Below are 72,089 nucleotides of genomic sequence, written 5' to 3' on the forward strand. Positions count from 1 at the left end.
GCGTATCGTGCCATCCTTCTTTTTAACTAAAACAACTGGTGATGCCCACGGACTGTTTGACGGTTGAACGACACCGCGCTTGGACATGCCACCTACTTGTTCATCAATGACGCGGCGTTCAGTCGACGATACACGGTATGATCGCTGCCATAGTGGTGGTGAGAGGTGGCGATGAAAGAAAGCAGCGGAAGGCGTGAACAGCGCGGTAGCGTCGGAGACAGCGGAACATGATACAGGTGCCAAGACAGTAGCGTGCGGAGGGATCCGGGTGTCGCCAGTGATAACCACCTTCGTGCGGGAAAGGGAACTGTCGGCAGGTAGAGCATCGTCAAGTGATGAGAAGGCGACTTCTGCACGGGCGCAATCAGTGACGGCTTGGTGACGGGACAGAAAATCTCAACCTAAAATAATCTCGTGAGAACAGTGCGGAAGTACGACGAACTCGACTGTGTAGGGCACTCCTTGAATGTGGAGTCTAGCAGTAGACGTCGCCACAGGCTGGACGGGCTGTGTTGTGGCAATGTGAAGAAGCGGACCAAAGAAGGGGGTCGTAACTTTTCGGATTGAGCGGCATAGTTTTTCGGCGATGACAGATATTGCGGCACCCGTATCGATGAGAGCAAGAACCGATACACCTTCAAGAACGGCATTAATACCATTTGGCGGCAAAAGAAGAGGGCTTGTACTTTGCGACGATGACACAGCTCTTGCCTCGTAAACTGCGCCATTTAGTTTTCCATGTCGGGTGCAGATGGACATCGACGCATCGGGGAGAGCGAGCTACGACGGGGAGAAGGAGAACGGCGGTTAGGAGCTGGTCGAAGGCTTGATCGCGGAAGTTGCAACTCGTGGTGTGAAGCGTAGGGGAACTTGTGGCCGTACTCAGATGCGCGTAGGTCGTCACGTAAATGTAGTGGTCGGCGGAGGCACAGGCGTGCGACGTGTCCGGGTAGGCCACAAGAAAAGCAGATTGGCCGGTTGCCGGCTGTGCGCTTGGGATTGGTGACTCGATGGACTGGAGGTCATGGCGGCGTTGTCACATAAGCAGGAGTAGACAACGGAGGCGGTGCGCGGAACGTCGGTGGTCGTGGTCGTGCTGCTGTTTCAGCGTTTGTCAATAGTGCGGTGACTGGTGGTGCCCGCTCTGGTGCAAGGACCTCAGACACTTGACCTTGTATGATGTGTTGTAGTGAGGGATTAGCGGCGTACTTCGTTCCGGCAGGCTGGTGATGAGCGAGAGCTGGCGAGCAACTTCTTCGCGTACAAAAGCTTTGATCTGCGAAAGAAGGACAAAATCTTGCGAGGGAGTTAAGCCGGAGAACGATTCCTGATGTGGGACAGGGAGGCGGGTGACGAGGCGTTGTCGGCGGAGCTCGTCATAGCTTTGGCACAGCTCAGTAACTTCGGCGACAGTACCTGGGCTTTTCGAAATCAGCATCTGGAATGCGTGCTTGTGTGTGCCCTTCAAGATATGCTTGATTCTTTCCCCTTCAGCCATGGTGGCATAGACGCGTTTGCGCAGGTCGATTACGTCCTCAATATAACTGGTAAAGTTCTCCCTAGGTTGTTGAGATTGCGATTGCAGGCGCGGTTCCGTGCGATACTTTCGAACAGCAGGACGGCCGAAGACATCGCTGAACTTAGTCTTGAACGCTGCCCAGGTTGGAACGTCGGTTTGGTGGTTCCGAAGCACAAGTGAACAATGTCGGTTAGGTAAATGCCGACGGTGGCCAGTTTCATGGTGTCGTCCCATTTGTTGAGGACGCTCACGAGTTCGTAGGCCGACAGCCAGTCGTCGACGTCGTGGTCATCAGTGCCGTTGAATATTGGAGGGTCCCGCTGGATGACGGACCGCGCCGGAGCATGCGGTGGCCTGGGGAGCAGGAAGCGGCGGGCTTGTGTTGGATTCGATGGTCATGGCGGCAGTGCGGCTGCGCAACTCCAGGATTTATGGGAAACCTATCAACCTCCACCAATTATAATAAATAGCTGAGGCACGGCCTCGATAATAGAAACTGTAATATCAGACAGTATATAATGGTAGGCCTAGCCAGCGTGAACAGCAACAACGTTCAGCACGAGCCCCTTCTGCTTAGCGCTGGCGATCCGTCTGTATAGCTCTTCAGGGTGCACTTCATCATCACAAGTGGCACTTCCTTTCTGACTGCGTGTTAGAGAGCTAGCTGAAGAAATAAGGGTCCTACTGCTTGAACATCGCTTATGTCTTCTGCTATACAGCCCCCGTCGTGGCAGTGGCAGCTTAGGGACTGTGGCAAATCTTTCATAGCTGTCACAAAGCACGTCCCCATCATACACATTCAGATGTACTTCCTCGAGCTGCAGCATAAGTATGACTGCCAAGAATATTATAATGATGCACCGAAGTCCCATCCTGGCGTGCTGTACGCAGCAGTTGGTCCATCCTTCTTCGATGCCGGCGTTCTGCTCGCCAACACAAGCATTTTCACAGCCGAGGCATATGCATTATTTGCAGCCGCTAGTCACATTAAATAATGAGGTATATAAATGCAGTTACATACACCGACTTCTTACGTGTCGTAAAAGCTGTGAAAACCCTGAAAAAACATAGAAATACTGTAGTATAATATTATTCTATATTATCAAAACACGACAGGAACGGGAAGCTGGAAGCTTGTGGTGAAAAGGCAACATGTCATTTGTTGGGTGCCAGGGCATCGCGAGATCGAAGGACATGTTGACTAAGCGGCTGACCACATCAATTCATGCTGTCACTTGCTCAATCGCTGTCCCTGTAGTGGACTTACAACCACTCACGCGGAAATGGCTCACAGCTTAATGGCAGAGGTCATGGGACCTTCAAACGCATGATTGATTCAACCATACCTTGGCAACTGGCCACCCAAATCAAAAACCCGCCGTACAGTTGTCACACTCTGTCGGCTTAGAATAGGACACACACGCCCACCTTTTGTTCAGTGGTGACCCACCCAGCTGTGACAGATGTGGTCAGCTACTTACCGTACTTCGCATACTCTGAATACTGTCAGCTAGAAGCTTACAGGAAAAAGCATTTTCCATTGGCGTTCCAGTAACATATTGCCTTTGATCCAGTCGTATTTATTGGTAGAGAACCACGTTTTATATATGATACATCCACAGCATTCTAAAGAACGTAGTTTTCGTGTCATTTGCACATGTGAAAAATAGCAGAGCCTCTTAAAAGAGGTTACTGCTGTGGTCGCTACATTAAAAAAGGGGCACCTGCCTGCCGGCGCTGGTGAGGCATCCGTGCTAATTAAACATTTCCATATTTTAGCATCATGATTACTTGTAACTCCTTCTCATCATGCACGTTTCAACTCACTCTTGTGAGTTTAATAACTATATGTTTTGCACACCTTAAGTGCGCAGAATTTCAGGCAATTATAAAGCTATTAAACATAATCACTGACCACATCCCACATCTTGACTTGGTGCTCTTTGGCCATCACTGGCCCTTGCAACACGAAGTACCATATATGGTCATCAAACACTATTTACTCGTCGTTTCGCGCACTGATTCCAAGTATGCATCCATTCACACTCGCCCGGCTCTTTGCATAACATGCACATTTGTTTAGCAAATCTGCCTATATAGATATCTACTAAGAGTTCACTGTCCGCGGCCATCGTGCCTAGTGCAACGCTGTAGTACATTGTTCGCTGCTGCCTGCGTTGTGACACCATGCCTCTTCTCCGCGCATTTGCGTAAGGCCGAGTGCTATGCCTCACTGTAGATGGAACGCCGCCACGAGCACCTATTTCTTCAGCGCCAGGACATTAGCAGACGCATTAGTGAAACGGTGATAAAGGCAGGCGCCACTTGATTGCATTTCACTGGCAGACGTTGCACGGGCTGCGTCAGTCGCCAAGCAATACCCTATCGATGATCAGAGGAGGCTGCATTTGCAGCAGGTTACGGGTAAGGTAAGGGCCCTGATGCAGAAGAAGAGCGAGAGGTGCTCAGCGCTATTTTCTTTTCTGCCTAATGTTGCCTACGTGCTCCCTGTCTGCCTTAAACGGCTCAGTGCCTAGTGGTTGAAGAATAATTCGAAGCGGCCGAAGCAAATCCCGCCTAGAAATTTCGGTATATTAGGACTGTTAAAGCTATGCTTGTCAATCCTTAAAAAACCGCGCGGGTGAATCAAAGTGCTCCTCCTCACGACACCAGAAATGCTGTCCTGAAGCTGTTTTGCGTGACCGCCTTGAGTTGATTGAGACGCCGCTGCCCTTTTAATTCAAGCATTTTTTTTTTGAATACCGACTTCGTGGTTTTCAGGTCAGGTCAATCAGGTTTTATTCATAACGAAATTGAGTACAGTGCTTAATATTTATACAGTTGGGACCCCAGAACTCGACATGAGTTGTGGAAGGGGTCCCTTTGACAGATGGTGCTATTTGTATCCGTGTAAAAAAATATTACGCATAGGTGTATACAAAACGAAACAAAACGTTATACAATGCGTAAAAAGAAGCAAAAGTATGCAAAACGTAAAAGAAAAGATTGCAAAGGGGAAAAAAAAGGCTGAACGGTACACAGTACACGAAAGGAAACTAAGCTTTTGTGAACTTAGGAATTGCACAGGAAGTACTGGCGCAGTGAGTTAGAAAAATGCTGAATGGATGGTGATGAAGTTATTTCTTTAGGAAGTGCATTCCAAAGACTGGCTGCAGTATTTATAAACGAAAACGCTCCATAATTTGTGCGTGCAAGTGAAACTGTTAGCAACGTTAACAAAGAGGAACGTGTTGGATAGTGCGTAACGTGTTGATGAAATTGAACTGACGGACAGTGTATAATATTTCTTAGAAATTTGTACGTAAGAACAGCAATTCGGAAACGAATGTGACAATGCAGCGTTAAAATATGTAATAGGGGATGAGTAAATGATATGGACTCAGTACGTTGGGTAAAACAGATTATTCGCAAAACTGTATTTTGTGCTACCTGAATTGGCTGTAATGTGGGATACGTAAGTCCGTAAACTGAAATACAATATGAGACACATGATTCAACAAAACTCTCTGCCTCTCTGCCTTTCATGTTGTTACTAAGTAAAGCTCGATTATGACGTAGAAAGCATATGATATAGTGGAATATGGTTCAGAAAGGCACATTGTTGGGCTTGACATCACAAAAAAAGAACGCTCAAAATGAGTACACAAAAGTGACGAAGGAGCGCTCGTGTTGTCGCCTTCGTCTCTCCAGCACTTCACCTTCATCGGCCGCTGCTGCTGGGATGCGATTACGCGACCTTCGGGTCCGCAGTCAAGCACCCTAGCCACCAGATTACCGCAGGGTGTCGGGAAAGCAAGAACGTTTACAGGAAAAAAAAAAGGAACATTTATGAAGGACACCCGTCAGTTGTTCGTCAGAGGGGTTCAAGCATGGAAAACACGTCGCTGCTTCTCACACCTTCCTGTACACATTTGAAGTTTAAGGCGCGAATAAGACACGGACGATGATAAGGAACACACACACGGAGCCATTCCCAGTCTGCCATTCTTACATCGTATATTTCTAGTTCAGGCGCTCCGTGTGTGTGTTCCTTATCTTCGTCCGTGTCTTATTCGCGCCTTAAACTTCAAATATGTTAAACCAACAAGCCCAGTCTGCCATTCTTACATCGTATATTTCTAGTTCAGGCGCTCCGTGTGTGTGTTCCTTATCTTCGTCCGTGTCTTATTCGCGCCTTAAACTTCAAATATGTTAAACCAACAAGCCCAGTCTGCCATTCTTACATCGTATATTCCTGTACACACATGTATGTTCACGATGCTTCCTCCAACTCTTGTAAAACGGGTTGTTTGCCAGAAAGCCATCGCTGCGTCTACGTTCCCAACCTAAGCGGCTGTGTGAACTTTCGTGCTTGCATTATGAGAATAAGGTGTAAAAGAATTACATGTTTTGCTGTTGTTTGTTGATTGATGGCCGCTACATATAAATTATATGACTTAAGATGCACTAGGCCCATGCAATTTAAGGTAGCATTTCAATTGAAACGACAAAAAATACTTCCCTTGGCGTCTGTGTTTCCAAAGTAATGCAGGATTACCCCCAAAGGAATGGGAGCACATGCAACCAGTCATCGAGCTTGCGTTATGTAAAAAAAAACACATATGGTGTAAGCGCACGTCCACACCTGGGGTTCTATGCAGGATGGCCCGAGCTTCTCGGGCACACGAGTTTGCTCCGAGCTCGCACTACTGCGGTCATCATAGGAAGACAGTGCGGAGCGCGCGATGGCAGCGTTGCTAAGAACGGCGACAAGAACGAGCATGGCGTCACAAGCGCATGTGCGGCGGTTCCGGTGGTTTTCAAGGGAACACCGCGTGCGAACGCGTCAGCGCCGCCACTCAGTCAACATTTCAACAGTTCAGCTACGTCAGGGTGATTGTCGCGCTATATTTTTGCCAACTGAGCATCACGCCTCCCACACGCCCGTGTTCGTGGGTGTTTTTCCTCTTTCGGGCAAGTTCTTTCGTTCCACTTGCAGCATGGAAATTTCCACTCTCGAAAACAACAAGGGCGCACACGCAGCACTTTCGTGCAGCTCGTTTCGCTTCTCTCGAATATAACATATAAATAAATGGACAGGTTACTGCTACACGTCTGAAGATTTTCCTGCAGTAACGAATCCATAGCTAAACAATGTCTCCCCAAACAAGTAAATAGTAGCATCTCTCCCCGCAAATGCCACCGGGGGCGATTGCTTCATGCATGGCTGTGAGAATTGAATGCGAGACATTGTAGCCACGTGATGAGAGAGAGAGAGAGAGAACAACTTTATTGTGGTCCGTTACAGACGTGGGGAAGAGCCACGTGATGATATAACCTTTCGTTCTTCGTGCGTATGTGCATAGGTCTGTGCGATTAAGCTCATAGATGAATCGTGCCGCTCGCTGACGTTGCGGCGTGAGCACTGCTCCTAGGCAAGAGCAAACGCGGTGGGCGGACTCTATCTTCGCCGCGGGCGTCAGTCAATCAAACTGATTCACGCGCGAGCTCCGGTACAAACTAGTTCATTCTGAAAAGGCCTCAGTTAAATTCGTGACTGTCGTAGTGCCGGTGTGCCTTTCAAGCATTTCACGCGGTGCACGCTAAGCAGCAGCTTCTTTGCATATAAAATAATTTGGTCAGCTTGCACTACATGTGCAAGGCTGGAGCCATCGGAGGAGCTTGTCGCCACCTAGCTTCTTCCAGCTTTTTACGTGGCTCGTCTACTCAGTCTGCTCAGTCTGCTTCGGAGTGAAGACCACGTCAGTTCGGTCTCAATTTTGATGGTTTTAATTAGCTAGGTTTTAATTAACATGATATTGAATAGGTATGTGTCAAATGGTAGTGTTTTAATTAAAACGACATTAATTTTTACGTTTATTTAGCAAGGTCTTAGTTATTATTGAAATAATTAGCACGATCCTAATTAGCCATACTTTAGTGGTAAAGGTCCTTAAATTAGCTTGGTTTTAATTATCGTTCTCAAATTAGAGTAGTGTTAATCAGAATGGTGTTAATTGCCATGGTCTCAGTAAGACGTAGATTAATTAGCTCGGTCTTAGCATGTCTTGGCTTAATTAACTTGGTCAGCATCTCCTGGCTTAATTAACTAAAGTATATCGCCTAGCGGTATACTTTAGTTATATATACTTCAGTGGGGCGCACGTGCTCGGGGAGCGAGCAGACGATGAATAAGAAGACGAAGACGGCGCGCGGCGGCCGAGCAACGCGCTAAAAATGTACAGGCCGACCATGATGATTACTCATGTGACGTCGGCGATTAGCTCCGGCGGCTGTGTCGTAAGGCGCTCGGCCTGAGGTGATCTCGGAGGTCACGGTGCTGATTATTCCAAAGGATACTCAGTGCAGACATTAAGCGCTTGAAAATGAAATTGAACAGTCCGTACGTCTAAAAATAATGTTAGTAAAAGTTTCTCCCACTTTTCTTGCAGGGGTGCACTTCTGCACTCAGTGGAACGACAAACAAATCACAATGAAAATTTTTTAGGTATGCGGATGATTTTTTGGTTGTACTGAAAGATCTTCCTAGTTTTGCTCTGGACGAATGTATTGATGGTGTGATCAATATTTTTAAGTTGTACGGCAGTGGATTACGCTTTACTTTTGAGAAACCAGAGAATGACGTCATTCAGTTCTTAGATGTTCGCTTGCATTTTCATGAAGCTCGTGTGTGCTGGATTTACAATCCGCGCTCTGCAAGAGTGTTTCTACCGTACGATAGTGCTCATTCTAAAACTATCAAAAGAGGGATCGCCATCACTTGTCTTGGTGCGTCGTTAGAAAAGTCTTGTATCCACTTTGTGCAATCAGGTTTTTCCTCGCAAATTACGCGCCTTTTGCGTTCAGGATACGCGGCATTCACAATATCCGTGTGTGAGCAGCTGCTGCAGACAATAAAACAACCTCAGGGAAGGCGAAACAAGACAGAAGAGAGTACAGGCAATTCGGTACCTTCATAAAGTATCGCACAACATAAAAGAGTAGCATCAAGATACGGAGTCAATGTTGTTTTTCTGCGCCTCAGAAGCTGTCCAAAGTTTCTCCCCTAGGAGACAGGGTGCCCGAGTTGTGCGAGAAGAAGCACAGGAACAAGTTCACTAATTGCCAGTCCCAGGTCGTTCCTTAATGTATTTCCTTCCGCTCAGTCGCGGAAGGAAATACATTAGCCAAACGGGCCGATGTTTTAATGATAGGGCTCGAGAGCACAGGTTGAATGTGCAAAACAAGTCTAGAGGGCACCTGGCAGGCCACTGCCGCAGGTGTGTTTGTGCACCAGAATGTTAGAAAAGCAGTTTAAAAAAAAAAGCGAGCAAAGAATTGGAGGGAGAAATTATGGAGGCGTTTCTTATCAACAAAGCTGGCGATCAATGTGTTTGATCAATGTGTTCGAGATGGCGTTCTTGGAAGGCTATGTACGAGCAACCTTTAACTTTTAAGTTTCAATTATACAGGGCTGAGTTTCATTTGTTGATCATCTTCTGTATGACAGAGCACCTTCGGTTTTCGGTTGCTGTGGGTTCGTCGTCTTTTCCAGCTGCCACGTTTTAGCCGCCGTATTATCGTGCTTTCTGTGCTGATAAGGAAGAGCATGCGCTATGCAATGTTTTACCGAAATGTGTGCACTTACTTGTTAAACTGTGATAAATTGTCTTTAAATGTGTTTCGACAATTGTCATGCGCTTCAGTATAATCTGTGTGTGCTGTTCCGGTTGTTAACTGTGCGTCGATTTGGGTTTTGTTAGAAAATAGCGTTCATGATTGGTGCTATTAACTGGTCTCGTGAATGGGGCCTCTTGACGGTGGTGACATGTGACACTATAAAGAAGGCACTTTCATCAAATAAATCTCAGTTGGTAGTCAGCACTCGTCCTGTGGTTAATGTGTCTTTCGTCTCGTCCTACGTGCTGTTCTATTTTGCAAATGAAAGAATTTGCCTCTTGTTTGAAGGCACCACCCAACTTTGCCGACCGCCCTTGACGTGACTCCGCGCTCCATCGTAACGAATGGAACGCAGCTCGCGCTGAGGGATGGATTTCACCTTTTCGTACTGTTAGCTCGATCAAAAGGGGGTGTCGCCAGAGCTCGGAAAGACTCCGAGTTTCCCATCCTGCAGCGCACCCCTGCAAGGCCATAGCAAATAATAGAGTGGGCGTTGGTCAAATGGGGAGGCGCCCAAACTATAGGCTAATGCAATGAAAGGACGCGTCGACTGGTTGGCCGCACATTGCAGCCCCTGCGTTCTTTTAAGTGCAGGGGCCTCTCCGAGCGAGCGGTATTCATTCAAGCTAGGCGCGCTCTGTCAGGACACGCGCACGCAACCGCAAACAATTATTAAAACGATAACTTCCTTCATACTTTCATATAGGAGAGGTATTTTGGTCCCCTAGAATTGTTTTCCACGCAATGCAATAGTATTTAGATGTGAAGCCGATTGGAGCGTGGTGTGGCCTTTGCAAGCTGGCCTTCCCACATCGTTCTTTCATTGAAGCCTACTCATGAATAGAAAAGGGCAAACACCACTGGAGACCGTGCACGAAACGCCATGCGCATACGCAGGCCAGACAAGATGGCGCAGCGCTGAATGCGGTCTTGTCGGTGGGCTTGGCGAGCTTAATGTGCACCTCGATAGCCTTGTAGTCGTCGGTATGTTGCCGTGACCCTGCACAGTGGTTTGAATGGTGAGGGCACGTTCAATACCTAATATTTGATAACAAACTGGCCTCCACCATGTCAACTCCGTGTCATGTGCTAAACGGCGTCCCTGGTCATGGGATGGATCACACTTGAAGAGCTTTTAAAGCGAACTTGTATACGGCTAGGACATTCCGTCTGTATGTGCGAAAACCCCTAGCGCACATATGGGCCACTGAAATTGGGCAAATCCTACTGCTCACCACTGGTCAACTAAAAATGAAGAAAGAAGCACACGAGTGGCAAACACCAATTAAGATCACGCACTAAACGCCGAGCGCATGCAGCAAGGAGGTGCATGGGGCGGCAAAAAGACTCATGCTGCTCAAATGGAAAGGAGCCTGTGCTACATTCAAAAGGGACTTTCTGGACAGACATATCCGACTGTGGTTCGGAATTCTGTGTCACCTTTGCTGGTAATCCCCGTTCACAGAGTGGAATGGCTCCTCAATTTTTTTAGTTGTGACCAAGCACACAAAAATGTAATCGCAAGGTCGGTATCTGAATGCGACCACCGCATGCGCAATTCTAAGTAGTCTAATGTGCAGATGATTAGGCTTGACACTTACGGGACCCTGGTTCAATCCTATCAACGTCACCCTTCCGCCGTTTTCTTTTGAGGAGGCCCGTAAGAAGGCTTACCAGAATAATATATTGCAATGCACGAATATGTAGTGAAGAATACCTTGCAATGGAAGAAATACAGAAAGAAAATTAAGCGGAATGGAACTCAAACAGAAACACGGTATGCGTGTAAATTTACATGTCGTGCGGTGGGTGGTTGACATGTGAACGTTCAATACATGTATCTACGTCGTATTCTCTTTGTTTCTTACAAGTACCTTGTGATGTGCGTGTCAGTTGACTGTGGTGTCCAAATTGGATCAAAGGACTTTTCTGGCTTCCCACAAAACTTTTTAGGCCCTCTCGTTACAGTATTATGCCACGCATTATCTGGCTACAGTAATATGCTACGCAGTATTAAGCGCCTCCTTCATCAGCAAAACAGGGCACAAATCGGCAGCGAAAGGTCGGTTTGCCCCCAATGGTGGACGCTGAACGGTACCTTGCAAATACGCCGTTTCTTGCGCACGAAGTCGCTGCTTTCTCTACTGTGCACGGAAACACAAACATTGCAGAAACCTCTCTGCAGCGAGCCACCGCGCCCCGAAGGGGCGTCTGCGCAAGCAGGGGTTTGGTGTGTAGCGACACCACGGACCCGAGCTAACGGGGGGTTTCAACTCCTCCCACGCCTCGCCGTGCGTTGCTTTGCCATGTCCGGGGAAAAGGGGATCTTGGCGGTTGAGCCGACACCGGGTGATTGGACCTTTAAGACCCCCCGGCAGAGGCAACACACCCCTTTGGCTCCGGCCTCACGTAGACGGCACCCCTGGGCTGACCCACCCAGGGGAAACGGGTGGGTCACCTATCCTATCTATCTAACCTAACCTATCTGTACGTGGATGACGTACAGATAGGCTTTAAATGTTGTAATCTTCCAATGTGTGAGCGGCAGGTACAACTTTGAACAAGGTTGCCAAATGGGCAGACGAGAACGAGTTCAACATAAATCCACGAAAACAACATGCGTCCTGTTCTTTAGAAACACGGGTCTGCGCCATGATCCTGACATTGACCGGTATGGTCAGCGGCTACCTGTCAAAATGGAACACAAATTCCTAGGGCGTCATATTAGACTCCAAACTGACATTCGTGCCACACATTATATATATATGGGAGAAGTGCATGAAAACGATGAACGTTTTAAAGTGTTGTCGCGCACTATATAGGGTAGTGACAAAAAGTGTCTTATCAATTTGTACAAGAGCCTAATACGCACACTCCTAGATTATGGGGCCATGGTGTATCAGTCAGCGACACCAACCACTTTAAAAATGCTTGACCCTGTCCACCATCTAGGCATTCGCCTATCTACGGGTGCTTTTAGGACGAGCCTCGTAGAAAGCCTATGCGTGGAATCAAACGAGTGGTCGCTTTATTTGCAGAGAGCCTACATTTCCTCCGTATACTTTTTGAAAGTCAATGCTAACAGTGAACATCCCGCATATTGTGTTATAAGAATATGTATAGTTCTCGTCTCTTTCGCAGCCGTCCTGCATTGAGAGAGCCCTACTCACTGTGCGTACGATGTCTTGTCTTGCCGAGGAAGTGGGAGTCCCACTCTTTGAGCACCGCGTGATGGCTCCCGCTGTACAGCTGCCACAATGGCAGTGGCAGATTACAGACTGCGATGTATCTTTCATGGAAGTCACGAAACATGCACCAGTGACACATATCCGCATGTATTTCCTCGAACTACAACAGAAATATTGTCACGAGGTCGTGACGTCACGAAGACAGTAGTCGTCGTGTTGAAGCTGAAACTCTTTATTTGGCCGAACTTGTGGCCGGGAAAAGAAAACTCAAGCTACGGCAATACACACTGTACACTGATATCGGCGAACAGGGCGTCGGCCGTCGATAAAACTGACAAGCAGTGAAGCGCGTCGGTATTATATACATGTGCCGTCGAATATTCCAGCGTTATCGCTGGATGCCGCGCAAACTCTAGATAAGCTCGAGTGTTCGCGTCTTGCGCGCAATCTTAACAAAACGATCTCAATATACGGGAAGCTTCTCGAACAATGAGGCGCGGTTTGCGCTGAGCGTTGCTGACAGTCTTTGTGGGCGAAAACCGAATACCACAAAAGTGATAATAAGAAACGCATGTGGCAATATTCTTACCCTGAATTTTTTACGGACGCTTCAAAGTCTGACGATGATGTGTCGTACGCCGCAGTCGGTCCATCCTTCTCAGATGCTGGTGTTCTCCACCCAAATACGAGCATTTTCACAGCGGGGGCCTATGCGATACTTGCTGCAGTTAAACACATTGAACTTTGAAGAATCCAAATTACACCACGCAGTTATATACACTGGTTCCTGAAGCGTTGTTAAAGCTCTGAGGACTCTTAAAACGCACAAAAATCCTGTCGTCGCCACGCTCTACTCACTATTATGCACAATCTATGCAGTTAAACAGCATGTGGTGGTGTGCTGGGTGTCAGGGCACCGCGAGATTGAAGGTAATGTGTTAGTAGACGAACTGGCTGCACCCATTCTAAAAAGACAGGGCGTGCAAACAAGGACACAAGAAAGAAGTCAGGACACCACAAACGCCGACTAACAACTGAAGAGACGCACAACGGCTGAAAAGAAAGAAGGCACGAAAACTTATCTGCGCATGCCCATGCAACAGGCGAACCTATCAATCCGGCACGCGTGGCGGTCTACGTTGAAGATAACTGTTAAGGCATTTGATTTCATCTTTATGCAAGTTGATCGACGGTTGGCTCACGCATGCGTTACCACTATTCTCGATATGCCATGCTTCTATCATCAGGCGCGTTTCTTCATTTCTATGACGGTACAACACTGCGCATTCATCGAATTTTGGCGTGCACTTACAATCTCGACAATGCAAAGATAGATTAGAAGGTGAGCCTCCTGTTAGCGATCTCTTATGTTCTAATAATCTCTGGTTGATGCATCGGCCCGTCTGTCCTACGTAGAAGCGACCGCAGCTGAAAGGGATCTTATACACCACGCTCGTACGGCAATCAGTGAATTTGTTGGTGTGTTTTACGAAACAAATATCGGTCCGCTTCTTGTCTTTTACTCGCTCATTCTTCCTCTGCACAGCGGCGCAAATCTTACCTAGCTTATTGGCAGCCGTGAAAACAACATTAACGCCGTATCTACTTCCTACTTTCTTTAGCCTGTGAGACACGCAATGAATGTACGGTATACCTACGACACGTTTCTTCTTATCGCTTTCTGCAACCATGCTCGGACTTAACACAATAGACTTCTTTAAACGTTCAGCGACCGTGGCCACTGCATCACGAGGATACCCTACATCTAAAAGACGCGTAACCTGTGCGTTAAAGCTATCACTCATTTTGTGCTCACACGACTTGGTGAGGGCTGATTTAAGGCAAGACATGGCGATACCGTTTTTTACAACCTTCGAGTGCTTCGACGAAAAATTTAACAGCGGTTTCGAAGATCTAGGAGAATACTGCCAGCACACGTGGTTCTTCTGGAACGTTAGAGAAATGTCTAGAAATTGTATTCCATTATTCTGAGGCACCTCTTTAGTAAATCTCAGCCCACCTCCATTAATTTCAAATTTTTCGCTCACGGAAGTTACCACCTTTTCAAAGTCCTCACCACTACAAAAGATCAAGTAATCGTCCACATAACGAAAAACCTTAATAACCGAATTACCTAAGGCGCCTTCCAAAAGATTGTCAATCTTGCTAAGGTATAAATCACTAAGAACCGGAGCAACCTTAGAACCAATACATATCCCTGATTTCTGCACATAAACGCCTTCCTTCCAACCTACAAGCGTCGACTTTAAATACATGGAAAGGATTTCTAGAAAAGCCCCGGTAGAAACACCACATTTATCGGTGAAAACGGTCTGGTGCGCTTGTTCGTTAATACATTCATTAACACAATTTAGCAACTCCTCATGCGGCAAAGAATAATACAGGTCTTCAATATCCATACTAAAAGCCTTACAACAGCCTGGGTTCTCCTCGGAGAGGAACTGCACTAGTGCCTGAGAATTACGCATACGAAAAGGGTCTGAAAAACTTAAAGAGGTTAAGCAGTTCTGCAAATAACTAGATACAGCGACTTGCCAGGTGCCTTGCTCTGAAACGATTGCTCGAAATGGGATCTCGTTCTTATGTGTTTTGGCTGAAAAAAACAATTCTAAAGTAAGTGATTTAGCCTTCTTGACATTACAAGCTATTCTCTCAAGACTATGTCTTAACAAAAGGTCGACAGCACGTTGCCTGACTACCGATGGCTTAAGTTTTACCGTCCTAAAATTCTTTTCTATGGCTGTTAATGCTTTTTCTGAGAACAAACTCTCCGGCATAATTACAAAAAACCCTTCCTTATCTGAAATTACTGGCCTGAGTTTCTTTTCGACACAGTAATTAACCAAAGGCTGGACAGGATCAGAACACTTGAGATGCATATTTGAACCCTTGATGCTAGCAACACAGTCTGAAATGCAGTGGGAACGCTCTTCTTCAGGAACAAGTCTAGTGATTGTACGCGGCAAACTTAAAACGTCTATTGGTTTCAGGTTCGGCTTAAAACAGTATTTAGGACCTAAGGCTAGGGTTTTACGGTGACTATCATCTAAGGCAACTCCTCCAAGGACTAGCAAGTTATTTTGCGATGAAACAGTAGAAATAATCTTCCTCTTACATGGTTGAAGTTCTCGAAGTTTTACCCTCCATATGAATTCCGCATGCTGGTTAGCTACCCTCATCCAGTCGGCGTACATCTGCTTCTGGCGGCGATCGTCACGCGAAGTCGAACAACGGACCTTGAGGCATTCCTGGTAAAATCTCACTTGACGCCATGATTCCGCGGTCAATATGGCACATATCCTCCTGGCATGTCCGGTAGATGGTTGCAGAAACCCGCACAACAGCTGGATGAGGGTAGCTAACCAGCATGCGGAATTCATATGGAGGGTAAAACTTCGAGAACTTCAACCATGTAAGAGGAAGATTATTTCTACTGTTTCATCGCAAAATAACTTGCTAGTCCTTGGAGGAGTTGCCTTAGATGATAGTCACCGTAAAACCCTAGCCTTAGGTCCTAAATACTGTTTTAAGCCGAACCTGAAACCAATAGACGTTTTAAGTTTGCCGCGTACAATCACTAGACTTGTTCCTGAAGAAGAGCGTTCCCACTGCATTTCAGACTGTGTTGCTAGCATCAAGGGTTCAAATATGCATCTCAAGTGTTCTGATCCTGTCCAGCCTTTGGTTAATTACTGTGTCGAAAAGAAACTCAGGCCAGTAATTTCAGATAAGGAAGGGTTTTTTGTAATTATGCCGGAGAGTTTGTTCTCAGAAAAAGCATTAACAGCCATAGAAAAGAATTTTAGGACGGTAAAACTTAAGCCATCGGTAGTCAGGCAACGTGCTGTCGACCTTTTGTTAAGACATAGTCTTGAGAGAATAGCTTGTAATGTCAAGAAGGCTAAATCACTTACTTTAGAATTGTTTTTTTCAGCCAAAACACATAAGAACGAGATCCCATTTCGAGCAATCGTTTCAGAGCAAGGCACCTGGCAAGTCGCTGTATCTAGTTATTTGCAGAACTGCTTAACCTCTTTAAGTTTTTCAGACCCTTTTCGTATGCGTAATTCTCAGGCACTAGTGCAGTTCCTCTCCGAGGAGAACCCCGGCTGTTGTAAGGCTTTTAGTATGGATATTGAAGACCTGTATTATTCTTTGCCGCATGAGGAGTTGCTAAATTGTGTTAATGAATGTATTAACGAACAAGCGCACCAGACCGTTTTCACAGATAAATGTGGTGTTTTTACCGGGGCTTTTCTAGAAATCCTTTCCATGTATTTAAAGTCGACGCTTGTAGGTTGGAAGGAAGGCGTTTATGTGCAGAAATCAGGGATATGTATTGGTTCTAAGGTTGCTCCGGTTCTTAGTGATTTATACCTTAGCAAGATTGACAATCTTTTGGAAGGCGCCTTAGGTAATTCGGTTATTAAGGTTTTTCGTTATGTGGACGATTACTTGATCTTTTGTAGTGGTGAGGACTTTGAAAAGGTGGTAACTTCCGTGAGCGAAAAATTTGAAATTAATGGAGGTGGGCTGAGATTTACTAAAGAGGTGCCTCAGAATAATGGAATACAATTTCTAGACATTTCTCTAACGTTCCAGAAGAACCACGTGTGCTGGCAGTATTCTCCTAGATCTTCGAAACCGCTGTTAAATTTTTCGTCGAAGCACTCGAAGGTTGTAAAAAACGGTATCGCCATGTCTTGCCTTAAATCAGCCCTCACCAAGTCGTGTGAGCACAAAATGAGTGATAGCTTTAACGCACAGGTTACGCGTCTTTTAGATGTAGGGTATCCTCGTGATGCAGTGGCCACGGTCGCTGAACGTTTAAAGAAGTCTATTGTGTTAAGTCCGAGCATGGTTGCAGAAAGCGATAAGAAGAAACGTGTCGTAGGTATACCGTACATTCATTGCGTGTCTCACAGGCTAAAGAAAGTAGGAAGTAGATACGGCGTTAATGTTGTTTTCACGGCTGCCAATAAGCTAGGTAAGATTTGCGCCGCTGTGCAGAGGAAGAATGAGCGAGTAAAAGACAAGAAGCGGACCGATATTTGTTTCGTAAAACACACCAACAAATTCACTGATTGCCGTACGAGCGTGGTGTATAAGATCCCTTTCAGCTGCGGTCGCTTCTACGTAGGACAGACGGGCCGATGCATCAACCAGAGATTATTAGAACATAAGAGATCGCTAACAGGAGGCTCACCTTCTAATCTATCTTTGCATTGTCGAGATTGTAAGTGCACGCCAAAATTCGATGAATGCGCAGTGTTGTACCGTCATAGAAATGAAGAAACGCGCCTGATGATAGAAGCATGGCATATCGAGAATAGTGGTAACGCATGCGTGAGCCAACCGTCGATCAACTTGCATAAAGATGAAATCAAATGCCTTAACAGTTATCTTCAACGTAGACCGCCACGCGTGCCGGATTGATAGGTTCGCCTGTTGCATGGGCATGCGCAGATAAGTTTTCGTGCCTTCTTTCTTTTCAGCCGTTGTGCGTCTCTTCAGTTGTTAGTCGGCGTTTGTGGTGTCCTGACTTCTTTCTTGTGTCCTTGTTTGCACGCCCTGTCTTTTTTAGAATGAATACTTACCAACTAGCTCAGCTCTCTGTTATTCATGGCTGCATCCGCCCTTCGAAAGAGCACGGATTCACCCATAGCTGTCCCTCCAATGGACCTGAAACCTCTGCTGAAGAAAACACTCAGGGCTTACTGGCAGCGGTTATGGGATGGTGAAATACACAATAAAACTGCATGCAATAAACCGCGTCTTGGAAATTGGCCACTAGTATCGAAGTCACGCCGCACAGAGGTCACACTTAGCAGATTAAGGATAGGACACACACAGCACACATTAGGCGCTTTTTGCTGACCGATTCTGTGGTCCGTTCCCCGTTCCGCTCAAACGTTCAACGTTACCGGAGCGCAACGCGCGTTGTTGGTTTTAGCCAAGCGTCTTTCGGTCAAGGCAAGCGCGACGCTACCTGTGCATGAAAGTCAGAAGTACGTTGAAAAGGAAAATAAAGATTGTACTTATCTTGCAGCAAGAAAGGAAATTCTGTTTAAAAACAGTGTGAATTGATTTATTTTCGCGTTACGGTGGTGCTTGACGCATGAGCCTTTTTTATGTCACCTTGGCTTGGCGCTGGACTACAACCTAAGCTACAATTATCCAATGTTATGTGTATGGTGTCTTCATGCTGTTGGGTATACATTGTGCTCGCCCAAGTTCCGCTGTGTTCTCCTGTACCCTTTGTGTATAGCGAGTACTCGTAGACTGAAGGCTGCATTGCTCCTACCGGATACAATTCACACAGCCCAAAGGGTAGCTTTGTTCGGAGAAGAGGCACTATGCATAATACTTCGTGCAACTACAGTTCTTATTTAACGACAGCCTCTTGCGTGACTTATTGCGTTAATTACACTGAGCAGTGCGATTATAAACTCTTGAGGTCATTTTGTTAACTGCTGAGATACAGCAGGCCCGGCATTTTCTGCCTGAAGTGCATATGCATCCAGTTAGAAGGGTATTCCATTTCGTTAAAAACTGAGAAGCTGCTTATGTTGCAGAAATATATAATTGCATTCGAAAATATTGGGTTGTTAATGCTGCAAAAGGCTCATTTTCTGCTCCAAAGCGGGGTTTTATCTGCTCCAGAAGTTGGACTAAAATTGCTTCGATCAATGACATCACTGAAAGTGGGAGTGAACCCGGAGATGAAAAGGTGTTGTTTTCTTTATTGTGAACAAGGGTACAGATACGGTGACAGTGCGGCACAAATGCCCGGATATCATCTGGTTCTTGGAGTGTGGTTTCATCTTGCCTGTTGTCCACCTGCACTGCAGTGTCACCACTCCCTTGGACTGGTGGCTCAGGTTCCTCATCTCCAATCATTCCCAAGAGGAGTGATGCCGGTGACTGATTTTCTGCAGCAGAAAGAGGACAATGAAGTGAAATTTAAAAAAGAAATTCTTACCCAGCGGAAGACTATTGCAAATAAGCGATGAAATCTCGCAATGAGGAAATCACATGCGGTACACCATACTTCTCGTCCTGTGTGGAGCGGCTCTGAAAATTTAGGTTGCGCATAACCCGTTAAGATGGCATTGAGTTTGACGAACATTGAGAAAAGCAAGTGAGAACGAAGAATGTCTACGCACTTGCTTGTCCCCCTTTCTCACGGCGCTTCAAAAGACAGAAATTTAGATTAAGAGTGCTTTTGACTCTCTGAACACAGTTACGAACGGGCACCACGAAATGGGAAGCAACACGTAATCACATGCTCATATAACAGCGCACAACCATGAGCATGCAGTCAGCATTACAACACTGAAAAACATTTATGAGAACAATACAACGTTAGCAGTTTTTCGCAAGAATAGAACATTAACATGACATCACAGATCGCCAAATTCTTTGGCGTCACTATGTTGTCCAATAACATCACGTTACATTAACGAATTCATCAAATAACATCGTCCATTTGCATTGCCTCCGTGATCGGTGCACCAATCACGGAGGCAATGCAACGCAATAACGGAGTCCTATATCACCAAGTGCAGCAGAGAAAGGCAGACGTTATAGTCGGTCAAAATTCTTCCGTTCCAGACCTAGCAATGCAAAGTATGATTTAGCTCAGATGAGCTCACGCAGTATGGACGCTTATTCCCATATTCAGAAGCGCTTGAACTTAGACACCGCCTTCGAGGCAGCACAAACGCGTTTCAAACGCCCTGCCCTGGGGCGGCGCGTTCGGCGCGTTGCCTTGTGGCACGTCAAAATAAAGAGCGTTTCTGAATAGGTGGGAGAGTGGCTGCTGTTAAAAACCAAATTCTTACTATTGTACATGAAATCGCTTACTTGCGAAGGTTTGCGGAGTCCTGTTGACGGAAGCACCAAAGAAGCAGCTCGAGACGCTCCTTTATGGCCCGAAGTGTCATCTCTCGACGTATCGCTGCAATGACGTTTCGTAGAACGTCATCCCACATGCGCGGATTTTCAAAGTGATTGGCTGCGACGACTTCTCGGAGAAGATCCTCGTGTATCGGGGGCGTAGCCAGAAATTTTTTCGGGGGGGGGGGGGGGGGTTACACCATACTTTATGTATGTTCGTGCGTGCGTTTGTATGTGTGCGTGCCTATATACGCAAGCAAAACTGAAAAATTTCGGGAGGGTTTGAACCCCCCCAACCCCCCCCCCCCCCTGGCTACGCCCCTGTCGTGTATCCTGAAGTGCCGTTGGTTCTTGCGTGTTGGTCGAACAACCGCTATGTTTTCCGAGTAGCGCGGACTCGCGGCACAAGAGGCTGCCATTTTGCTTGTTTCTCCTCGTGTCACGTGATCCCTCGCTCGCTACAGCCCAGGCTGACGCCGACGGTCCGGTCACACGCTCAGCGCCTGACCGTCGGGCGCATGCGCAGTGGCGCCAGCACCGACTGGCTGAGCGGAGCGGGAGGCAAAATACGGTCAGCTAAAAGCGCCTATTCATACCTTTTGTCCCGTAATGATCCAGCCATGTGTGAGAGGTGCGGTGAACCGCTTACCGTGCTTCACATTCTGATGCAATACAAATAATTATACGCTATTAAAAGGAACACTTTCAACTGCCCTACTGGCAGCAACTACCACTCCACCCGTCGATGTTCATAGGTCGAGAGCCGCTGTTTAAACATCAGTCATGCTTTCGTTTTTAAAAGATGAGGATAATTTGCACGTCATTTACACAGGTATTCCGTAGCACAGCCTCCTAACAGAGGCTGCTGCTGCGGTAGTTACACCTAACAATAACACCTGCTTCGCAGCCCTTGGACTCAAGGGCTTTGACGAGGCATTCGTGCTCATGCCATATACTCACAGTTTCATTATTACGACCAGTCGCCATTCATTCTCATAACACACATTTCACGTCACCTCTCATGGTTTTAATTCTTATATGTTTTACCCGCCTTTAGTGCGAGGAAATTTAAGGCCCTTTGACAGCCACTTGCCATAATCATTGTCAACATTCTTTACCATGTCCTGGCGCTCTCTGGCCAACGAATGGCCCTTCATATATCATCATCAGCGAGCCACCGCGCAGCGCTCGCGGGGCGTAGAAGCAATTGCTTTTCCGTCCGGCGGCTGCTCAATGCCCAGGCATGCACCGGAACCACGCGTGCGCAAGCGCATGCCTTCCGGCCTGGCCGCCTGCCTGTACCACGGGTGCCGCAGCCAGCCAAGCGAGAAGCTCTTTACGAATGCGCATTCCGCGAGCGCGACGAGCCTGCGAGTAATTTCAATTACGCATACTTGGCAGCCTTGTCGACGGAGGTGGAAAGGAAAGTCACCCGAGCGTTTAGTTTCGCCATAGAGTAATTGAAAGTATAGTGGGCGTTGCAGCTGTTTATAAACTGTGAACAGAGCAAGTGGTTGACGCGTCCTCACTTTCGTGCTGAACCATAATATGTTTTATTTTTCTACTTGATCGGTTATTTCTCGTATAGGTGTGTGTGTGTGTGTGTGTGTGTGTGTGTGTGTGTGTGTGTGTGTGTGTGTGTGTGTGTGTGTGTGTGTGTGTGTGTGTGTGTGTGTGTGTGTGTGTGTGTGTGTGTGTGTGTGTGTGTGTGTGTGTGTGTGTGTGTGTGTGTAGTACGGATACTATTTGCACTAGTCGTACGAAGCCTGGTGCACTAGCTGGAAAGGTTCAGTGATGCTGGCGCTGATTAAAAAAAAAGACTACTTATTGGGTCGACGTTTTGGGCCGAAGCCCAGCCTTTCTCAAGATATAATAGCAATATTGTCACGGGCACCAGTCGGCGTGTCCAAGATGAAACTTTATTTGGCCGCATAGAGTTTCTTACAATAATACCTAGAGGGTAATCTGGCGCTAGTGTCTACGCGGGCTCCTTGAGACGCGCTTCAACCACCATGGGAATGATGGGAAGTACTGGCTTCGGATTTGCTTCGGATGGATTATGTTCTTTAGATTCGCAACGCTTGTTTGCCGAGTGTAAAACAAAGTGATGTGAAGTTAATTCCAATTAAAACTTGCTTACTTCTTTTGTATGTAAAACTTATTGCAAAAAGTTTGCGTGACCGTGAGATCGAACTGAAACCTGAACAAATTTAACCACCAGGGTATACATTACTCTGCAACTGTGTTCCAAATTTGGCATCACCAAATAATGAATTATTTTTGCACAACACTTGAAAAGAAACACGCTTGTTTTCCCCTCGAAAGTACGCATTATCTATTTATGGAAATAACAGTACTGTATTGAGTGAGAAGCACTTAACGTATCGTCTGCTGCGATTCCAGGTGCGTCCGTTCAAGTGATCTGCCTCGAACGCATCTCTCGTCTTGTTGTGAAGTCGAGTCAGAGGAGCGCGACGGTGCGTCTACGTAGCTTCGCCGTCGTTTTGCAGCTGATTTGAACGAGTTTTGGTAAGACGCGCTTATCAAACAAACGTGAACTCGATGCAGTTTGCTGCACTGACATGGGACGCTACATCTGTGCGCAGAGGTGAGTGCATGACGCTTTGCTAAAACTGTCAAATACAACCTGTAAAGCTGCAGCGTCGCAGCAAACCAAGAGATCTAGCGGTCTTCAGCCTCTTTGAACAACAAAGGCGCTTCTTGAATGCTTTGAAACACATCCCACTACCCACGCCTCGCGAAGAACGAAACTGAAACTGTAGAAAAAGATCCGTAGACAGTTCGCTAGCTAACGCTATCCAATCCGAAGCCTGTACTTCCCATCATTCCCATGGTGGTTGAACGATCGCAGCGCCAGTTTCCTCTCTAGGGTATTGTATGAAACTCTATGTTTGGCCGGTATTGTGGCTGGGAAACGGAAAGTCAAACTAAAGCAATACACTCTGTACTACAGTGATAGCGGCGAGCAGAGCGTCGGCCGTCAATAAACTGATCATCGCTGGGGACGCACCATCTTTTATACATCACGCATTGAACTTTCCAGCATTATCACTGGTGGTCGTGCAAGCTGTGTAATAATCTTGACTGTTCTCGTCCTGCGCGCAATCTTAACAAAATGATCTGCTACAATCGCGAAGCTTCTCAAACACTGCGGCGCGGTCTGTGTCGAGCGTTGCTAACTGTCCTTGCGGGTCAAAGCCGAATACATCAAAATGAAACAAGAAGCGGGCATCGCAATGCCCCCCTCTAAAAAAGCATCGTCGCGATGCGTAAAACAGAACATGGAAGTAAAAAAATTCGGCAGATCTCACGCGTTGTGTGTAAGGTTTCATGCGAAGCAGTTAGCGAGTACTGTATTTTACGGCTTTGAGTCATGCGTTACGAGGTGGATCGACGTGTCTTTGTAAGTGTAGTAGCTGGGTGCACTTCGTGGAGTTACCAGGCCCGTTGAGAACACTGGCGTTTAAAGGGTAATTTATGGTGCGACGTAACGTGCACCCTCACGTTAGAGTATACATACGTCAGTATTATCGACACTTAGTGCACTTTATGGTGCAATCACGTGAATGTTATACGTATCTTCCGCTATTGTATTCTTGCGGGGTCGAGCAGTGCTTCAATATAGCTTCCTGAATCATAGGAATACAAATGTAATGTTTGTTAGACTGCTATGAAAGCGGAGCCAACACTGGAACCGCTGATGTTAATCTGATATGACGCCTGTATAATAGGAGTAGATATGTAGTCTTTATTGCTTTCTTGTAAAATTAGATAGCCAGCGCCACAACTACAATTGACGTTGCACCGACATTACGGCAGCATAGGCTGTTTATCCAAACCAGTTTATAGACCTGGCGTTGCTCTGTGGTAGAATACCTGAATGCCATGCAGAATGCTTGGGTTTGATTCCTGCTGGGATACTAATTTTTATTCTTTCCACTCGTTGGGTCAACGCTGCCGATGTCGGTTTTCTTAACTATCTCGCATATTAAATTACCCATGTCTGTTCTCGCCGTAACTGGGTATGTGCCACGGGTATGTGCCACACGTGTCTGGAAGAAAGGGTTTGACGACGTACGCTAAAGGATTTTCACGTTATTCATGTCATGACCCGACAGTCATATTCATGAAATCGTCTTACCCTCTGTCACGCGTATGCTGGTGCCTGGTTCGCTCGTCGCGCGGTGCGAAATGAATCACAGAGACCGGTGGTATCAAACAAAAACTCCCACTTCATTCCCAGAAAATTCACCAGACAAAACAACAACAAAAACACGCACACTCGGAGAAACAAAGAAAAGGAAATGTCTTAATGTCTCGCGTTTCGACGTCCGCTACCGTTCGCGTTGCACTAGTTCTCGCGCTTACGGTTCCGGCGTGGCCTCCGGTCTGCTAGGAGTCCCTCTCAAGCGAGACGACACGCCGTATCCATGCTCAACGGTGGCGTAAATTATTATATCTTCGTCTAACCAGGGGCGAGACCGGCAGGCAGCACACGATGGCTAAGTGCAACACATGTTTATTCGGTCACACAACCAACTGTCTAACAACCAGGAAGGAAAAAGGGGCGGTTGCTTATATACATGCTCGAGCCACTATCACACCGAGCGTTGACGTCATGAAGCCCAACAGTCCGAGTCCTGGTCACCGCTGATAGCGAAGCGCGTCTGCGTCAGCACCACGATGCACAAACTCGATAACACAACACTCCTCTCCCCTCACGAGGTTTCGTCTCACGGCACGTAACGGTCTGGCGGTCGCCTCAACCGGGTAGAACGTCGAAGCTGCGGTGTTGATTGTCCCGAGGGGTCGCCGTTATGGGGACCACTGTCGAGCGTCGGACCGCTGTCGTGTAGAAGGCCCGGAGACGGCTCGGTAGAAGACCCTGCCGATTCAGCTGCTGGTGACGTCAAGTTCGATGCTGGTTGGTCCTGATCGTTGAGCCGAGTAGGCGTGCTGGTCGATGTGGGCTCTCTAGTGTCCCTGAAGAGCGGACCCTTGTTTTCCACTCTCGGCCCGTCCAGTACGGTTCCCGCCGGCTTAAGCCAGCTCCGGTTCTCCTGAAATGTACGCAGTCGCAGGTTATCAGCGTGAACGTATCGGTCCTCGTCTCCGACGCGAACAATGTACCCAACAGCCATTTGTCGTCGTCCGGGCGGAGTCCTTTTACCAAAACCTGGTCGCCTTCCGAAAAGTCTCTCCATGGCCCTCGTTTCTGGTCTGCGTGGAGCTTCGCCTGCTCCCCCTTTTCGCGCATGCGTTGTTCCATGTCCGGGTGCAGCAGACTCAGCCTGGTTCTTGGCTGCCATGACAAGAAGATCTGGGCCGGGGTCTCACCAGTGGTGCTGGACGGGGTGTTGCGATAACTGAAGAGAAATTGGTCTATGCGATGTTGCATGGACTTCTTGTCTCCTTTTCTTTCTTCGTCTAGTATCTGTTTAAACAAGTCCTTCTTGACGGTCTGAACGCACCGTTCGGCGCTACCATTCGAAACTGGGTGATAGGGAGGAGATTTGGAATGACGAATTCCATTCCTGCTCAGGAATGTTGCGAAGTGCTGCGATGTGAATTGGGGCCCGTTGTCGGTCACGATCTCCTCTGGTAGTCCGTAGGCCGCAAAAACACCTCGCAACTTCTCTACTGTCTTTTCACTTGTTGTTGTTGTCATGACAAACACCTCAACCCACTTCGAATGAGCGTCCATTAGGACCAAAAAGAAATGCTGGTCCCTTTGCGCAAAATCTAGATGAACTCGCTGCCATCTACGCGTTGGCCAGCCCCATGGCATTAGTGGCACTCTAGCTGCCGCATTCTGTGACAACTGACAAGTGATGTACTCTTTCACCGCTTGCTCTATGTCTAACGTTAAGCGAGGCCACCAGACATGACTCCTTGCCAGCATTTTCATTCGAGTCATCCCTTGGTGACCTTCGTGCAGCATTTCTAGAACCTTCTGTCGCAACGAAGCTGGTATAACCACGCGATTGCCCCATGTTACGCACTCTTGGTCTACCGACAGTTCGTTACGGCGAACGAAGTATGGTGAAAGATCGTCGTCCGACACATGCGCAGGCCACCCGTTCTGCGTAAAAAAACAACACTTTCGACAGCAATCGATCTTTACGCGTTTCCGATCTAATTTCCCTTGCCGACAATGGAGCCTCGTCTAGCACCGAAAAGAAATAAACGCCCTCCGACTCCTCTGCTTTGTCTCGGAGCGGTAGCCGTGAAAGGGCATCGGCATTTTGGATTTCGCTTGCCTTTCGGTAGACCCATCGGTAGTCATACGCTGCAAGAATTAAAGCCCACCGCTGTATCCGTGCTGCTGCCATTGTAGGGATTGGCTTGCCATGCCCGAAAATTCCAACAAAGGGCTGGTGATCTGAATAAACGGAAAATTTTCGACCAAACAAAAATTTGTGGAACTTCTTTAGACCGAAAATAACTGCAAGAGCCTCTTTCTCCAGGTGGGCGTAGCCCTGCTCTGCCTGACTTAGTGTCCTCGATGCGAACGCTATCGGTCTTTCGACCCCCGCGATTTTATGAAATAAGATCGCCCCTAGTCCATATGCCGAGGCGTCGCACACCATACCAAGTTCCTGATCCGGATTGTAGTATGCTAGTACTCTGGGATGCATAAGCCAATCCTTAGATCTCTTAAAGGTATCCGCCACCCTGTCCGTCCATTGCCACTTAACATTTTCGCCCAACAACTCATACAATGGTTTCAGCTCTGCTGACATGTTCGGAACGAATTTGCCATAAAAATTGAGCATGCCCAAATATGCTCGAAGCTCCTGTTTGTTCTTGGGTGTCGGCGCGTCTTTGATAGCGCGCACCTTATCATCGGATGGCCGAATGCCATTTGCGTCCAGCACGTGACCCAGATACGCCACCGATGTTTCGAAAAACTTGCACTTTTCTTTGCGCAATTTAATGCCTCGTTTCTTGAACCTTGTCAGCACGCTTTCCACCTTTTCCCAACACTCCTCAAAACTTTCCCCGGCAATCAACACATCATCCAGGTAGCAGACGACTTTATCTAGGCCTCCTAGAACATCGTCCATGACTGCCTGGAATATCGAGGGTGCACTGGTTATCCCATACGGTAGGCGCGTAAACTTAAACAGCCCCATGTGCGTATTTATCGTGAGCAAAGACTGCGAGTCAGGGTGCAACTGCAGCTGCTGATACGCGGTTGAAAGGTCAAGCACAGTGAAATATTTGCACCCATGCAAGGCTACAAAACAAATCTTCCATGACTGGCAGCGGATAATGATCGGTGCGCAAGCAGGGATTCACCGTCATTCTGTAGTCTCCGCAAATCCTGACCGTGTTGTCTCCTTTTGGAACCACCACCAGCGGCGTGGCCCAGTCGCTTTTTAGGACGGGAACAATCACCCCTGCGTTCTGCCAGGCCCTCAATTGTTGGGAAACGGGATCTCGGAGTGCGAAGGGCACCGGTCGAGGTTTACAAAAGACCGGTGTTGTGCCCTCCTTCAGCAACAAGCTTACTTGACAATCCGTTATCTGTCCGAGCTCTGGTTCAAACACTTCCGAGAACCTTTCAAGCAAGCTAGCTACTCGATCGATCCCCACCCCATCCACACTCAACCAATCCAATTTAAGAGATTCCAACCAGTCTCGCCCTAGCAACGCAGTCTCACTCTTTTGCAACGTACGGACAACGATCAGAGGCAGCGTCGCTGTCTGGTTGTTGTGCTCTACCGGCATCATCAGCTTGCCCAGAACCGTTAACGGCGTTCCCCCATAGGCTTTTAGCTTTATGCTACACGGCAACAACGGTCGCCCGGCCCAGTGTCGCTGATAGAGAGTCTCGGGGACGATAGAAACAGACGCGCCCGTATCTATCTGCATCGGCACATTACGACCCCCGACCCGTACGTTTACAGTATAGTTTCGGACACTCTCGTTACACGAAAATACATTCTGTAGCAAAATATTGTCCTCACCACTACTGTCCTCCGCATAGTGTGCTGTGCTGGCGGACGATCGGCACGCTCTTGCCAAGTGGCCCACTCGTTTGCAGACGCGGCAGCGGTATTTCCTGAACGGGCACCTTTCGTCGGTGTGGGAGGTGGCTCCGCAGCGGTAGCAAGCCCAACCGGTTGTTTCTTTCGCTGGTCTGGGTTCCATGTAGTCTCCACGCGGCTGTCCCGACCTTGAACTCAGAGCTTGTCGTTGTACGGCGTGGACACCCAGTTCTTGCCCCTCCGGCTGGAATTTCTTCGTCTCGGAACGGGCTAGTTCAATACTTCGGGCTAGTTCGCACGCCTCTGCAAACGTCAGTGTGGCCCTCTTCAGAAGCTCTGCTTGCGTTGTCTCGTCTTTCAGCCCGGCAACGAAACGGTCCCGCAAAGCTTCATCCAAAAGTGCCCCGAAATTGCAGGAGGCAGCCAAACTCTTCAATTCCAAAGCAAAGCCCGCCACCGGTTCTGTGTCCTGCTGAAACCGGCGGTTGAATCTGAAGCGTTCCGCTATGACCATGGGTTCCGGAGCATAATGCTTCTTGAGGGCTTGAATTAGTTGCGCATATTCTTTCTCCTCGGGCTTCGCGGGAGCTAGTAGATTTTTAAGCGTGCGATAGGTTTTCTTCCCAATAGCGGTAACCAACACCGAAACCTTGAGGTCGTCGCTCACCTGGGTCGCCCGAAGGAAGTGCTCGAACCGCTCGATGTACGATTCGAAATCCTCGTCTCCGTCCTCGAGGAAGGGTTCGAACTTGCCAGCCGCTGCCATGTTGAAGTCTTCCGCTCCCAAAAGTGCCTGGCGTCTGTCGGCCGTGCGGATTCACCAGGGTCCCACCCTCGTCGCCACTATTATATCTTCGTCTAACCAGGGGCGAGACCGGCAGGCAGCACACGATGGCTAAGTGCAACACATGTTTATTCAGTCACACAACCAACTGTCTAACAACCAGGAAGGAAAAAGGGGCGGTTGCTTATATACATGCTCGAGCCACTATCACACCGAGCGTTGACGTCATGAAGCCCAACAGTCCGAGTCCTGGTCACCGCTGATAGCGAAGCGCGTCTGCGTCAGCACCACGATGCACAAACTCGATAACACAACATAAATGTTGAAGGAACCACTGCAGCGGCCGTTCCGTTACCGGATTGCATTTTGCGCAAAAAAAACACGAACACGAAGGGAATAACCACGAGATCAGGAGCTTTTTTTGCGCAAAATGTAATCCGGAACGCAATACCAACTCGGCCAACGCTCAGTTAGTTCCGTTAGTTGCTCCGAGGCAGGTGCTCAGGCGGGATACAGTGCAGCCCAGGGTCAGTGGTGGTTCCGTGAGCTGCTCGCCGAGGCAGGTGCTCGGGCGGGAACCTGGGGCGAGGCCCAGCCAGAACTTACACAGCTGACGGCCCCTCGAACGCTGTGTCCAGGCTCACACGTTCTTCACTGCGCGCGCCCCTTGTTCCCATCTGGCGTCCCCGCGCGCTCTTTTCTCGTCTTCCGTTTTTTTATTGCGATAGCAATTATATGGGCAGCCTCGGCTGGTTTTTGCCGCCGCCGTCATGCACCGTATATGTATAAGTGTGTATATATATGTAAAAGTCCCAAAGAAAAAAAATCAGAAAAATGCTTCTGAGGCGCGGAATCGAACCAGCGACCTCTCTCTCCGCAGCGCTTTGCGCTAACCACTACGCCACGAAACGCAGATCCGTTAGCTAGCTAACGGCGATCGTTATATACACACCCTTTGCCGCTGGCAGGACTCAAAGCGTTTCTTCATTACCAGCGAGATGGCGCGAGGAGCGCAACGGGAGCATTTAAAAGTCGTCGGCCAGCTCGCTCGCTTCTAATATTTGCGCAGGGAGAACCTTGCCCTTCCGCTGTCTGCTCGCGCGGTAGTTGCTGCAGGGGAGCAGATATTTTTGCAGAGTAGCAGCGCGTCCATCGCTGGCCGCTTTTCTTGCTATCGCATTCATTGCTTCGCCCTTGCGGCGAAACAGTGACTTTTTTTCACTCCAGCCTTGAAATTATCTGTTCAAAATATCTTCTTCCTCTACTTCTTTTCTTGACCTTGTCATTCTTGACACCCTCCCATGCCACCCTTGGTCTACACCAAGTTAAGGAGGCGATCATGAGAGCACCCAGACGTGGCGGCTGATAGATAGATACCTAGATAGAAACGCTCAAAGGTGCCAAAGGTTCGCTAAGAAACGCTTCGCATTTAAAAAATGCATGTAATTCAAAAGAACAACAATAAAGCAAGCAAAAGCAGTCCTCAGGTTCCTCAACGCTCATAAAACGGCTTGAGGCGCACGACGTGAACGACTTAGGTCGTGCGCTGCGCCACTGAGAGTTTGTGATGCCGTCTGGAACGACCTCGTCGTCCAGTGCACCGACACGTCGTAGCACCTTGTATGGCCGGAAGTAACGCCGAAGAAGCTTTTCGCTGAGTCAGCGTCGGCGTATCGGTGTCAAGACCCACACACGGTCACCGGGCTGGTATTCCATGTGGCGTCGCCGAAAATTATAGTGATGGCTGTCGATCCTCTGCTGGTTCTTGATACGAAGGCGGGCGAGCTGTCATGCTTCTTCGGCACAGCACACTGCAAATAAGTGGCGACCTCGAGATTGTCTTCGTAGGTGATAGCTGGCTGCATTGCGTCGAGCGTCGTTGCCGGGCTCCTTCCGTAGACCAACTTGTACGGCGACGTCTGCGTCGTTTCGTGTACGGTTGTGTTGTATGCAAACGTCACGTACGGAAGGATGGCATCCCACGTCTTGGGCTCCACGTCGACGTACCTGGCCAGCATGTGGCGATGGCCTTGTTTAGACGCTCGGTGAGGCCATCGGCCTGAGGGTGGTAGGCGGTGGTCCGGTTGTGGTTGTCTGTCTGTGTCTCTAGATCGCCTGAGTTAGCTCCGCAGCAAAGGCCGTAACTTTGTCGCTGATGAGGACCTCTGGGGCGCCATGACGCAGGACGATGTCTTCAACGAAGCTACCTCGGCGGCACTGCCTCTAGCTAAGGCCCTTGAATCGGCGTAGCGGGTAGCGACGATGATGCATTTATTCCGCAGGTTGACTTAGAGAACAGCCCCAGTACGTCCATAGAAATTTGCTGGAATGGTCGGCGAGGTGGCTCGATCGAAGGGAGAAAACCTGCTAGTCTTGTCGGCGGTGTCTTGCGTCGCTGGTAGTCTCTACATGTCCTTACGTAGCGAGCGACGTCGGCGGCAAGGCGCGGCCAGTAGTACTTTTCCTGTATTCAGGCCATCGTTCGGGAAACACCGAGGTGTCCTGCCGTCGGGTCATCGTGTAGGGCCTGGAGGACTTCTAGTCTCATTGCTGAAGGCACCAGGAGAAGGTAGTTGGTTCGAAGGGGCGAGAACTTCTTCTTTGGGAGAACGCCGTTTCGAAAGAAAAACGACGCCAGTCCTCGCTTCAATGCCTTCGGAACGGCGGCGGTCCTGCCCTCGAGGTATTCCACAAGGCCCCAGAGTTCTGGGTCCGCTCGCTGTCGTTCGGCGAAGTCGTCGGCACTTATGGTTCCCCAGACGCAGTCATCCTCCTGGTCGCCCTGTGGCGGTAGGTCGAAGGGGGCGCGAGACAGGCAGTCAGCGTCAGAGAGTTTTCTTCCGTACTTGTAAACGACGGTAATGTCGAATTCTAGAAGCCGTAGGCTCCACCGTGCGAAGTGGCCTGAATGGTCCTTAGTTAGCTAGCCACCACAAGGCGAAGTGGTCGCTCACAACTTTGAAGGGCCGGCTGTACAGGTAGGGGCGAAACTTCGATGTAGCCTAGATGATGGCCAGGCACTCCATTACTGTTGTGGAATAGTTGCTTTCTGCCTTTGATAGCGACCGGCTAGCATAACTGATGACCCGTTCCAGCCCGTCAGTCTTCTGCACAAGGACGCCGCTCAGTCCTACGCTGCTTGCATCGGTGTGGATTTCTGTTTGGGCGTATTCGTCGAAATGCGTTAGTACCGGAGGTATCTGGAGGCGTCGTTTCAGTGGCTGAAATACTTCGATTGGCGTCGTTTCCCACTTGAATGGCATTTCGGTCTTCTAGAGGTGCGTTGGCGGCTCGGCTATTCGTGAAAATTCCTTGACGAAGCCTCTATAGTAGGCTCACAAGCCGAGATATCGGCTTATGGCCTTCTTGTCAGTGGGTGGCGGGAAGGCAGTGATGGCAGCTGTTTTCCACGGGCTTAGGCGAACACCATCCTTGCTGACCACGTGAGCCAAAAAGCAAGAGCTCCTCGTACGTGTACGCAAAGCGGTACTTTTCAGGTCTTAAGGTGAGTCCGGAGGTCTTGATTGTTTGAAGTACAGCTTCAAGGCGCCGGAGGTGTTCGTCAAAGTTCGAGGCAAACAGAACGACGTCGTCCAAGTATACGAGGAATGTCTGCCACTTCAAGCCGGCCAGTACTGTATCCATAACGCGTTGAAAAGTCGCAGGTGCCGAGGAAAGGCCAAAGGGTATGACCTTGAACTCGAACAGGCCGTATGGTGCTATAAAGGCAGTTTTTTCTCGGTCTCTCTCGTCAACCAATTTGCCAGTAGCCGGTCTTGAGGTCCATCGACGAAAAGTACTTGGCGTTGCGGAGTCCATCGAGGGCGTCGTCTATTCGTGGGAGTGGGTATACGTCCTTCTTCGTGACCTTGTTCAGGGGAAGATAGTCGACGCAGAAACGTAGGCTTCCATCCGTCTTCCTAACTAACACCACAGGTAACGCCCAAGGACTCTTGGACGGCTGGATGTTATCGTCTCGTTTCTTAACGGCCTCGCGTTCTCTCTCTGACGCATTGGTCGGGCACTTTCTTCTGATATGACGCGATGCTTCGCGACTAGGGTCTGTCGAATTCTGGACGACCACGAGAAGCAGTCCTTGAATTGCAGGAGCAGGGCTTTGCTTGTGCTTGTGCTTCGGGGGGCTCACGTTGACATCAAAATCTCATTGGGAACCTCCATCCACCGAAGCAGGTACGGTAGCATCGAAGAGGGCGAAAACATTGCTGGCGTCCACGAATTCGTCGATGTGGGCGACCGTCCTACAATGTTGAGGTGCCTACATTCGTGGCTTCACTTCGTCAGCACTAACTTTGCTTTGCCATCACGCAGCTCGGCTAGCCTCTTGCGACGCAAATCTGACGGTTCAGAAGGAGGTGCTGATCACCCTCGATGACGCCTTCAAGGTCCGCGGGTTCTTCGGTTCCGACGGAAATGATGACGCTGGAGAGAGGCAGAATGGTGACGTGCTCTTCTATCACATTCAATGCGGGGTTCCCTGGCGTCGTGTGCGCCGGCAGCGCTTTTTCTGAGGTTATTGTTATTGACTCACACCTCAGTCAGATCCATAACGGCGCCGTGGTGACTTAGGAAGTCCATTCCATGTATCACATCCCTGGAACAATGTTGTGAGATTAGAAAGCTCGCAGGATAAGGCCGGTTATTGATGGGGAATCTTGCGGTGCAGGCTCCAGCCGGCGTTATTAAATGGCCGCCAATGGTCCGGATTTCCGAGCCTACCCAAGCAGTCCTAACTTTCTTCAACCTTGCGGCGAACTGTCCACTGATGACGGAATAGTCGGCTCCAGTGTCGACCAGAGCGGTGACGTTGTGGCCGTCGAATAGTACGGCGAGGTCGCAAGTCCGTCGTTTTGCGTAGCGGTTACGTCGCGGCGTCGGGTCATGGCTAGGTCGGCTTGCCCCACTGCTTCTACGTCGCGTCGGCAGGTCTTCTTCAGGCCCCGAGGTTTCATTGTCAGGGCTCAGTCTGGTTTGCGTTGTGTTCTTAAGATTTCGTCGCGGCGTTGTCGTCGGCGGCGGAGGCCCTTGGGTAGTTTGTCGTACAGCAACCACACCTCCATCGGTTGCTGTACGACGAACCTTAGTGTTCTGGATATAGGCTCGCAGAACGGCCTCGGTTAGGGCCGCTGTACTGCTGTCCTCGCTGAGGCGACCGGTAGCGCCCAGGCGACGGCAAACGCGACGGGCTTCGAGGTGTCCATTCAGTGGTGGCCAAGTAGTGGGCGAGTTTGCGTGGCCGCTCACCGCGCTGTACACGCGGTGCGTTGACGGCGAAGCCGCGTAGGCCCATGTGGCGGTACTGGCAGCGATGGTAGATGTGGCCGACTTCCCCGCAGTGGTAGCAGAGCGGGCGGTTGTCAGGGGTGCGCCAAATGTCGGTTTTTCTTGGAGTGTAGTGCTGGCCAACAGGTGGGTGGTACGGTGTCGGCGGCGGCTTCTGGCGGCGGAACTGCGGCGGTGCGGCGTCTTCACGTGGGCGCGGAGGAGGAGCGTTACGACGCGCTGCAGCAGCGTAGCTCATAGTCTGCTGGCGCGGCTCTGCTAGCTGACGAACACCCAGGGATTGCTGGATCTCCTGGCACGCAACCTCCAATCCAGTTGGGGCTGCGTTTTAGGCAGAATTTTTTGCAGCTACTCCTGCACCGATCGCTCTGATCGTCTCACGCAGGTAGGCGGAGCAGAGTCCTTGAACTTCGTTGAAGTGTAGCGTCGAACGACGATTGTATTGCCGGTTGCGCATGTCCAGCATCTTCTGAATAGTCATCGCTTCAGAAGCGACATCTTAGACACAGGTCGGTGGGTTCTGCATCAGTCCCGCGAAGAGCTCTTGCTTGACTCCTCGCATGAGGAAGCGGACTCTCTCGTCCTCCGGCATGGCAGGGTCAGTGTGGTGAAACAGTCGGGTCAATTCCACTGCGAAGATGGCCATGCTTTCGTTTGAGAGTTGGACCCGGGTCTCCAGCAAGGCTGCGGCCCTTTCCGTTCGGACGACGCTCGCGAACGTTTCCGAGAAAGCGCTGCGAAAGATGTCCAAGGTTCGAAGAGTGGACTCCCGATTCTCGAACCAGGTCCTTGCTGCGTCTTCCAGGTAAAAGTACACGTGGCGCAGCTTCTCCTCGGAATCCCAGTTGTGGAGTGTTGAGACCCTTTCGAACGTCTCGAACCACCCAGTAAACCATGAATGTCCATTAGATATCCATAGAATGCTAGTCTCGGGATATTCAGTACATCTTCTGGATATCTACATTTCTCCACATGACATTTCACGGATGTACTATAGATCATCTAAAATGCACCCGGATAACGCTCTCAGTACGTTGTATGGATATTAAGGCTGGATGTTCTGTACATTTAAAAGATGTTTTCCGAATAGGCAGCACACAAAAGGGCAACAAATATGCACACATAAAAGACGCAAACACAAGCGCTGACAGCGCTTGTGTTTGAGTCTTATGTGTGCGTATTTGTTGCCCTTTTGTGCGCTGCCTATTCGAAAATCATGGCTCACCAACTAGCCCATCAGTACATATTAAAAGATGTTCATTCCTTAAACTCGCATCCACATGACCTCTAGCGGCTTGTGAGGTGCACTAATTATGGCTCTCAAAAACGAACGCTCGACAGACTGTAGGCCACAATACTTTTCGCTCACTTGAGTGCTCGCTATATGTACTGTTGTAACCTGAAAGTAACTGTTGCGAATCACTATTTTGTAAATTTTAGTATTTATGATTTTGGAAGTAGGTGTAGGTGTCTCGGCATAAAAGAGCAGTTGTATTGTACTGGTTCTTGGATGTGGGCGCGAAAAGACAAGGACGAAGGGAGGAAGACGCGTTTTTTGTCAGTAGCGCCAGTGTGTGTGTCTTCCTCCCTTCGTCCTTGTCTTTTCGCGCCCACATCCAAGAGCCATGACAGACCAACAAGCCCGCATCGCTACCCTCGTGTATTGTACTGCCTTCTATGGAGAGCGCGCTGCATACCTCACATTGTTCCTTTTAGGTATATAACACATCTGATAACACATCAAATGTGCAATACTCTTCTCAGGCTATTGCAATGTTTTGTTACACACAATGAGTACAATGCATTGCCCTGAAAGATTACTGCACATACAATCATAAGAGTGTTTCAATACTGGCGAAATGACAAGAGAATGAAGTGAGTCGAAAGCAACAAGGCAGTATCACAAAAGTTTATATGAGCAAAGCAATGCTGTAAACCATAGGAGTACTCTCAACGTGTAAGAACACAGGCTAAATGTCTAGAGAACGCAGATACACTCAAAAGAAATGAGGCGGTGTGATAAAAGTGAACTGTGCACCAGCTGAAGACTAAAACCGAAACTGTCCACCAGCAGTCCCAACATAAGTCCAGAAAAAACAAACTGTCGGCCAGCAGTCCCAACATAAGTCCAGACAGGCTCCTCGGCCGAATTAGTGTGGTCTTGTGGGTCACAGGAGGGGCTACTTGATATGCTCAGTCCGATCGCTGTGTGCATGGATTCAAGTAGAAAGGAAGGTAAAAAAAAAATAAAGCCGGTACAGTAAAGGAATCGAGAGTTCATGAAACTGCTTGAACCAGAGAAACTTGTCGCATTGCTCTTTCTATTTTATGCCTTAAAATGGCTATCTTGCAAAACACATCAATGGAGCCCCAATTCTATGACTTTGAGAGGGCACCCAAAACTATCGTAAATTGAAAAAGTATTAAGATACGCAGAGACTGTCGGTCTTTCCCCCAAAAAATGTGACATGAAGGCGCACTGCTTCAAGAAAAGTAGATTAAATTCTTTAAAAAAACATGACACCTAAGTAATTAACTGGAGGAGGTGAAAGTTAATTATTATCTAATGTAATATGTCTTTTCTCCAGGATAAAATGAGTCAGGGCATTAACTGCATTGAAGAGTCAAGTACAAAGCTGAAACCTGCTACAAACGGCCTTCCATCAAGGGTGTCAAGTATGGTGTCATCATCATTAAATGGTGACGGAGAACATTTCTTGCAAGCTTGAGAACATTCATACTGGACACGACTAAGCCTTGTGTGTGATGCATTAGTTCCCAATCAGGTGCAAACAATGAAGCGCTGCTTTTATTAAAAGTGCTAACATGAAAGGAAAGGTGTGTTATGCACTAAATACGGCTACAAACGCTGTATTATATATATATAGGACAGACGATTACTTTTAGGGCTCGTTTTCTCTGCGAGACTATATATATATATATATATATATATATATATATATATATATATATATATATATATATAGATTTCCAAATACTAGCTTTCACACAACCTCGATGAGGTCCGTGTAGATTGTTTAGGTAACAGCCTTTGAATAAGCACGCGATCAAGCAGTATTCAGGAGCGAATTAAGGAACTGGATCACTGACTGCAATGAACTGCAAGAGAATTTCCCCATTCTATGAAGGCAAACTGTACTTTTCCCATTTTCTAATTTTCAATATAGGAGCTAATCAGTTCACCTAGCCGGTATCGCTACCTTGCAGGTGACCCGCAACACTTTTTGAGCATGGTCAGAAAGCGCTGCCAATAGGTAGTCGAGACTCCCGAGAACACACAAGCCAAATATTATATCGCAGCACGAGCCCTGGATTGTACAATAAATTCTCAGTCACCTAAACATTGCTCCCTCTTCTCTCGACAAATGATGTGTTAGTCCACAAATCATAGCGTGTATGTGCACAGTTCCGCCATTGGCTGATTTGAGCATGGCGCTTATTCCAACTAAGCTTTGGCATGCTAGGGAAAGAGACAACAAGCAAGCGCACACAGCTAAACAAATAAAAACAGAACTACAGCTGCGACATACCACGAAAACAACGCTAACAAATGCACAGTACTACAAAAGGACAGGCTAAACTAAGCTTATCATGGCTACTCTGGCAGCTACAAACCATTACATCAAGGAAACGAAGCAGAAGTAATGATGTCGATATCACCGAGGCATGCACGGCGATACAGAACTGTGCGTTTGGGAAAACGCGACTGCGAAAACAAACAAAAACCTTTATTCACGCATTACACAACGGCCTTATTCACTAAAGGAAACCATAAGAGAACGTACCTTTGCTGGCCAATGGCCCACTGCCGGGGCGGACAGGGTTCTTGCTGTACGCGACACAGTACCCAACAGTGGTCTACGTCCATGCCAGACGACACGGTATGAACTATGGGTTTAGGAACACGCAACTACGAAAAGAAACAAAAACCTCCATTCACGCATTACACAACGGCCTTATTCACTAAAGGAAAGCATAAGAGAGCGTAAGTAGTACGTACCTTTGCTGGCCAATGGCCCACTGCCGAGGCGACCGGAGTTCAGAAACTCTTCTACTGTTCTTGTTGCACCCGACACAGCCAGAGAATATCCACCACACAACACCCAACAGCGGTCAACGTAAGTGCACATACGTCAGATAAAAAGCGGCGGACAAATGTCGCTGCTGGCAGCGTTGGCCCTGGCAGGACCAAACCTCAAGACCCAACCACGACTGGTCCAAACAAACATGTGCGCAATGTGCGTACATGTGCGAAAGAAAACGTGATGGCGATGGCGGTGATGGGGACGACGTCGACGCGTGTCACAACCATGGTCACAACTTAGGGAAAGATTATGTACAAATTCATGCTTTATATTGCCGCTCATTGTAATTTAGAAGTAACTGTACTAAGTTTTTACAAACGTAATGATTTTTTTGTACAAATCATGGCGGCTATGACGTATTTTGCGTTGCAAACGGAAGTAAGCATAGCCTTTGAGACATAAAATGTAGGCTTCAAGATGTGGGCCGGGATCAACAAATATCACTCTCCCGTTAGAACGGGCGTGCGTGGATGGCCAGATAACATCACAAAAATAACACAAATAAAATGCACCGATGGTACAGTGTGCACAACTCATACCGTACCGACAGACACGGCGCCTTGCGGCGCAGAGCCGCAACCACGGTGCAGGGAGCATGGCCTCCGAGATTGGCAGGCGCGTGCACCGCCGGTTAATGTCGGAGGCCACGCAGAAAGGAAAACCAAAAAGGGACGGGGGAAAAAAAAACCGCGAGCCGCTTAGAGGTGGGGGAACACGCAGCGCGCGCCTTTGGCAGCGTTGAGGAGCAGACGACAGCGGTGTTTTCATCAGCAAACGCCCAATTTATTCCGTTCTTTTTCTTTCTCTTTTGTTGCATCCGTTTCTGCGAGCTAACGCGAGGAATCAATGCCAGACTTCAGTGGATGCGCCGATTTAGTGTCGTTGAAACATTCGTTGATTATTTCTAATCCCTTGAAGGTCGGTGTTTTGTGAAAAATAAGCACAAATGTGCACCGTCTGTCACTGACGTCCAAAATGCGTCCATCGTTCACACAGCGTACATGTGCATTGTACGTCCGTTACAATAAGCCTTTGTATATCTTTTAGACGTCCACATTGCGCAAAGCGAAAATTGGACATCTTTCAGACGCAAATAAGACATCTTCTTTCGTCCTAGATGTTTGGATTATACCGCTACGTACCATGGACATTCGTGGTTTACTGGGTTAAAAGATGTTCATTCCTTAAACTCGCATGCACATGACGTCTAGCGGCTTGTGAGGTGCACTAATTATGGCTCTCAAAAACGAACGCTCGACAGACTGTAGGCCACAATACTTTTCGCTCACTTGAGTGCTCGCTATATGTACTGTTGTAACCTGAAAGTAACTGTTGCGAATCACTATTTTGTAAATTTTAGTATTTATGATTTTGGAGGTAGGTGTAGGTGTCTCGGCATAAAAGAGCAGTTGTATTGTACTGGTTCTTGGATGTGGGCGCGAAAAGACAAGGACGAAGGGAGGAAGACACGCTTGTTGTCAGTAGCGCCAGTGTGTGTGTCTTCCTCCCTTCGTCCTTGTCTTTTCGCGCCCACATCCAAGAACCATGACAGACCAACAAGCCCGCATCGCTACCCTCGTGTATTGTACTGCCTTCTATGGAGAGCGCGCTGCATACCTCACATTGTTCCTTTTAGGTATATAACACATCTGATAACACATCAAATGTGCAATACTCTTCTCAGGCTATTGCAATGTTTTGTTACACACAATGAGTACAATGCATTGCCCTGAAAGATTACTGCACATACAATCATAAGAGTGTTTCAATACTGGCGAAATGACAAGAGAATGAAGTGAGTCGAAAGCAACAAGGCAGTATCACGGAAGTTTATATGAGCAAAGCAATGCTGTAAACCATAGGAGTACTCTCAACGTGTAAGAACACAGGCTAAATGTCTAGAGAACACAGATACACTCAAAAGAAATGAGGCGGTGTGATAAAAGTGAACTGTGCACCAGCTGAAGACTAAAACCGAAACTGTCCACCAGCAGTCCCAACATAAGTCCAGAAAAAACAAACTGTCTGCCAGCACTCTCAACGTAAGTCCAGACAGGCTCCTCGGCCGAATGAGTGTGGTCTTGTGGGTCACAGGAGGGGCTACTTGATATGCTCAGTCCGATCGCTGTGTGCCTGGATTCAAGTAGAAAGGAAGGTAAAAAAAAATAAAGCCGGTACAGTAAAGGAATCGAGAGTTCATGAAACTGCTTGAACCAGAGAAACTTGTCGCATTGCTCTTTCTATTTTATGCCTTAAAATGGCTATCTTGCAAAACACATCAATGGAGCCCCAATTCTATGACTTTGAGAGGGCACCCAAAACTATCGTAAATTGAAAAAGTATTAAGATACGCAGAGACTGTCGGTCTTTCCCCCCAAAAATGTGACATGAAGGCGCACTGCTTCAAGAAAAGTAGATTAAATTCTTTAAAAAAAACATGACAGCTAAGTAATTAACTGGAGGAGGTGAAAGTTAATTATTATCCAATGTAATATGTCTTTTCTCCAGGATAAAATGAGTCAGAGCATTAACTGCAGTGAAGAGTCAAGTACAAAGCTGAAACCTGCTACAAACGGCCTTCCATCAAGGGTGTCAAGTATGGTGTCATCGTCATTAAATGGTGACGGAGAACATTTCTTGCGAGCTTGAGAACATTCATACTGGACACGACTAAGCCTTGTGTGTGATGCATTAGTTCCCAATCAGGTGCAATCAATGAAGCGCTGCTTTTATTAAAACTGCTGGTGTGTTATGCACTAAATACGGCTACAAACGCTGTATTATATATATATATATATAGGACAGACGATTACTTTTAGGGCTCGTTTTCTCTGCGAGACTATATATATATATATATATATATAGATTTCCAAATACTAGCTTTCACACAACCTCGATGAGGTCCGTGTAGATTGTTTAGGTAACAGCCTTTGAATAAGCATGCGATCAAGCAGTATTCAGGAGCGAATTAAGGAACTGGATCACTGACTGCAATGAACTGCAAGAGAATTTCCCCATTCTATGAAGGCAAACTGTACTTTTCCCATTTTCTAATTTTCAATATAGGAGCTAATCAGTTCACCTAGCCGGTATCGCTACCTTACAGGGGACCCGCAACACTTTTTGAGCATGGTCAGAAAGCGCTGCCAATAGGTAGTCGAGGCTCCCGAGAACACACAAGCGAAATATTATATCGCAGCACGCGCCCTGGATTGTACAATAAATTCTCAGTCACCTAAACATTGCTCCCTCTTCTCTCGACAAATGATGTGTTAGTCCACAAATCATAGCGTGTATGTGCACAGTTCCGCCATTGGCTGATTTGAGCATGGCGCTTATTCCAACTAAGCTTTGGCATGCTAGGGAAAGAGACAACAAGCAAGCGCACACAGCTAAACAATAAAAACAGAACTACAGCTGCGACATACCACGAAAAACAACGCTAACAAATGCACAGTACTACAAAAGGACAGGCTAAACTAAGCTTATCATGGCTACTCTGGCAGCTACAAACCATTACATCAAGGAAACGAAGCAGAAGTAATGATGTCGATATCACCGAGGCATGCACGGTGATACAGAACTGTGCGTTTGGGAAAACGCGACTGCGAAAATAAACAAAAACCTTTATTCACGCATTACACAACGGATTTATTCACTAAAGGAAACCATAAGAGAACGTACCTTTGCTGGCGAATGGCCCACTGCCGGGGCGGACAGGGTTCTTGCTGTACGCGACACACCACCCAACAGTGGTCTACGTCCATGCCAGACGACACGCTATGAACTATGGGTTTAGGAACACGCAACTGCGAAAAGAAACAAAAACCTCCATTCACGCATTACACAACGGCCTTATTCACTAAAGGAAAGCATAAGAGAGCGTAAGTAGTACGTACCTTTGCTGGCCAATGGCCCACTGCCGAGGCGACCGGAGTTCAGAAACTCTTCTACTGTTCTTGTTGCACGCGACACAGCCAGAGAACATCCACCACACAACACCCAATAGCGGTCAACGTAAGTGCACATACGTCAGATAAAAAGCGGCGGACAAACGTCGCTGCTGGCAGCGTTGGCCCTGGCAGGACCAAACCGCAAGACCCAACCACGACTGGTCCAAACAAACATGTACGCAATGTGCGTACATGTGCTAGGGTGGCTAGAAGGGGGAGGTGTGCTGAGCGCAGCGCGTTTCCCTTGCCAGACGGGGTCCCTCTGCGCGCCGATGCCGCCAGGGGCGCTGGTGCTAGGGGCGCTGCACGGGACAGCCGCCGCTGTCGCAGATTTTACCCGAATGAAGCCTGTGCGGCGTGGTGTTTTTTTCAGCTTTCACGCGCTTTTTTTTTTGTACATGGATCATGCATTTTTGAGCTGTGAGAATAATGCCCTAAAAAGCAAAGAAGAAAGCTGGACGTTCTTGCTTCATTCCTGGCTGGAACTTTGGGCACAGGTCTGTGAAGGTTCGAAAAGCTCGAATAACAAATCGAATGGTGTTCTATATGATTCGGGACTCGAATTGAATAGCACATATTTAAAATTCCGAATATTTTTTGAATAATTAGCACTGGCGGAAAAACCCCAAAGGAGCAACACACTGGAACATCGAGGTAGCACTTTTCTCGTTTTAATTGTTGGATTACCAAGATACCTGCATGCAGCCGAATTTTTCACGGGACTATCGATGCCGTACTAATCACAGATTAAGGTGCTTCTTTTTAAAACTTTAGTGTCGCCAAACGATGGTGTCTTCCATCTGTTATGCTCATGATGAGATTCCTGGTGTTGATTCATCAAACATTGTTTGATTTTTATGCCTCAGATTTATTTAAAAGCTCGCTACAAAGTACCGCCTTGAATTTTGAAAGAACCGCTGTATATCAACTTACAGTTACTAAATATATCGTAGGCGGTCACTGCTTATATCAGCTTACCTCAGTGTACATAACTGGCATTTTTTGCCGTTTGAAGTTAATCGTATAATATGTTCCTTTATTAACAGTGACTATTTGTTCCAAGTAAAATATTCTTGAAATACAGAGCTGCTTTGAAAATTGTTGCATTTTTTATTCAAATAGTATTCAGTTAGTATTCGATTAGGTTCAAAATTGACTATTCGCAGTTCGCATAGCCCTACGTACAGGACGCGTCCACAGAAAAAGCACCTTTGTTCCAAGCACCGGCGTGCAAAAAAAAAAAAAAAAAGAAGAGCTGTTTGAGAAGTGGGCTCGTGCAATACCGAGAGCTGACGCTGAAGAAAAATTGGTGTCCGCCTTGTCTATTATATCGCGGACTATGTGACAGGGAAGAGATTATTTGCATCAGTGAACCTTGCAAAGCAGCGCTTGCCTCATCACCAAAGAAAATGAGACTCTATAAATCTGCCGGCGCGTGTCTCTTGGCAGTGCGACCATGGTGAGCTCCTTTATTCACCAGGCGCGCTGTACGGCTTGATTCAGTCGGTTGAGAACAAGCTGACCACTTTTTTTTTAGCACAGCTCGCCTCCACGCACAGTCCGTTGCAGAAATGCGGCAAATATCGGGCAAACGTCGCAGGTCGGCTACAGTGAGCATAGCATTACGTTAACGTGATCTGTTGCATACATTTATTGCTTAACTCGGGTGCACTTCTTTTAAAAAGGAGGAAGAAAAGAAAGCCAAGTGTTCCCTGTGTTCTGTAGAGAACTTTTTATTGCACAGTTCTAATAAACTTGCTTCGTGTACGAATGTGCTTTCTTTCCAACTAATGTTTTTTCCCCTCTGCCGACAAAACGTACACATGACATTTTGACCAGAAGCCAGTGAATAGTAATGGGCCCAAGTACGAGAGCAGGCAAGTTTTTAACAATGTGAATAAGCATTGAAAATGACTTCAACATGTTGCAGTGATACGTAATTGCAATTGGTAAAATGGCAGCACACAAGCGCAAAAAAAAAACAAAAAAAAACACGGTGCTTAGAAGTGGCGCGCCCAATGTGCCTCGAGCGGTATTACTGTCGCGCAGTGTTACTCGGTATTGCTCTTCTAGTTCACTATACTCGGTATGCAACCTGCCAGGCACGTATGCAAGCCCCCCCCCCCCCCCCCCCCCCTCCGGCACCCGCCGAAAAAAAAAAAAAAACAATCCTGGCCACGTGCCTGCAACCTGCTACATGATAATGCATACGAACGCGATTTTTCTAAGGAGGAGATAAAAGTCAACCCTTTATTAGTGCATTCGCTGAAAAAAAAAAAAACGATTAACGTTAGAAAATGTAGCACGCAAAAATAGCGCGAGCCATGTTCGTCGCACCCTGCTAGCAAGGTTGCGCTGTATACATCGTCTGCTCAACGCCACGATGAATGGATGGATGCTATGAGCGTCCCCTTTAAAACGGGGCGGTGACATGTCTGCCACCAGGCTCGAAGAAAAAAAAAAAAAAAAAAAAAAAAAAGCTTCCTTGTTTCATGTTGGCCTAATACCTTATCTACATTGATTAAATCTATGTTATTATACCAAAAAATATAAATTCACGGTCCATCTCTCTGCCTCTTAAGGCAGAATGACCTTATTTTTCCCCCATTATTTATTTTTGTTCTTTATCTCTACTTTTCTGCCACCAATACTCTAACCGTCTCTTACTTATTTCTATCGCGGACGTGTTCAGCTTTCCATTGTTGTCCCTAAAACCCAAGGCTTCATGTAGACTCGTGCCCACACGTATACCTGGGTGAATATCGCCACATTCAATCAGTACATGTTCCATCGTTTCCTTAGTTCCCCCGCAGCATGTACATTGTTCTTCTTCGTTACTAAATCTCGCTTTATAACTACGCGTTCTAAGGCAGCCCGACCTTGCTTCAAACAGTAAAGCGCTTCCCCTTGAATTATCATAAAACCTTTCCCTCCTTATTTCGTTTTTTCCTTTTCGGTAGTTACTCAGAGCCGGCTTCTTTTCCATCGCTGTCATCCAATAAGTCCTCTCCGCCTCTCTGACCTTCCGCTTAATGCTCCTTGTTGCCATATCGCCCGCACTGCCAGCCGTATATTTACTGGTGAGCCTCCTAGTTCTTTTTCTCCACTGCGTGTCAACGCTTTTTCTATACAAATACCTGAAAACCTTCTCTGCCCATCTACTCTCCTTCATTTTCCTCAGCCTCTCTTCGAATCTCATTTTGCTCTGCGCTTCCCTCACTTCAAAGCCTGTCCATCCCATATCACCCTTTACCGCCTCATTTGTCGTCTTCCCGTGAGCGCCCAACGCGAGGCGGCCCACCGTCCTTTGATTTACATCCATTCCTGATTGCACCTCTGACTTCATGCACACCACTGAGTTCCCAAATGTAAGCCCCGGAACCATCACACCCTTCCACAGCCCTCGAAGCACCTCGTACCTATTGTATCCCCATAAAGCTCTGTGCTTCATAATTGCAGCATTCCTCTTTCCCTTTGCTACCGATGCTTTCTCTTGTACCTCCATATATCTATCCCCCTCATTTACCCATACTCCGAGGTACTTGTACTCGCTTACCCTCGGTATTTTTTGGCCCTGTATTAATACCGTATGGTCTCCGTGATCATTGAATACCATCAATCCACATTTTGTTGCACTAAATCCTAGTCCTAGAGCCTCACACTCCCTTCCGCATATATCTGCCAGTCGCTGTATATCATCTTGACTGTCCGCAAATAAGACAATATCATCAGCATAAAATAGACCTGGAAGCTTCTGCTCAACCATCGCTCCGACCTGTTTGTGTGACAAATTAAATTCAATGTTGCTACCTTCTAGCGCTTTTTCCATCCTCGCCATGTACAGCATGAATAACAGCGGGGACAAAGGGCATCCCTGTCTCAGCCCCTTGCTAATTTCAACGCTGTCCTTGCTACTTATTCCTTCCCATTCTATACAAACTGTATTTCCTCGGTATATTTCCCTCAAAAGCTGTACACAGTCGTCACCTATGCCCACTTCCTTCAATATATCCCACAAAATTTCCTGATTAACGTTGTCATACGCCCCGGTGATATCTAGATAAGCTACGTATAAGGGCCTGTTTTCTATTTTAGATATTTCTATACACTGGGTAAGAACAAACAGATTATCGTCTAACCGCCTGTCGATTCGAAATCCATTCTGAAGTTCTCCCAAAATATCATTTTGTTCTACCCACGCTTCTATTTTTAATTTTACTGCCTGCATCGCCAACCTGTATAGCACCGATGTAATTGTTAGCGGTCTATACGAGCGAATGTTATCCTTTTCTCCCTTGCCTTTATAGATTAAGTTCATTCTACTTTTTCTCCAACTGTCTGGTATTTCCCTCTCCTGTAAGCACTTTTCTACGGCTTTCAGCAGTGCTTCTTTAGTGTTATGTCCGAGTTCGTTAATGAGGCTGACGGGAACCCCATCTAAGCCCGGAGTAGTGCGCTTAGGAACTTTTCCTTCGGCCTTCTTCCAATTGAAATTCTCTAGTACTACATCTTCGTCGGTTGCACTCCTTTGCGTACTTTTACTCACCGGGGGAATCCCCTGGGGGACCTTTTTAAACGAATCGGCTGTTATCTTTCGGATGTAACCTAGCGCTTCATATCCTTCCAATTTATTTCCTCCTTCATCTACCATATGTTGTTGCATTGTGACAGACTTCCTACCCAGCGCTTTTAGGTGGCTCCAAAATATCCTAGGCGCGGCCTTCTTCTTTTCGCGAATCTCTGTCATCCAGCGTTCACTTTCACCTTTAATTTTTGCCTCGACTAATTTCTGCACAATGGATTTTTGCTCTAGATATATTTCCCATATTTGGTTGACTTCGTCCTGTGGCCGCTTCTCCTTTTTTGCCTGTCTGTGCTCCCGTGATGCCTGACGTCGCATATCGATCGCTTCCCGGATTTCTTTGTTCCACCAAACTTTTTGGCTTTTTCTTTCCTTTCCAACAAATAGTTTTCTTCTCTATTTCCATTTCTTTCGTGATTACATGTAGCAGCTCACTATACTTCCAGTCTTTGCCTGGTAGTTCGTCTACTTTTTCCTCGACTCTTGCGGCTATATTTGTTATTTGTTTGTCATTTAGATACGAGCTGCCAAACTTTGATTCTATGTTCTTATTTTCAGTTTTATATCCAATTTGTAATATTATGCGTTTATGATCACTACCCAAGCTGTTAATGCCTTCTTCGTCTATTCTCATCTCTCTAAGTTTGTCATATATTCCTTCTGTCATGAGACAGTAATCAATGCTCGATTGCCTGTTTCTGACTTCCCACGTGATCTGCCCCTCACACTTAGGCCCCACGTTAACTATCTCAAGACTATGTTGCTCGCAGAGATCTAGCAATAACTTGCCATTGGTGTCTGAATATCCGTCAAGGTCATGAATGTGAGCGTTCATGTCCCCTAGAAGGATTATCTCGGCATCATGACCAAATTCTTTAATATCGGTGCTTATGCATTTCACTATCTCCAGATTCTTTTCTCTGCAGTCATTGCCTGTCCACAAGTAAGCTACACCTAGCCACGTTTTCTTTCCACCTACTGTGCCCGAAACCCACATGTGCTCTGAACACGTTTGTTTCACTCTCTCCCATTTTGTTCTGCTATGAATTAGCATTCCAACCCCCCCACCTCTCCTTTCTGATGTGATCCTGTTACATCCTTCCCAAACATAATTTTCAATATGTGGTGGCTCTTCCAAGTCTCTAAGGTGTGTTTCTGTAACCGCATAAACACCTATCTGTTCCTTGTTTAACTGTCCCTCAATCTCTAACCATTTTGCCTTTTTTCTGCCACCCTGCATGTTAATGTAACTAATTGCAACACGCGCCTTCTCCCTTCTTTTACCTTTTCTCTGTTTTTCGCTATACTACCTGTCAAAGAGTCCCCCTGGTTGTTTTCCTCATTACAAGCTACCATGGGCACCGAAGGGCCCGCGTGCCCCCCAAAAAAGCTACTGCGCGTCCTGCAAGACGCCAACCCACCTCATGGCCAAGCCTCCTATCGAAGTGTATTCCGTCTCTTCGAAAACCACCCCACCTGTGCACCTCTCTGTTTATTTCCACTACCTCGATGCCTTTCTCTCTACTCATCTGCCATATCTCTTTGTTTGCGTCGACAACCGCTCTTTGCAGGTTGCCGTCACGCACCGGTACCTCCGGTATTGTGCATACCACTATCTGCACCTGAGGGGAAATGGCGCGCATGTCATCGACCCCTTTCGCCAATGTGGTCGCTAGTTCGGCTGATTCGTTACTCAAGACGTCGTTTAGACCTCCCGCGATTATCACGAGGTTACGTCCATTAGACTTAGCTGCGAGTTTTGCGTTAGCTTGTCTCATCACTGATCCCAGCCTATGGCCCGGGAACTTTCCTATTAAAACTCGTTTGTCGCCTCTCACCCTTTCCTTGACTGCTTCTGCGCATGTAGCTAAATTCGAGTCCCCGGCGATTATCACGTGATCCGACTTTTCTGGTGGACTCTCCCGCACCTGGCCACTGCACCTGTTACTAGCGCGTGCTACTGCTGTTGTTTTGTCCCCTCCCGTTCCCAAGACTACTTCGCGGAAGGTGGGTCCTGTGTCCCTTGCACCTGTCTTTTGCAAACCTGTTTCCCCCTTCGCGCCTACCACTGTGGGGGTCGATGCCCCATTTTTCCCGCTGTCGCCTGCTTCCCTGTTCCCCGTGGCTACATTTGCTGGCATGGCTACCTTTGCCAATCTCTCCTCGGCTGACTTAAGCCCCTGCGTACAGCGCCCCTTGCGGCATCGGCGCACTTTGGGGACCGGTTTCCGAGGCCGCTTTTCACACCTCCATGTGCGAAAGAAAACGTGATGGCGATGGCGGTGATGGGGACGACGTCGACGCGTGTCACAACCATGGTCACAACTTAGGGAAAGATTATGTACAAATTCATGCTTTATATTGCCGCTCATTGTAATTTAAAAGTAACTGTACTAAGTTTTTACAAAAGTAATGATTTTTCGTACAAATCATGGCGGCCATGACGTATTTTGCGTTGCAAACGGAAGTAAGCATAGCCTTTGAGACTTAAAATGTAGGCTTCAAGATGTGGGCCGGGATCAACAAATATCACTCTCCCGTTAGAACGGGCGTCCGTGGATGGCCAGATAACATCACAAAAATAACACAAATAAAATGCACCGATGGTACAGTGTGCACAACTCATACCGTACCGACAGACACGGCGCCTTGCGGCGCAGAGCCGCAACCACGGTGCAGGGAGCATGGGCTCCGAGATTGGCAGGCGCGTGCACCGCCGGTTAATGTCGGAGGCCACGCAGAAAGGAAAACCAAAAAGGGACGGGAAAAAAAAAAAACCGCGAGCCGCTTAGAGGTGGGGGAACACGCAGCGCGCGCCTTTGGCAACGTTGAGGAGCAGACGACAGCGGTGTTTTCATCAGCAAACGCCCAATTTATTCCGTTCTTTTTCTTTCTCTTTTGTTGCATCCGTTTCTGCGAGCTAACGCGAGGAATCAGTGCCAGACTTCAGTGGATGCGCCGATTTAGTGTCGTTGAAACATTCGTTGATTATTTCTAATCCCTTGAAGGTCGGTGTTTTGTGAAAAATAAGCACAAATGTGCACCGTCTGTCACTGACGTCCAAAATGCGTCCATCGTTCACACAGCGTACATGTGCATTGTACGTCCGTTACAATAAGCCGTTGTATATCTTTTAGACGTCCACATTGCGCAAAGCGAAAATTGGACATCTTTCAGACGCAAATAAGACATCTTCTTTCGTCCTAGATGTTTGGATTATACCGCTACGTACCATGGACATTCGTGGTTTACTGGGCAGGTTTCGGGGTATTCACTTGGTGATCCATGGAAGGTCGGCAGCTTTCTAGGTGGCTGCATCACGATGGTTGCAGGGGATACCGCGGCCGTCTCGTGACTGTTGTCTTCGTCGCCATGACTTTTGGCTTGCCCAGTAGGAGTCCGTACTAGGGAGGGGGGGGGGGGGCGGTCCTTTCAGTTTGCGGCTGGCTCGACTGTCCGTGACGGTGTGGGTGTCTTCGCCACGAATTGGGCGGGCTCTACGGCTTCACGGGGGCGTCCGGAACATGAACGAACAGCACCTCCACCAGATGCCACGGGGTCGTGACGTCAACGAAGGCAGCAGGACAGCAGTCGGCGTGTCCAAGATGAAACTTTATTTGGCGGCACTTGTAGCCGGGAAACGGACAGTCAAACTACAGCAATGCACACTGTACAGTGATAGCGGCGAAAACAGCGTCGGCCGTTGATAAAACTGATCATCGCTGGGACGCACCTTCTTCTATACATCACACATCGAACTTTCCAGCATTATCACTGGTGGTCGTGCAAGCTCTGTAATATTCTTGACTGCGTCCTGCGCGCAATATTAACAAAATGACCTACTACAATCGCGAAGCTTCTCAAACACTGCGGTGCGGTCTGCGTTAAGCGTTGCTAACCGTCCTTGCCGGTCAAGCCCAAATACATCAAAATAAAACAAAAAGCGCGCGTGGCAATATGCACCGGGATGCAGTGGGCTACTATACCGCACTTTCCTCAATGAGAAAAGCGACAGGTTAAAAATACATAATAACAATAGTGTGTCGATGAGATCATCCAAAAGTGAACAGCAGGACCGACACTGTGTAACGAACGCGCAGTGTTTGGTTAGTGGCTCATATTTTAGCAACAAATATAGCTTCCCTGGCTACAACGCTGTTCGTTTGGGTGGGAAGCTATGTTTGTTGCTAAAAGATGACCCTCTAACCTAACACCTGTTGTTCATTTAAAAAATCTGGTGTTCAGTTTACTTTTGCTACTCACCTCAGCGACGTTTTGTTGCACTGTATTTTTTCACTTCTACGCTTTCCGTTTTCTCTCCCTGGTCCCGTAGAGGAAGATGTGGCACAAGAAAACACTGATACCTTTTGCATGTTGTTGATTGCCTTGAGGAAGCTGGGCTACGGCGAAACATCCACCTAATAAGCAGTTGTCAATCAAAAAGTGCATCAACATCTGACCTATACTTTGCCGCAACTAAATTTTTGTTTTCTACATTATCTATCTATCTATCTATCTATCTATCTATCTATCTATCTATCTATCTATCTATCTATCTATCTATCTATCTATCTATCTATCTATCTATCTATCTATCTATCTCTCTCTCTCTCTCTCTCTCTCTCTCTATATATATATATATATATATATATATATATATATATATATATATATATATATATAATATATTATTCCGAGTACAAAACGGGTGGTCCTGAAACAAAATTCACAAGAAAAAAGCGCCCTACGCTTCCCACGCGCACTTCTTTTTCCCTCTTTATGTAACCGGCACGTTGCACGTGTAACCGCTACCTTACGCAAACCACGCCTAAATGTCCCGGAACATTCCCGATTATTTTAAAACCTTCCGATAAGATTGTGCGCCTACCCCGAGCAATAGAGGTTATTCTGGAACTAACCCGGCCACCAACGATAACGCTGGAATTCTCGATGCCACATGTATAAATGCCGACGCGGTTTACTGGTGATCAGATTACTGAGGACCGACGTCTGTGCTTGCCGCTTTCGCTGCACTTTGGGTCTTCCCTCCTTTACTGGGCATAAGTTCGCCCAGTAAAGCGTTTCAACTTTACCAGCTGCGCTTTCCGTTCTTCACCGTAACAACCACGTGACATCTGGCGGAGGTGCTTCGCGGTTAACCTGCCAACGCCCCCCTTCAACCGTGAGCCAAGCCCACGCCGTCAAGAAGACATCGACGCCCACCCCGACCAGCGATCTAGCCGCAGGCAGCAAGGTCTGCCAGAAGAATACGGATACCTACCCGTTAAAGCCAGGACCAGAACCAAGAAGACAACGACCACAATGACGGCCGCTGTGATGTGCGCGCGAATGAGTGGTGGTTCCCCTGCCTGAGGTGCAAGAATCAGAAGACGACGACGACGACTGTGGTGAACGTGGGAAAATGCGCGTGAACACGTGGATGCGTGGAGAAGAGGAAGGAAAAAGTGGTCGGACGGTGGTCGGTGTGAAACAGAGCCGGGTGACCGGGCCCGAGTGTCGAAACTCTGCGACGCGTTCCAGGAGTTGAAGCTAAGGGATTAACCTGGCCGTGTGCAATCTCTGCCTCCAGCGCACCGCACCAAGGCTCCGGTGTCTTCAGCAGCCTTCGCAAGGCAGCGTCGACCTCTACAAAGCCGTCGCTCCACTTGTCGGCGTCCGTCTCCTCGCCTCGCTTATGCAGCCCGACCCTTCAATGAGTGGGTGAGCCGGCGTCGGACTATCTCACTGCCTGATACTGTCGAGACACTAATTAACGAGTCCGTGTTCTATTTGTGTTCGCGTTGTTTGTTCTGTATGTGTGCATGAATTTTGTTTCCATCTGTGTATAAAGTGCGTTCTGAACCTGCAACAGCCTCGTCGATTGGTGGGACCGTCAGCATACCTGACCTAAAATATTTAACCCCGCCGTTCTCATTACAGTCGCCTACAACGGTCGTCATGTATCAGCTCGGAGAGCTACCAACCTTCCGCGGATCACCATGTGAGGATCCCGAAAACTGACTGAAGGCATACGACTGGGTCGCCACGTTCATCAACTGGGACAGTGACTAGAAGCTTCGTCCCGTATATTTCGCATTTGAAGATGGCGCAAGGGCATGGTTCGAGAACCGAGAGCACAAGCTAACAACATGGGACCTCTTCCGCACCGAATTCTTGAGCACTTTCACGGCTGTTGACCGGAAAGAATGAGTTGAAACCTTTCTGGAGACCCGTGTACAGCTCCACAACGAGATCATTGGTATGTACGCTGAAGAAATGATCCGTCTGTTTTGCCATGCCAACCCCGCTATACCTGAGGAGCAGATGATTCGCTTGATGATGCGGGTAGTTATGCAAGAACTGTTTGCCGGACTTGTACGCAACCAACCCAAAGACAGCCAAGGAACTAGTTTCAGAGGCCGCGACGATCGAAAAGGCACTCGAAATGCGTACCGGGCAGTACAACCTCCGCACTCCCACGACGACCTACGGGGACGTTCAAGCGCTGCAATCCGACAACCTGCGCGAGATCATCAGAGCGATCGTGTGGGAGGAGCTGCGGAAATTGTTGCCATCCTCGTAGCCTCAATTGGACTCGCTTACTGACGTCGTACGCAAGGAAACTCAGCAATCACTGGTGGCACTTGAACCAGTGCAGCCTTAGCCCCAAGCTATCAGCAACGCCGCCATAGTCCGCTGCAACACTCCTCGTCCACGCCCGCGTCAGGACGCTGCAGGGCCGCAATTACGCCGTCAGCCACCGACGCCGTACAGCCCGCCTGTCGGTCAGTGCTACACCCCAAGGAAGACGGACATCTGGCGCGTCCCCGACTACCGTCCGCTCAGCTAGCATTGCGGAGATAACGTTCAGCAAAGCTTCAATTTGGGCTAGTTGGTATACGGCATAGCAATGTAAATGCGCTGAGTGAAGCACAGACGAGAAACGTAACAAGGGACAGGGCAAGTGGTGCGCAAGGGACAGGACAAGTGTTGCGCACCACTTGTCCTGTCCCTTGTTACGTTTCTCGTCTGTGCTTCACTCAGCGCATTTACATTGCTATTGCGGAGAAGCCAGCCCCATCTCTGTAACTCCTCAAGGCCGACCATGCACTGGCCCAGCTCAGGGCCGGTTGCCTAGCCTGTATTCGGGAAATTAAATTGCGTTTGCTGCTCGTCCCAATAATGAAGTTCCTCCGCCACCGACAATGACGCGGTGACGAAATCATAACAATCCGCCAGCCAAGCGGCGCCCTGAAGACGAACCGTCACCGCCGGAAGACCTGACGACTCCGCACAGCAGCAGCGGAACGAACCGTCATAGCCGTGATGTGACGCCGCGACCTTACCGTAACGCAAGACGACGAACTACCGAGCACCCATGAGGTTATCGACGGCCACAGGGTCATCGCTCCGGTCGACACCAGAGCAGATTACTCTGTCATCAGTGGAGCGTTCGCCGTGAAGTCAAGACCGACTGGGAAGGCCCCAAAATCCGGACAGCTGGAGGTCACCTAGTAACGCCGGTGAGAATCTGCACAGCAAGAGCCACCAATAACAACCGCATTTATCCCACGTGCTTCGTAATCGTTCAGCCTTGTTCGAGAGACCACATCCTTGGTATGGACTTCTTAAGCCATCATGGTGCAGTCATTGACCCGAGATCCTAGTCGATAACACCATCCACAGAAAAAGCACTACCGCCGCACACGGTGCCAGGAAAGCACGCTTTGAATGGGCTGGAATACGAAGTCGCCATTCCTCCTCGCTCCATCATTGTTTTCGCCAGCACACAGAAATCAGCAGACCTGGAAGGCGTCGTTGAAGGCGACCATCAACAGCTGATCAACTGCGAGATTTGCGTCGCAAGAGGAAAAGCCGAGCTGCGTGAAGGGAAAGCAACAGTGATGCTCACAGATTTCCGCAGCCAGTACAAGCACGTGAACAAAGGTACGACGGTCGCCTACATCGAATAAATTGTGGAAGCCAGCAATTCTTTCACCCTCAACGGTTCTACCGAACTACTCAGACGAACCAAGCTCTTCAACCAACTTTCTACGACAATCCGAGCCTTCGGAAGCATAAGCGAAAACATCTCAAAGCCCTACTTCTGCAATACAAGGACTGCTTCTCGTCGTCGTCAAGAATTCGACAGACCCCAGCCGCAAAACTTCGCATCATAAGAGGAAGAAGTGCTCGACCAATTCGTGAGAGCCCGCACCGAATTTCGACGCCTGAAAGCGAGGCCGTAATGAAATAAGTGGACGAATTACCACGCTATGACATCATACAGCCGTCCAAGAGTCCGTGGCCGTCTCACGTTGTGTTAGTGAAGAAGTACGAAACCCTACGTTTCTGCGTCGATTATCCCCGGCTGAGCAAAATTACGAAGGATGCCTACCGTCTCCCACGGATAGACGATGCCCAGTATCGACTCCACAACGCGAAGTACTTTTCCTCGATGGACCTCAATGCCGGCTATTGGCAAATCGAAGTTACCGGAAGAGGACTGGCTTTATAACACCAGACTGCCTATTCGAGTTCAAGATCATGCCTTTTGGCCTTCGCTCGGCACCTGCTTCTCCGCAAGGCGTTATGGATAGGCAGGCTTGAAGGGGCAGCCTCGCCTCGTGTACTTGGACGACGTCGTTGTTTGCCTCAAATCTCCACGAACACCTTGAGCGCCTTGAAGCTCTACATCAAGCAATCAAGACTTCGGGCCTCACCTTGAAGCCAGAAAGTGCCGCTTCGCGTATGAGGAGCTCCTGGTTTTGGGTCACGTCATTAGTAAGTATAGAGTGCGCCCACATCGCGGAAAACAGCTGCCATCGCTGCCTTCCTAACACCCACCGACAAGACCACCATACGCCGATTCCTCGGCCTGTGCGCCTATTACAGACGCTTTGTCAAGGAATTTTCACAGATTGCCGAGCCACTAACGCGCCTCACGAAGACCGGCGGGGAAATCAAGTGCGGAACGGTGCAGGTCGAAGCATTTCAAGAACTGAAACAACGCCTTTAGACGCCCCCGACAATTGCGCATTTCGACGTATCCGCTGATACGGAAATCCACACCGACGCAAGCACCCTAGGACTCGGCGCAGTCCTTGTGCCGGAGTGGAACTGACGGAGTGGAAAGAGTTATCAGTTATGCTAGCCGGTCGCTATCGCAGGCGGAAGCCAACTAAACCACAACAGGAAAGGAGTGTCTTGCCGTCATATGGGCTACTATCGCGAAGCTACGACGCATCGCTTCAGTGAAAGAAAATGATGACGTAATAGTGATCGGTAGAAACAAGGCCATTTGTTCAGAAACAAGGCGAGCACATTATATTTGCCAGTTTGCCTTGCCAGTTTTCTGCAAGATAAGCTTAGACTACTGCCTATTGAGGACCCGTTCTTGGCAAGAAGCTCAAACGAAGTAGTAGAGTTCCTTAGTACAAATAACGAGACAGGTATGTTTACCTGCTCGATAGGCTTTAAAGACCTGTACTATTCCATGCCGCAAAATGCGCTTATGCGTTGCATTGAAGACCGCATAGATCACTATGGCGTCATTGCCTTCCAGACCCGGACAGGAATATCCGCCAGCGGGTTCCTAGAACTACTGGTGTTTTAGCTAAAATCCACATGTGTTTAATGTGATGGGACCGTCTATCTTCAGAAAGCAGGTGTCTGCATTTTCTCCTGTTTGGCCCCTGTCTTGAGCGATTTATTTCTCGGCCATCTCGACAGAAGCATAAAAGAAAAAATGACGGTGCTAAACATTTTACGCATTTTTAGGTACGTTGACGACTACCTTGTGCTGTATGAGCCTGATTCGAATAGCACTTTGACTGAGGTGATTTCCATGTTTCGCGAGTGCCTTGACGAGCTAGTTATTACGCATGAAGTTCCTGTTGATAATGTCATCCAGTTTTTAGACATCGAACTAACTTTAACCAACAGCCATTGTTGTTGGGAATATCAGCCTCGCGAGAATAAAAAGCTAATTCCGCATACTTCAGCACATTAAAAATTAGTGAAGCGCGCTAGGCAAGACTTGCGCATTGCGCAAGTCTTGCCCCCACCGAATGCAGGTCAGCTTCTCCAGACAAAAAGAGCGGCTTCTGGATGCAGGCTACCCTGCTCACGTGCTCCTGTCAGTGGCAGAGAAGGTGTTAAGAAAGTTAAAGGAGCCGGCAAGCTCGAGCAGGCACGATCAAGACAGGCGGAAGTTAGTTTCTGTGCCATATATGCATGGGTTATCCCACAACCTTAAGAATGTGGCCAGCAAAGCGGAAGTAGATGTGGTGTTTTCAGCTGTACAAAAATTGATGAGCTTTTGTAAGGTTACTGACCTCTTCCACAAGAAATGCCGAGGACGAGCGAAGAAGCACCAGTTTCCTTTTGTGCCCTGTGCTCAAAGTGTTGTTTATAGATTCCCATTTTCGGTGCGGCAAGGTATATATCGGGACGACGGGCAGATGCCTGAATGATAGGCTCAGAGAGCACAAACAGAAGCCTAACTGTTACCGCGACGGGACTGTATCAGTGCATTGTAATGACTGCGGCTGCCGACCTGTGTTCAATGAGTGTCTAGTCCTGTACAGGAACTTTGATAGGATACGCGGGAGATTGTCGAGGCCTGGTTGAATGCTAGAGAAAATACCATTTGCGATAGTGGGCCCTCGATTGCTCTTAGTGCAAAGGAAATCGCGTATCTGGATGATGCACGCTTGCGCTTGTGATACGGTTTTGTAATGAAGGTTGCTCTTTTTTTATTGCTGTATAAGTAATGTTTACCGAAAAAGAGATTCAGTTGTGAGTAGCCCACGTCCCGTCCTCTGTCTGTGGTCCCTGTCTTATCAGCGCTATGGCTTCAATGAGTGCGAATAGGTTACAGTAAAACATTCAGAAAGTAAACTGCGCCCAGTCGCGGACCGAGAAATGGAACGCCTGACCTCGAGCACAACATTCCGATCCGTTTATCATTTAGGACACCGAAGCATGCATGTTTGCTGTGCGCGAAGGCCAGCTGTATTTCTACGACATGGTCCCGAGAGGTATAGCGCCGTTATCAAGGATTTACGTAAGAGCTGCATCGTGATACTGATGATGTATTAAATTCGTGTGTTGACGCGAAGTACCATCCTTAGATTCTGCTCTTTAAGTCATCACATATTTGTTGGGTGCACCGTTATCACATAATATGGTGTCACCTCAAAGTTGCAGTACTAACATGTTCACCATAAATCTTTCCTTTTTAGTTTGTCTCCATTCCTGTCACTGTTGTTCGAGCTTCTACACTTTTTAAAACTTCACAAATGTAAGATCGCATATCGATAAAGGCGAAATGCTGAAGGCCCGTGCAGTGTGCGAAGTGAATGCACGGTAAAAAACCCGAGGTGGTCGAAATTATCCAGAGCCCTCGATTACATCTGTCATAGCCTGATTCTCTTTGGGATCTTTTCTCTACTTCTGCTCAACCTTTGTACCAAAGTATCTAATACTTGTTATTTTTTCTTTTTAATATTTTAGCACGAGATGATTTTGTGCTGTGGCCCACGAAAACTTTACTAATGTATTTCCGTCACGGAAATACGTCAGTAAAATACATATGGTCAGATAGCAATGAAAAACCAGACGAAAAAGTTCCGTTGACGGGACTCGAACCCACGACCTCTCGATCCACGACGACAGCTGCAGGGTGCTCTACCCACTGCAGTACCGTCACACATGCAGGAAGCATCACAAACGTGCCTGTATCTCTCACACTTTCTTCTCGGAGAGTTCTTGGTTGGCGGGGTGGTGTCGCCGACTGCGAGCGCATCGGTACTCTCAGCGCAGCGGAGGCTTTCACTGCAATATTGTAGGAAACTCTATACGGTGACGACGCAGTTACGTGATTTGCCTTTCGCGTAAGCGTGTGACGCCTCCTCGCCAAGCTAGGGCAACAGAGACGCGACTAGCGCGCAGCTGGCTCTTCCCACGTTGGGACAGCCAGGCTAAGCCTCAACACCGCATCATGGGCTCTTTGGACGGCCCAAAGCTAATATCCGTCGTTAGGGCTTCTGATGGCGGAGCACCACTTAGCTTGGTTTGCTTGATCGGTCCCCAGTAACGAGGGACACCACCAGAGCATGTGACCTAACTTAGCTACCTCCCCGCAACGGGGGCAAGAGCTGCTAGTGTAGGTGGCACCGACTAATAAAGCGGCTGCAATGAGCGCCGCAGAAAAGCAACGACATCGACGGGCGAAAGTCGTGCAAGTAGGTGCTATGGCCCCGCGAGAGACACGCCAGCGGGAAGGGGAACGCCTTCGGACGTTCACGGCTCAAGTTACGAAATCTGCCTCTCGCGTTTCCGAAGCGCTGCGTGCTATATGCGTAAGCTTAGGTTAACCTATTATTGAGGAGCGCACACATTAGCGTTTCTTTCGTGAAATGACGACACTTTGAATGAGTGCGTATCGAGTACAAGTATTATGTGCCTGTAGATGCCATCTTTGCGCGAGATGCACCATATGCTGTGTCCAAGTTTATGTTACCTACTACAACTACCACAACGGTTTAATCATGATCATGGACGCTAGTCGTCGGGATGGAGATGTGCCACCAGGCGTCAACGTGGGTGCATCCTAGTGATGCAGAACTATCGATGGTACTATCGATACTATCGATAGCTGATTCACTATCGAACTATCGATGGTAAAGGATACTATCGATAGCGCTATCGGTAGTAGGTACTATCGATAGTTTAAAGTCAACAGCGCGAACTCATTGCAGAATAAACTTGGTTCCCCGCGCGCCTGGTACATATATCTATAGTGGAGCCGGAGGATCAGGCTGAAGGGCAAGAAAGTTAATAATAATAATATCTGGGGTTTAACGTCCCAAAACCACGATATGATTATGAGAGACGCCGTAGTGGAGGGCTCCGGAAATTTCGACCACCAAGGGTTCATTAATGTGCACCTAAATCTAAGTACACGGGCCTCAAACATTTTCGCCTCCATCGAAAATGCAGCCGCCGCGGCCGGGATTCGATCGCGCGACCTTCGGGTCAGCAGTCGAGGCAAGGAAATTGACATGCTTGTGTTCTTTACCAGAGTGCTTCGCTGAAACATGATCATAAAGTCAAACTATTCAGCTGTAGCGGAAAGGAAGCCGTTACATGGGGTGGAACTGCGCGGCTTCAGATTTATATTGCATCTTATGATTTCAAAATAAAAAAACTCATCAAGATCTAAGTTTGTTAATTGTAAGATGTAGCTGATTGCTTTTAAATATGAATTTATTTATGAACATATGCAGCCATTTTCACTGGGCAAATAATTTCTCTCGCCAAAAATTTGCTCATAAATTAGGCGAAGCTGCTAGCAGGCTATCGCGAATATATTGGCAATTTGGCCAGCCAGCAACAGCATCGTTATATTCGCACCACTATGTATAGTTTGTCACGTGGTTGAGATGGTGGAGAATGCTGCAGCAAGACTGGGAAATTCGAAGCTCTTTATTTGGTCGAATTTGTGCGCAGAAAATCAAAACTCAGAATACGAGCGATACACGCTGCCCACTGATAGCGGCGAGAACAGTCGCCGGCCGTCGAGTGATCTGATAATCGGTGGAACGCTTCGTCTTTTATACATCAGTCATCAAACCTTCCGGCGTTATCGCTGGTGTCGCGTAGCTCTCGAATAAATTTGAATATTCGCGTCCGGCGCGTAATCTTAAAATGTCAAACAGTCGCGAAGCTACTCACACATTGCGGCACGGTCTGCGTCCAATGTCTGTGGGTGAAGCCCTGATGCATCAAAACAAAGCAATAAACACGCGTGGCAGTAATATCGCTAGTAATATTAGCGGTGGTACTACCAATTCGAATATCCATAGTTTATCGATAGTTTGTTTACACTATCGATAGTTTCAAAGAAACTATCGATGCTATCGATAGTCAATTTACCGATGGTTCTGCATCACTAGTGCATCCACAACAAGCGGTGCTATGGCTCTCAAACACCAATAGACATTGTGCAAGCTCAACTATATCAATGTAAAATAAACATTCAATTACTTCTCTGACGACATGTTTCACTTTCGTGTTAAACGAATTCCCATGACGGAGGGATCAACCATATTATTTTGCTTACTTTGGAATAACGTTCCACTCAGGCTCATTGCTCAGGTAGAGAAAGACCATTTAGTCACCCTTCACGTAACAGGAAGCCTTACGACATTCGCGCAACGAAACCCCTTACTTGTCCAAGCCACACAACTGCCTCTGTGGTTACAAGTTGATCAAAAGGGTGCTGCGCTGCCAAGCTCAAGGCCGTGGGTTCTATTCCTTGCCACGGTGGCCGTATTTCGATGGAGGCCAAATGCAATAACACCCGTGCAGTCATACTTATGTGCAGGGTGGTCAAAATCAATCCGGACTCACCCACTGTGGCGCGCCTCATATTGGGGTTTTGTCGCATGAAACCCCAGAAATTATTATTAAGTAGATGAAAAGGCCGCATATATCGCCCATGGCGAGCCCATGACGGCCGGACAATGTCTGGGCAATTCCTCAGCAGACAAGGATCGCGCCTACAGATACCGATCTCTGCCTTCCTTGTAGTTCTGAATGTTGAAGGAAATGTTCTCTACAGCCAGAAATCATGCAACTCGGATGGCCGCCCGCCTGGTGCACTAGGGGCTCGAAGAATCAGTGGTGTGCACCAAATCGCAGCTTTCCTTCTAGAATTTTTCTATACGGTTTACTGCAAGAGTTACAATGGCAGAATTTTCGATCATGTTGAATGTCTCATCGCACCGCTGCCACAATGGCAATCATGACACCGGGTTACGTTCGGCCCAGGAACCTGAAGCATCGGAGATAACTGAGCGAGATAGAACCCAGGTAGCACAAAACGGATAATTGACGTTTTATAAACGTTTATCCGAGACGATAAAAACGTTTAGAAAACGTCACGGAATAGAAGCTAAAGGTCTGGAAAACGTTTTATATCTCGTCTAATGTCCGGCTAGAATCCGGTTTTAAGACCATCTAGAAAACGTTTTTAAGACGATCTAAAGAACTTTTTTAGACGATCTAGGAACGTTTTAAAAACGTTTTAAAAACGTCGCTAAAAATCCCATTTTTTAAACACATAAAAATATCCCATTGCATCGTCTTTGAAAAGACGTTTTCTAAACGTTTTTAAGACAATCTAGAAAATGTTTTAAAAACGTCGCAAAAATCCCATTTTTAAAATAAAAATATCCCATTGCATCGTCTTTGAAAAGACGTTTTCTAAACGTTTTTAAGACGTCATGCAGGATCTCTTTTCTTTCAGCTGTGTTGTTTTTGCGCATGCAATTATAATAGCGCACGTTTTTTGGAATCCCTCTCTGTTATAGTAATTACAGTTACTTTATTCTGTAATTACTATTACAGAATGAGAGCTCAGTAGATTCACAGGCAAAAGTGGTCATGTCAAAATTTATTATGTAAAACAGCAACGATTCCTGTACAGCATAGAAACGTAAAAACCACGAAATCAGATGTAGCATGCGACTCTATAACATTATTCAGAAGCGGCAAATGATCACAAAATATCGCGGTAATTAAAATGCAGCTATATAGTATCCAACCTTCAAGAACACTTTTTGTTGCACGATTCATCATTCGCAAAATTCTTGTCAAACAACTAACAGTGCAATATGACAAAACTTGGGACCTGGCACAGCCATTCTGCAATATGTAAGCGTTGTCTCATTAGCTTTACTTAAACGCAAGGATGAAGTGAAGAGAAATTGTCGAAAAGGGAATGTCGCTGAAGCCAACGATTCCACAAGGGGACTAGTTTCCGTAAGGCAGGGGCGTAGCCAGATATTTTTTTCGGGGTGGGGGGTTCCACCATACTTTATGTATGTTCGTACGTGCGTTTGTATGTGTGAGTGTATATAAACGCGAGCAAAATTGAAAATTTCCGGGGGTGGAGTTGAACTGCCCGCCCCCCCCCCCCCTTGGCTACGCCCCTGCCGTCAGGGCCCTGACGAAGACAAGCATTCATGATGAAACGTTTCCTCAACGCTTCATCTTCCGCTGAACTTTTTTCTTGTAGGAAGGAGAGAGAGAGAGAACGAACAGAGGATAGGCAGGGAGGTTAAGTAGCGTCCAGTTTGCTACCCTACTCATGGGAGGAGAATGAGGGAGTAAAAATAGAGAGAAAGAGACATTTCACAACATACACACAGAGGAGTGGATCACAGGTGGTCTCTCAATTTTGTTGCCTCGAAGTACTGCAGGAGGGCTCGTGTGGTTTTCCGGGCTGATGTGCAATGAAGACAGACTCCCAAGATCTTTCCTTCGGGAAAAGGCCGACCGTCAAGTCTACTGAAGGCACACTGGCACACTGGAGTGTCCGACGATGTGTTTGAAATAGCATAAAGCGGCACAAATGATGATCGATAGTCTCTACACAGTGGCAGTTATCGCACATTGATGAACCTGCCCTACCAATCCGATAGGTGAGTGAGTTCGAAGACGCTACACCAAGCCACAGCCAACACAGCAACAGAACAAAAAGACGTGGACAGTAGAAGTGGACAGGACAGCGCTTACTCCTGTCCACTTCTACTGTCCACGTTTTTTTTTCAGTGTGCTTCAACCTAATTTTCCAAACATGAACATAAACCAACAGGCCCAACTCGCCATCTTGCTCCAACACAGCATTCTAAGCAGGAAAGGAGGCATGCATCAAGCACCTGGTGTGTGTCTCTTTTCGTTTCGAAACAATCGTTCAGTAGCGCTACTTAAGACCACAGTTCGTGGAAATCGACTCCAATGTGTTGAAATCACTAATAACAAAACAAAACTGCAAAATAATATTTGGCCCATTCAGCCAAGAATGCGTAATGAAAAAAGCCGCCAGATCCCACGCATTGTGGGAATCGATGTAATGCGAAGCAGCCAGCAAAGAGCTGCATGCAGAGTCTTGTCTGTCATTGAGGAAAATGCGTGCCACTCATGTTAGTTATGTTCGTTACACAGTAACGCCGCGCAATACCAATTTCGGGGTAGACCAAGCTAGCGAAAGGGCCGCCAGCGCACCATGAGCGTGGCACGTAAGTAATGCTGTACATGACATGCGTGTCATGATTTTCATGTTAACTCGCGTTATTTATGTTCGTCACGCAGTCACGTCGCGCAATACCAATTTCGGGATAGATCAAGCTAGCGAAACGGCCGCCAGCGCACCATGAGTCATGCTGTACATGACATGCTGTAAGTCATGCTGTACATGACAATCGTGTCATAATTTTCATATTAGCTAGTGTTATTTATGTTCGTCACACAGTCACATCGCGCAATACCGATTTCGGGGTAGATCAAGCTAGCGAAATGGCCGCCAGCGCACCATGAGCGCGACACGTAAGTCATGCTGTAATGTCATGCTTGTCACGATTTTCATGTTAAGTCGTGTTATTTATGTTCGTCACACAGTCACGTCGCGCAATACCAATTTCGGTGTAGACCAAGCTAGCGAAAGGGCCGCCAGCGCACCATGAGCGTGGCACGTAAGTCATGCTGTACATGACATGCGTGTCATGATTTTCATGTTAACTCGCGTTATTTATGTTCGTCACGCAGTCACGTCGCGCAATACCAATTTCGGGATAGATCAAGCTAGCGAAACGGCCGCCAGCGCACCATGAGTCATGCTGTACATGACATGCTGTAAGTCATGCTGTACATGACATTCGTGTCATAATTTTCATATTAGCTAGTGTTATTTATGTTCGTCACACAGTCACATCGCGCAATACCGATTTCGGGGTAGATCAAGCTAGCGAAATGGCCGCCAGCGCACCATGAGCGCGACACGTAAGTCATGCTGTAATGTCATGCTTGTCACGATTTTCATGTTAAGTCGTGTTATTTATGTTCGTCACACAGTCACGTCGCGCAATACCAATTTCGGTGTAGACCAAGCTAGCGAAAGGGCCGCCGGCGCACCATGAGCGTGGCACGTAAGTCATGCTGTACATGCCATGCGTGTCATGATTTTTACGTTAACTCGCGTTATTTATGTTCGGCACACAGACACGTCGCGCAATACCAATTTCGGGATAGATCAAGCTAGCGAAACGGCCGCCAGCGCGCCATGAGTCATGCTGTACATGACATGCTGTAAGTCATGCTGTACATGGCATTCGTGTCATAATTTTCATATTAGCTAGTGTTACTTATGTTCGTCACACAGTCACATCGCGCAATACCGATTTCAGGGTAGATCAAGCTAGCGAAATGGCCGCCAGCGCACCATGAGCGCGACACGTAAGTCATGCTGTAATGTCATGCTTGTCACGATTTTCATGTTAAGTCGTGTTATTTATGTTCGTCACACAGTCATGTCGCGCAATACCAATTTCGGGGTAGACCAAGCTAGCGAAAGGGCCGCCAGCGCACCATGAGTCATGCTGTACATGACATGCTGTAAGTCATGCTGTACATGACATTCGTGTCATAATTTTCATATTAGCTAGTGTTATTTATGTTCGTCACACAGTCACATCGCGCAATATCGATTTCGGGGTAGATCAAGCTAGCGAAAGGGCCGCCAGCGCACCATGAGCGTGGCACGTAAGTCATGCTGTAATGTCATGCTTGTCACGATTTTCATGTTAAGTCGTGTTATGTTCGTCACGCAGTCACGTCGCGCAATACCAATTTCGGGATAGATCAAGCTAGCGCAACGGCCGCCAGCGCACCATGAGTCATGCTGTACATGACATGCTGTAAGTCATGCTATACATGACATTCGTGTCATAATTTTCATGTTAACTCGCGTTATTTATGTTCGTCACGCAGTGACGTCGCGCAATACCAATTTCGGGATAGATCAAGCTAGCGAAACGGCCGCCAGCGCACCATGAGTCATGTTGTGCATGACATGCTGTAAGTCATGCTGTACATGACATTCGTGTCATAATTTTCATATTAGCTAGTGTTACTTATGTTCGTCATACAGTCACGTCGCAAGATATCATTGTTGGTGTATATCAAGCTAGCGAAACGGCCGCCAGGGCACCATGAGCGCGGCACGTAAGTCATGCTGTAATGTCATGCTTGTCACGATTTTCATGTGAAGTCGTGTTAATTATGTTCGTCCTACAGTCGCATCGCGCAATACCGATTTCGGGGTAGATCAAGCTAGCGAAATGGCCGCCAGCGCCCCATGAGCGCGGCACGTAAGTCATGCTGTACATGACATGCTTCTTATGTTTATCATATTAGGTCGTGTTATTTATGTTCGTCACACAGTCACGTCGCGCAATACCGATTTCGGGGTAGATCAAGCTAGCGAAATGGCCGCCAGCGCACCATGAGCGTGGCACGTAAGTCATGCTGTACATGACATGCGTGTCATGATTATCATGTCAAGTCGTGTTATTTATGTTCGTCACACAGTCACGTCGCGCAATACCGATTCCGGGGTAGATCAAGCTAGCGAAACGGCCGCCAGCGCACCATGAGCGTGGCACGTAAGTCATGTTGCACACGACATGCGTGTCATGATTTTCATGTTAACTCGTGTTATTTATGTTCGTTACACAGTAACTTCACGCAATACCAATTTCGGGGTTGTCCAAGCCAGCAAAACGGCCGCCAGCGCACCATGAGCCTGACACATAAGTCATGCTGTACATGACATGCGTGTCCTGATTTTCATGTTAACTCGTGCTATTTATGTTCGTCATACAGTCATGTCGCAAGATACCAATATTGGTATATATCAAGCTAGCGAAACGGCCGCCAGCGTACCATGAGCGTGGCACGTAAGTCATGCTGTACATGACATGCGTATCATGATTTTCATGTTATTTATGTTCGTTACCCAGTAACGTCGCGCTGTACCAATGTTGGTATATATCAAGCTAGCGAACGGCCGCGAGCGCACCATGAGCGTGGCATGTATATCATGATGTACATGACATGCGGGTCATGATTTGCACGTTAGGACCTGTCAGTTATGTTCGCCTTACACTCGTGTCACGCCGTATCAATTTTGGTATATATCAAGTTACCGAAACGGCCGTAAGAGCACCAAGACTGTGGCATGTATATCATGTCGTTAATGACGTGCATGTCATGATTTTCATGTTATGACTCGTCATTCATGTTCGTCATATAGTCATGTTATGCCGTTTAACGAAACGAGCAGGAGAGCACAAAGTCGTAGGCGGCTAGATAGATAGATAGATACGCTCAAAGTCGCAGAAGTTCGCTAAGAAATTGCTTCGCATTTAAAATGAACGTAACTTGCTTGCCAAAATCACTGTTGCTGAAGTGCATTGCTCACAAAATGACTTTTAGGAACATTCTTACAACATGCCTCTGTTGGAACATTTCTCACTGAAAAAATGTTGGCAAAAACCCTGGCATCATTACAGAAGTAAGACTAGACGTTGGAACAAAAGGCGCCATTTTAAACGTTAGCTATAAAATATTTCGGATGCAGCATCCGTGTTTCAATGGCGCCCACTAAAGAAGTAATGGTTTTAAGGCTTCGAACAGCAGCGTACAAAACTTAACACAGAAATTAGGTCTTACATCCCTATAGAGCACCCAGTTAGCTTAAATGTACCATGGCTAGCAGAAATATGAACACTGTAATTATTAGTGATATATAACAAAAAGTACAACTAAACCAACTGTAGCGCGAAAACAAAATGTATGAACAGAAAGCTAATCGAAACGACCACAAAAATTACAATGAATGAGCCACTTACTAAAATGAATAAATAAAAATTAGGAATATGAAAATACCAGCCTAATAAAAAAAACATCTTTCTTTATGATGCCCAGTATTAGAAAATGTCAGGCTAAAAGAAGACAATTATATATAATGATAAGACCACTCAGCTAAAGAAATTGGGACTCTATCCCCATTTTTTACTCAATAAGCACACAGCTGTAAACTCAGGATTGCCAGACGCAGATCAGGGTATTGCACTTAGTACATCACATTGCTCACTGTCAAAATATCACATTGTGTGGCAAGTCAGTCTGAACACATAGCATTCATGACAGGTACTTGATGGAAATCACTAGGCACATCCGGAAGTCTGCAAAGAACACTACAAATAGCGTACACACGAAGTTGTGGCCATTAGCAGCATGGGGCAGCGTTCCACGTCAAATATATTTTAGCACACTAGCCCTAATGCGGTTTCTTGAAGATGGCCGACAACAAAGACGCTCAAAAAGTTAACTGCTTTACAACTTAAGACCTTTTGTTTTTTGACAGTTTCCAAGGAAAAGAAGAAAAAAATGTCAATATCTTGACATCCATCTTTTTTCATACTAAAACCTGTCAGTCAGCCCATCAAAAAGAAGAAAGTAATAATTTTAGCTGGTGTAGCCTTGTTCTAAACAATCTAGGGCAAGTAGCATTGCAATAAATAGGAGAAAAGATCATTTCATTATTTGCTCTTATACCTAGAATAGGACGCTGTGAAAAGATGAAAACTCGATAACACCGTACGGCGACAGAGAGCGAGCCTGCTATATTTAACCAGGCACAAGAGACGCGCAAGAGAACCCTCTTGGTTCTGCTAAGAGCTGGAAGCGTTACTGAAAAAGGAGGAAGTTAACAGAGAGTAGGGGAAACATAAATCACAAGTCCGGAAGCGCATCGAGAGATAGTCAAGGCAGCACTGAGAAAAATGCCGAACTCCTCCTCGTGAAACGCGTCTTTGACTCTCATGCCCTCAGAAATTCGCAAACTAACAGAAAAGCGTGCCAGCCTCTCGTTATATGCAGCTAGTACTGGGAAGAAACATGAACCAGTACGCTGTCGCTGCAAAGATTCTCTCATCCGCACAACTTCAGTGACACAATAAACAGATGACACATGCCGTAACTTCCAACAATGCAGTTTTAAAATTGGGTGCGCGAAGCTTTGCGTTCGTTCATCGCATTGCGCATGCATTACACGCTACGTACGCACCAAACGATATCTGTGTATCCCATTGTAAAACTGGCTACTCCGCATGCGTCGTACGCCATCCTCTTGCGTACTCACGTTAAGTGGGGGAAATAGAATATGCGCCAACGAACGCTATGTTTGCGCATCCTATTCTAAAACTGCTTCTTACGCGGCACACGTAGCTTAAGCTAATGTGTATCTTGAAACTGCCTCATTCAAGCGGCCAAGAAAAGACAGTCATTTTACTGAAACTTAGGTTAATAAATATAAATATGGTTTCATTATGGTTTTCGCTCATGTTCGTTCGAGCATGAATGGAAACCATGACGTGTATTTACGTTTATACAGCTTTATCATGTATGCTGAATAAATTCCGCAGTAACGTACTGCTGAAACATGTCACACATGCTGCAATGGAACAACGCTTTTTCATTTGCCATAGTTCTCAAACAGTGAGCGCAAATGCAGTAAAATGAACTTACCTTCAAAAATGACAGAAGCCCGTGGATTACCAGTATCCGCAAATCCACAGAAAACTAATCGCACATCAAAGTAACCACGCCCGTCCCTCGAGCATAGAAGAAAGGAAGTTGCGAGAGCGTCCCGCGCGCAAGCTGATGAGTGAATTTTCCCGCAGAGAATCCCTTACAAAAAATCCCATATATGGACATATATAAAAATTCCCATATATGGCCACATCAGGAATTGGGCATATCAGGCCCATATATGAATATTCGCCATATATGTGCCATATATAGCCATATATGGCTTGATATGCCCAATTCCTGATATGTGCCATATATGGCCATATATGGCCTGATATGCCCAATTCCTGATATACCCATATATGGATGAGGTCTATATATGAATGCAAGCCATATATGGCTTTATATGGGTACTTTTATATATAGCCATATATAGATGACTGCTACATATGAATTCCGCTTGTGAGCACGGCATAAATTAAAGCTGCAGAAATCATTCTACAGCTAGAATTAATGCTCCATGATTATTGATGCCACCCAACGGTCCTGCAGTAGCAGTCGTGTTTTCAACACGAGGGTTGTGAGCTGTTTCACTGCCCTCCCCAGAAAAATTACAGTTATCCTCAAAGCTTTATTGCTAGAACTGTCATTTTGCTGTTCATTACTGTTTGGGGTCAGCACATGACTGTTAGTCAAGTTATTTTAATGTATGGAGACATTCACTGCACAACAACAGTTTGGCAAGGCAGCTAAGATTCAGATCAGGTTATATTCTTTTAACATGCACGATCGAAGCATTCTGTGCCCATGTAGCTAAAAAGCATGCAAATAAGTTGCGCTCTAGTTTCTTTTTAGTGATTTCATTCAGGCTATATCAACTTTTCACGAAAAGATACATTGTGTTGTAAATTGAGTGCTTATCGACATATTCTATTCAGTTTCAACAGGGTGGCTACTTGGGCAGGTTGGTACTTCATTCTAAAGGAAAAATACGTTGTTTGTGCGCAAAACGTTTCAGGAAGGACAGATAGGAGTGCGCTCTGTCCTATCTGTCTTTTCTGAAACGTTTTTGCGCACAAAGAACGTATTTTTACTATTCAGTTTCATAAACACATTGTCCACGTGTTTTTATTGAGAATATTTTTGCGTGTCAATTGGGATTCTTTTGCGAGACAAATTAAATTATCTACTTGCCACTGACCATGTGGACTGCGTGTGCATTGAATGATTTAGGGGACATGATATTTAACCTTTATGGAGTTCGACCAATAGCGGCTGGTACGCAAGCTTGTGATATGCAAGTATAGTGAAAAAATGGCGGCTATAAGTCTGTGTGCGAGTAGAAATGGAGTGACATTTGTTTGAAAACCAGACGCTAAAAAATTGTGTTTTCAAAACGTTGCCTGCTTTTGATACAGCTACTAAAACATAATATTTTAATCAGTTGCAAGCCCTAAGCAGATCAGTCGGGTTTAATTTGTCGACTTGTACAAAATTACGTACAGTGCTCACGGATTCAAAGGCGAGATCACATTTTTTAGTATAACGACTGGTATGCGCAACCGCTCGAGATAACCACATCATATCACAACTAATCTGGTCTCTACATATAATGTTGCTCTGGTCTACGCGTTCGAGTCGAAATTACGCCGATATGACCCGAACTGAAGACGGTGGAGACGAAAGTATGTGCGTTAATTGGTCCTACATTGTCCCGTTTGAATCCGTGAGTACTGTACACCGTCTTCTAGAATTGCCCTCGCAAGACGTTTTAGCCGTGTGCACTTATCTTCAAGACAAGCGTAATTCTAAAAACAAGGTAAAAGCTGGGCGAGAACCGACAATTTAGGACACGGGCACATAAATGTCATGACACATACTTGGGGATGCGGATTGCCAACCGTTTTTCATTTGTTAATTGCGTAAGTTTTAATTGACTTTTGGTGTTCTCTCAAATGTCAAAGCAAAAAAAATATCCAGATATATTTATGTTTTTTTTTATTTTTACGAAAACTACAATAACACGAAAGCCATAATTTAGTTGGTACAGCGCTTGCTTCCGATAAATTGGGGGAGTCATGTCTGGAAGAAATAGAAAAAACAAAACAAAATGGTGTTGTAAAAATAAAATAGCTAGAATACGACGTCTTAATCACGTAACCACAATTATTATGCAGTCATATACTAATCAAACATGCAATGCACTACGCTTTGTGAGTTTTCATAATTTTTGAGTACAGCGTAAGAAGGCAATGAAAACGATAAACTTACCTTAAAATTTAGCAGAGGCTGTGATGTACAGAGCCAGTAAATCCAAAGGAACTTAATCACAACTTAAGACGACCACACTTATCCGTACAGCTTTTCAGAAAGGAAGATGCGAGGAAAACTTGCACGCAAGCTTAGGCGTCCATTTGTCCGCACCAAAAGTTAACGATGGTCAAACCAACGGCCTCTCCACAAAAACACACTTGCCTCTGCATCCACAATTGCACCACATGCAGAGAAGTAAATTCCTCAGGTCTGCGTTGAAGTCAGTGCAAAATCAAATCAGTCGCTGAACACGAAATAAGAGCAAGAGAGATCACAAGTGACGAA

At 47.2% G+C, this 72,089-nt stretch overlaps 2 protein-coding genes across 2 annotated transcripts; both read right to left on the reverse strand.

The window, feature by feature from the left end:
• Positions 1 to 1,114: 1,114 nt before the first annotated feature.
• LOC125757042 (uncharacterized protein K02A2.6-like) lies at positions 1,115 to 26,236 on the reverse strand. Its single transcript, XM_049412121.1, has 3 exons — positions 25,459 to 26,236; positions 10,093 to 10,199; positions 1,115 to 1,276 (listed from the first exon to the last, which is right to left on the reverse strand). The coding sequence occupies exons 1-3, from the start codon at positions 26,234 to 26,236 to the stop codon at positions 1,115 to 1,117; spliced, it is 1,047 nt and encodes a 348-aa protein (XP_049268078.1).
• Positions 26,237 to 26,947: 711 nt separating this feature from the next.
• LOC125757043 (uncharacterized) lies at positions 26,948 to 29,196 on the reverse strand. Its single transcript, XM_049412125.1, has 2 exons — positions 28,302 to 29,196; positions 26,948 to 26,955 (listed from the first exon to the last, which is right to left on the reverse strand). The coding sequence occupies exons 1-2, from the start codon at positions 29,086 to 29,088 to the stop codon at positions 26,948 to 26,950; spliced, it is 795 nt and encodes a 264-aa protein (XP_049268082.1). The 5' UTR covers positions 29,089 to 29,196.
• Between the last annotated feature and the right edge of the window lie 42,893 nt (positions 29,197 to 72,089).

The sequence above is a fragment of the Rhipicephalus sanguineus genome, chromosome 1 (genome assembly GCF_013339695.2).
Source record: "Rhipicephalus sanguineus isolate Rsan-2018 chromosome 1, BIME_Rsan_1.4, whole genome shotgun sequence".
Lineage (NCBI taxonomy): Eukaryota > Metazoa > Arthropoda > Arachnida > Ixodida > Ixodidae > Rhipicephalus > Rhipicephalus sanguineus.

Excerpts from the sequence above, each read along its gene's own strand:
- LOC125757042 (XM_049412121.1), bottom strand. The coding sequence starts at position 26,236 with ATGAAAATGCTGGCAAGGAGTCATGTCTGGTGGCCTCGCTTAACGTTA. Across the intron at positions 10,200-25,458 it reads CGACGACAAATGGCTGTTGG|GGTCACGGCAACATACCGAC; the intron begins GTACATTGTTCG and ends ACCACTGTGCAG. Across the intron at positions 1,277-10,092 it reads CGCCATCTTGTCTGGCCTGC|ATCAAAGCTTTTGTACGCGA; the intron begins GTATGCGCATGG and ends CTTCTTTCGCAG.
- LOC125757043 (XM_049412125.1), bottom strand. The coding sequence starts at position 29,088 with ATGGCAGCGGCTGGCAAGTTCGAACCCTTCCTCGAGGACGGAGACGAG.